Source organism: Electrophorus electricus, chromosome 4 (assembly GCF_013358815.1).
Source record: "Electrophorus electricus isolate fEleEle1 chromosome 4, fEleEle1.pri, whole genome shotgun sequence".
NCBI classification, from domain to species: domain Eukaryota; kingdom Metazoa; phylum Chordata; class Actinopteri; order Gymnotiformes; family Gymnotidae; genus Electrophorus; species Electrophorus electricus.
The window spans coordinates 9,120,239-9,185,432 of NC_049538.1; the positions used below are offsets into that span (position 1 = coordinate 9,120,239).

The 65,194-nt window shown below is 39.3% G+C and overlaps 5 protein-coding genes across 7 annotated transcripts in view; 4 read left to right on the forward strand and 1 right to left on the reverse strand.

Annotated features, from left to right (window-relative positions):
* tmem222b (transmembrane protein 222b) overlaps nt 1–2,219 on the reverse strand; it is a 10,733-nt gene extending 8,514 nt beyond the window's left edge. Inside the window, exons 1-2 of the mRNA XM_027020721.2 lie at nt 2,026–2,219; nt 190–274 (exon numbers count right to left, since the gene is read on the reverse strand). Coding sequence (XP_026876522.2) covers nt 190–274; nt 2,026–2,150 — 210 coding nt within the window. The 5' untranslated portion in view covers nt 2,151–2,219. The remainder of the gene's footprint in view (nt 1–189; nt 275–2,025) is intronic.
* An 8,580-nt stretch (nt 2,220–10,799) lies between these two features.
* Nucleotides 10,800–14,157, forward strand: paqr7a (progestin and adipoQ receptor family member VII, a). Of its 2 annotated transcripts, none has more exons than XM_027020698.2 (2): nt 10,800–11,412; nt 12,005–14,157. In XM_027020698.2, the coding sequence occupies exon 2, from the start codon at nt 12,016–12,018 to the stop codon at nt 13,081–13,083; it is 1,068 nt and encodes a 355-aa protein (XP_026876499.2). In that variant the 5' UTR covers nt 10,800–11,412; nt 12,005–12,015; the 3' UTR covers nt 13,084–14,157. The 2 variants fall into 2 exon arrangements, with proteins under 2 accessions (XP_026876499.2, XP_026876498.2); XM_027020697.2 differs by having other exon boundaries at nt 11,323–11,412; nt 11,981–14,157.
* Nucleotides 14,158–26,834: 12,677 nt separating this feature from the next.
* On the forward strand, nt 26,835–30,103 carry sh3bgrl3 (SH3 domain binding glutamate-rich protein like 3). The gene is made up of 3 exons (XM_027020726.2): nt 26,835–26,949; nt 28,314–28,481; nt 29,319–30,103. The coding sequence occupies exons 1-3, from the start codon at nt 26,905–26,907 to the stop codon at nt 29,382–29,384; spliced, it is 279 nt and encodes a 92-aa protein (XP_026876527.1). The 5' UTR covers nt 26,835–26,904; the 3' UTR covers nt 29,385–30,103.
* Nucleotides 30,104–34,202: 4,099 nt separating this feature from the next.
* Nucleotides 34,203–37,183, forward strand: trnau1apa (tRNA selenocysteine 1 associated protein 1a). Its single transcript, XM_027020723.2, has 9 exons — nt 34,203–34,226; nt 34,355–34,452; nt 34,850–34,949; nt 35,025–35,080; nt 35,286–35,417; nt 35,704–35,823; nt 36,108–36,264; nt 36,461–36,494; nt 36,813–37,183. Exons 1-9 carry the CDS (start codon nt 34,203–34,205, stop codon nt 36,995–36,997), a joined length of 906 nt encoding a protein of 301 aa, XP_026876524.2. The 3' UTR covers nt 36,998–37,183.
* A 5,519-nt stretch (nt 37,184–42,702) lies between these two features.
* On the forward strand, nt 42,703–50,037 carry stx12 (syntaxin 12). Of its 2 annotated transcripts, none has more exons than XM_035525622.1 (10): nt 42,703–42,792; nt 43,897–44,081; nt 45,257–45,326; nt 45,505–45,604; nt 46,690–46,827; nt 47,178–47,221; nt 47,325–47,430; nt 48,274–48,346; nt 48,869–48,964; nt 49,077–50,037. In XM_035525622.1, exons 2-10 carry the CDS (start codon nt 43,985–43,987, stop codon nt 49,088–49,090), a joined length of 738 nt encoding a protein of 245 aa, XP_035381515.1. In that variant the 5' UTR covers nt 42,703–42,792; nt 43,897–43,984; the 3' UTR covers nt 49,091–50,037. The 2 variants fall into 2 exon arrangements, with proteins under 2 accessions (XP_035381515.1, XP_026876520.1); XM_027020719.2 differs by having other exon boundaries at nt 48,869–48,951.
* Nucleotides 50,038–65,194: the final 15,157 nt, after the last annotated feature.

Sequence of the window (65,194 nt, forward strand, 5' to 3'; positions counted from 1 at the left end):
ATTGTTTTCAATGGTTGTCCCATATTTTCAATACAACACATTTTTTTCATAGCCTTTTTTACTCAACCTCACCAAGGATGCTAAGTATTTTGAAGGCAATTGGGGTTCTGCATTGAACAAATTATTAGCATTGTATTCAAAACAGCTCACATGTCTTTAGTAATTCATATATTTGTTTGAATAACTCACCGAAACGAAGTATGGCCCAGCAAAGTCTCGGATCACACCTGTAGAGGTGCAGATCCCCATATGTCCAATGAATGGAAACAGCCATCTGAAACATCCAAAATTTCCATGAATATGTTTTTTAGTACTGTGGAAAACCTTTTCCTCTTGTAAAGTCATTGGCCTCAGTAGCTCCTTCATGGTGTGCCACATATTTGGGCAAACTAACCAACCTATCTACTGTATGGTGTACTTCTTGAAGGCAGGAACATCTGAGTGTAATTATAATTGTTTTATTCTACGTCCTTGCGATTCCCCAAGAGAGAAAATAAGAATGAACCATTACCCACAAAATGCAATCTCTCATAAAATAAGATGTGCAAGCTCATAATTCGTTCATAATTAATATCATTATGGAGATCATTACAGAGAGAGTCAATGCAGGATTTTCATCTTTCAATCTTTTCAATCTCATAAAACTGGCAAGCTTCCAGTTTTCACTGCTGATTTAGATTCTGGTTACTGTGCATTTAGAAACCAAGCCAGGAAAACAATCCCTTTCGGTACAGTACGACACAGTCATGCCCTTGACTTATTAAGCCCTACCAGAATGTATAACAAACAATCAAAGTCATATTCCACTAGCAAGAAAAAAATCTGTTAGACACCACTGCTGTTTTGTTAATGCTCTAAATAATGCGGTTCAGCTAAACTTTTTCAGTTTTGAAATGAGGTGGGGCAGAGCCAGAACAGGCATCCTAGATACTGCCCCATACATATTAATCTACATATTAAGGTTTGCTGGACAGTAATGCTGACCTATATAAGGAAGTGGGGGACAAACTGGAATGAAGCAGGGTATTAATAGAGAGCTACAGAAGAAAGCATTTCTGTGATTCCTTGTTTGAGAATACAACAGTACATTGGTATGATGTAGGATTTTCATTAGTTTTCATTTCACAAGTTTGTTTTTTTTATCTTAATGTAGTGATGAACCAAGCAATATGCTTTCTGGATTCCTGTCAAGTTTAGGAACCTTCAACTGCCAATCTCTAAGACAGACAAACATGCATCACTAATTTAGCTGAGGACTTTGCTCGTGTTAACAATGAGTGGTCACGTCTTGATTAACTTAATATCCAAGTTTAAGACAGAATATATTAAAATTAAAGTTTACTTCTTCTAGCTGGTTAACGTCATACCAGTAAGAAAAACCTAACACAATAACTTCCGGACACCAATACTGATTGATTGGTTACTTAATCAATACAAAGGAAAAGAAAACTAAAGAGATTGTGTCAACACAAAAGAAGCTAGATTCACGGCACTTCAGGCTATAACACGACTAAAGATCTTCTAGATCTGTACGCCACTGTAACTGCACAAAATGATCATTCAGTCTAAACACTCGCGTGGTTTAAGAAGATAGCTAACCCAGCTAGCTACTTATTCTGCGACAACGAAGCCCATGTTTGTTAGTTATGTGTTCAGTTGGCTAAGAAGGGAGCATGTCTCATTTGTGTATTACAAACTGGTAGTATCATCTCTGTCTGTCTTTTACCAAAATGTTGAATATTCTGATGCTTGATCGGGAGCTGTAATTTCCAGCTTTCCACTTTGTACCTTAGTGGGATATGTATTACACAAGGAGTTACAGAAAGCTAGTTTTAAAATATATATATATAAAGGTATAGATATGCATAAACGAAGTGGCTATCTATCTATCTATGCTAGCTAGGTTAGCTAGTTAGCTAGCTATCATTTTCAAGTGTCACGAACTAATCCAACACGAAGAAAGGGTTAGCCGGACTTATCCTGAAAAATGAAGACAAACGAATGCTGTATACTGGGGTAACTCACGATAACACGGGGATGGGCGTCCACACAATGCAGTATGGATATCGACTTGTGTTTGGGTCTATCTTCTCGTACGCTAAGTGATAATTCTTCATATTGTCTATTTCGACAACATCCGCCATCACCATCTATGAAAAATGAACTTCATTCGTTCCGCTTCCTGGCAGCTGCTCGAGCTATCAAGAGCAACCTCGCGCTTCCGGGTCCATGCAAGGTTATTTAAGCGTGCACGCTGTTCGATTCTTTAACGCTATTGCGGCAGGTCATATCGGAAAGTAAAATTAAAATGTTCTTTAGTAAAATGTAAAGTACTCACGAAATTTACATGTATGAAAAGTTGCAGTGATGTAATAACGTGATGCGCATAAAGTTTGTTACTTGCAATGAGGCAGTTACAGTTGTTTAAGAGAAGGAGATTAAAGACTGGCATCAATGATGAAATGAGCTAAACTATATTTTATAAAATAAATAATAAATTAGATCATGCCAAATTATAAAATTTGTATTGCGGAGGTTGTGTTTGTTACTAACGTATTTATTTAGATGTTATTGTTGTAGTTGTGGCTATAATGTTTAATGTAGAGAGAGATTAGATTGTATAGTGTGAGTGTTGATATTAAAACACTATGTCAACCACTCTCGGAATACGAAGGCATTGCATTGCAAAGCTGCTAGCACATTAATGAGCAGGAACCCAGTCTGAAAAGTACCAGTGCAGCAGTGCAAGGCAAATGTAAATAAACATAAATAAACAGCAGCTGTGCATCCTGTTCAACTGCTCCATTATAAAATATTAATTGATATAGCATATCTAGCTGAATATTTAATAGATGTACATATCTATGTCAACAATATTAAATTTGTAATATGAAATAAAATGTTGATGCCTACTGCTTATAACAAGTGAGACAAAACACTTTACCTGTACAAGGATGCTCCAGGGGTTAAGTATTTAGTTGTGGGAATGTGATGAAAATATAACTAGCATTTATTGGCTTATGCTTTGATTTTAAATATCCTAAAGACAAAGGGATATCTTTTTGAAAAGTAAATAAGAAAAAAAAACCCTGACACCTGGCAACAATCAACAGTAAGGTATGCATTTGAAACAGAAATGTGAAATGAAATGTGTGTAATTATCTTAGGTGTTTAAGTTTAGTACAGTATGTTTTAAAAAGAGACACAAGGGGAAGACATGTCTATGTGTGAGAATGTTGAACAGCTGTATTTCTGTTCTATTGTGTGGAAGAAAGTATGGTGTATGCCATCATAACTTAGACTGCATGTCTAAAACACATTTACTTCAACCTAGCTCAGCATCATATTCCTTTTTAATCTCATTACAAGAAATGGTCATTAGTGCAATTTGAAAGGAAATAAAATTCAGCTAGTGTTGTAATCCATTTAGTCTTGGATTTTAGAATAACACAGAAAGACAGATGAACCATTTTGAATGTAACACCAACAATCAGTGAAATAAAGAACCACATGTAAGTTGTTTTTGCATATTTATAAACAATATAACCAATGCCTCGCCGTGTTTCACTCAGAATGTGGTAGATTAACGTTATTTGTTGAATGTGCTATTTAAAAAGGTGTCGTATTTAGGAATCAAGTGATATCTATATTCATTTCATAGACATAATTTAAACTCAACAGAAGACTGTAATTATAAAGAGTTCTGTATGTGTTCTGTGATATTGACACATCTAATGTCAGAACCAATAAATAGTTTAAAAACAACCTTTTTTCTGCATCAAAAAACAGTGTGATACAGTTTTAAGATTATCATTAGTGAGTAATGGAGAGACATATCTCTTTTCAGCTGCACATAATTAGTTTCTTATAAACAAATCCAAAACATTAAGATTAAATAAGCTAAATCTTCTCTGCAATTTCAAAGTTTCCATACTCCTGACTTACATTTTAGAACAAAACTTTTTTCTTCAGTGATGTAGAGTGTGCTCTTTCAGGTCTTGCTTTGTGAATATACATCTGTGGCCATTGTGAAGGAGGAGAGAAGAGGAAAGAGGAGAGGGAAGCCCAAGGGAATATTTCAGGGCCACATGTCCTCCATGCTGGCCCCCATTAGGCCTGGCAGGTGATGTATGATGCAAACCACAAAAACAAACTACTCAGCAAAAGTAGGCAGACTTTGATAAATGAAGGTGAGGTGACACAGATACCATGAGCTCATCATAGCTGAGCTTTGGGAATTCTCCAGTAAAATGCTGCTTCAATATCTGGCCACAGCTTCCAGCCCAATTAGGCCAGAGAAGGTAAAGTCTAACAGCCAGAACTCTGTTTGCAGTAAGTCTAAAATATCAGACAATCATCTGCTGTATTTTGGCTCCTCTGAACTTTTTAATGAACTTGTTGATAGTACTATTATAGAAAGTATTGTTTGAAATCTTAAAATATCCTAAATTATCTTAAGAGAACCGTATAAAACAAGGGAGGTAAATGTAAAGTATTGCACTGAAAGTTTCAGGTACCTGATTCAAATATTACAAATGTGGTCACAATCAATACATGCCATCAATATAGAATGTATTACATTCTTTGTGTGTGACAGTACAATACTAAATAGAATCTATGATCACTCTACTAGCACAGGTGAGGTCTGGATTGTTTTCGTTTGTCTCAGTGGTAATAGATTTTCTGTCTGCCAAAGTGGATCGCTGGAATATTACCCTTTAAAAGAAGAGAGCAAGGCAATAAAGCTGCACAATGTGTGGCAGTTAGAAGTTGTACCTCTGAACCATTCTTCTAGGCAGCCTGCAGATGAACCTCTCAAAGGGAGAGTCCATACATCTCTAAGGCTTAAAATATCAAAGCTCAAAACAGAGCATCCTGTGGCACTTTCTATGGCACTACATAAACCAAAGGTTAAAAAGTTTTCTCCATGTTTACAGTGGAACATGGAACATTGCCATTAGAAGTGTCATACTGATGATGAGTTGCAATGTGCTTGTGAGTGTGCCTGAGAAGAAAGACCTTTCATAATGAGATTCTCTTGGGGAGACTGGATGTTAGCACTGAGATACGAATGAGTGAAAATTCCTTGAGAGATGGTAAAAGCACCCCTTCCCCTATAGATGGACGACATAGAAGATGGACAATATTAACACCTGCGATAAGTAATTAAGCTAAAGGGCCTGTTCTACAGCAACAAATAAAATCATAGCTAAATGACATGACAGAAATTCACCACTGATATTAAATTTCAATCTATGACTAATCAGTTGTATATCAATCTATTTTTATGAATATGTGGTAAAAAAAAAAAGACATTACATGCATATTTAGTACTTAGTACAGTACATACATATTTAGTACATGCAGTTTTCGTACTGTCCTGTTATTGCAAGGGAAAGGGGAATTTTTGACAACCATTGTTTTCTGTCAAATAGAGCCAAAGACATCATAATGCAGTTTTCATTTTTGTGAGTTGATAAGTAATAATGTAGATACTTTTTTTCTCTTTGAAACACTTGTGCACCTGGAATCTTCTGTGTGTACACACACACACACACACACACACACACACACACAAAGAAGAATTCAGGTGCACAAGTCTTTCAAAGAGAAAAAATATCTACAGTCTTGGAACTTTAGAAGGAATGAATGTTATGATTTAAACATCTACTTTTTCAAATATGGATTGGTTCCTCCACCTACACGTTCAGAAGTACTTTGCTTGGTTAGCACAGCTGGTGAAGAACCTCTGTCTGAAATGTCCTTCTGTTTCTCTGTTTGGATACTTGGTGTACTTCAATTTTGAATACCTATACATTTCTTACTACACAACACTCACCTGGAATCTTTGGATTTGTGTGTGTGTGGAGAAGGGGGCCAGGGGGGTAAATGAATTGTAATTCCTCAGGGGGCTGGGGATCATTAAACAGCTTAAGTGCTTCTTGAAGAGGTAGGTCTTTAGTCTATGACTGAAGACAGCAAGGGACTCTGTTGTACAGACATGCAGTGAGAGTTCATTCTACCATCTGGGTGCTAGTACAGAGAAGAGTCTTCCCAGTCTCTCTCAGGGTGGTATATCAAGATGTGCTGTAGAGGCACAGGTGCTAGTTACAGTGCAGAGTGAGGCAAGTGCTTTCAGTTCATAGGAAGCAGGCCCAATTTAGGAGCCTGAGCAAAAAAGTTTTAAATCTGATGTGGGCAACTACAGGAAGCCATCTGGGGGAACCACAGCAGTGCAGTGATATTTGTGTGTACTTGGGAAGATTGAATGCGAATCATGCAGCTGTATTCTGGAGCAGCTGCAAGGGTCCAGTGGTGAGTACAAGGGGGTTTGCCAAAAGTGAGTTGCAGTGGTGCAGTCTTGAGCATCTGAGGGGCTTTGTCAGCAAAGAAGTGGCTGAATGCTCCTGATGTTATAAGAAAAATCTGCATGTTCAGGTCTTGTTAGTAATGACAGTAAACAGGAAAACACATAGATTTCTTGCATTTTCAGACTGTAATAAATTATAGTGGAAACAACAAGTCTTATTTTCATTGTAGATTCATAAAAAAGGGAGCTACCCTGTGTAAGAATTTTGTACAAAAATCTCAGTAATAATATATAGGAAACATGGTAAAACATGACATTTACATATATTAATAACATTTGCATTTCACCCTTGTGTGGTGTTTGGGTCTGTGGGGTCTGTTTTCAATGTTTACCAAAAGAAAAATGTTAGGCTTGATTATTTCAACCTCAGATTTTATGGCTTTGGGTCAGTTCCTGTGAAGAACATATATCATAACACATTTTTAATGACTTCACACTGTACACCCGCCCTAGACATTTATATTACACAGGTGTTTTTCGGGTCCACTGGAACCACAGGTAATAAAAGTGACCTCCTACATGGCCTACTGTTAGTGTCTGTGTTTCTGTTTGTGTTTGTGATATATGTGTGTGTGTGTGTGTGTGTGTGTGTGTGTGTGTGTGTGTGTGTTTGCATATGTGTTCACGCACAAGGGCCTACTATTCACAGACAAGATTGCAACAATGTTATATTTCAAGCTGTCTGCTCCTACATCCGGCGCATTGTACCCTCTATCTTGTGGGAATCATTCATTATTTTCTCACACTCCTTAAAATTGGGGGCAGAGTACAACCAATAAATATCTGCGTGTGAAGCTATGCATAGCAGTTGATCAAGATGGCAAAAAGGTTCTCTGCTCAGAAGGTCTTAGAAATTATTTTTGAAGAGAGAGAACATTGGGAAAATAATGAAGAGGAAGAATTCTCTGAATTTGAAGATAACATTTCTGTCAATTCAGTCTGACAGTGAGTCTGAAGAGGATGAAACTGAACTTGAACCACCATCAAAACAAAAAAGTCAACAACCAGCCTCAGGAACCCCTCACCAGTCAGCCACAGGACCAGCCCACCAGGCAGGACCAGTCACAGGACCAGTCGATCAAGCAGGACCAGCCCATCAGCAGTGAGGACATAAGGAGCTAGCATGTGGAGAAATATGGATGTCAAAAATGGTGAAATTGAATGGTCTCCTTAGCCAAAGAAAGAGCCACCCCGCAGGTCTGACAATGTGATATAGATGCAACCAGGGCCAACACGGATGGTAGTTACTCACATCCAGGACACAGAGTCTTCTTTTGAACTTTTCATGCTGGATAACATCCAGAAAATTATTCTGAATTGCACCAATTTAGCGGGAAGGAGTGTTTTTCAAGAGCGTTGGAAGGACATGGACCAAACCCATTTACGTGCATACCTTGGGCTTCTTATCCTTGCTGGAGTTTTCTGATCTAAAGGGGAAACCACAGAATCCCTGTGGGATACAGAAACTGGCAGAGACCTGTTCCATGCCACAATGTCTCTAGAAAACTTTCAAATAATTTCCAGGATTATCCGCTTTGATATCTGAGATGACAGACCAGCTTGGACGCAGATAGACAAGCTAGCTGCCATCAGAACAGTTTGGGACAAGTGGGTGCACTGCCTCCCCCTTGTTTTACAACCCTGGCCCTAATGTCACTGTTGATGAGCAGCTGGTGCCATTTAGGGGCTGCTGCCCCTTCGGGCAATACCAACTAAACCTGCAAAATACAGACTTAAGATCTGGGCTGCCTGTGATGCTGTGTCATCATATGCATGGAACAATACACATGCATCAAGTGCAGGAAATACATATCCAACACACACAGAGAAAAACTCTGTCCCACATGTGTTTTATAGGATGGCATGAATAGAGCATGTGTTCAATGGGGCTGATGTTTTTTATACTGACACAAATGTGTTCAATTTCTTAACAGTGTCTCATTTAGACTAGGTCTAAATAAACATATTTTTCCACCCATATGCTGATATTGAATTTTCCTTTTTACTTTTTTTTTTTTTTTTTTTTTTTACATTTTATCACAAACAGATTGCACTATCATTATAAATATGATTTAAAAGGGGTAAATGGTAAATATTAATCATATATCCTGTCTTTATTGCTAGTATTTGTCATAAGAAACCATCTGGTATTTTTATTACATAAATTGTTATGGCTGTATTGATTTAGAAACCCAATAATGTGGTGGATCCACCAGGCCCGCAAACATTGGCTGAGTAACAAAAATATGAACACCACACAGTACCACACACAAACTATAGTTTACAGTAGGCTTTATACCGCTCCCTCAAAACCAAAAAGACCAAAGAGCATATGGTGGACTACAAAAAGCTGCACATATTCTCCTGTCTACATCAAGAGGGCTGAAACAGGGCAGGTCACCAGCTTCAGGTTCTTGAGCATCCATATCTGTAAGGATCACCATCAAGAACATACTGGCCAATTGTATGACTGTATACTGCAGAACCACAGATCCACTGTGGCTGACAGGAAGACCCTGCAAAGAGTGGTGATGAAGACCATTTAGTGCATCACTGGCATACAGCTCCCTGTTATTGGAGAACTTCACCACCCGTGTTGTGTGAGCAGAGCACATCAGCTATTCCTCCCACTGCAGACACATGCAAACCTCCTGCCAGATAGAGAAAGGAGATACAGGAGCATCCATGCCAGAACCAGTGAGCTCAGGTTCAGCTTCTTTCCAACATCTCTCACTCCACTGAACTCCACACTACCCTGCACATCATACCTCTCATGTTTAGTGTGTGTTTATATGTATATCATATTCATCATATACACATTCTTGCTACCACTTGCTACATGCAATGCTACCATTTGCACATCTGGTAGACGCTAACTGTATTTTGTTGCCTGTACTTGTACTGAGCAATGAAAGTTTGACCTATCCCTCTACTGCAGAGACATTCATCTGTGGAGGAAGAGAGTCCTCTAGTGGATCAGTATTGAACTGTATTCAGAGGTAAAGCTTGAGGCCTAGTTCATAGAGGAAAAAGGCAGATCTAAGAACAGGTTTTGCTTCATACTTACTTCTATGATCATAATTGTACATGTACTGCAACCTTGTCCCAGTTCAATACAAATTCCAGGCAAAAGGATTCCTAATCAGCACATGTAAAAATGTATAAAAAATGTATACAAAAGTATAATGTGCTATATTCCTAAAGAATCCTCCTATAGAAGACTATATTCACTTACAGGTTACAGCTGATCAGTGAAAAACACTGTGTACCTCAAGTGACTGATGTGATAGGCTCCAGATCTTGCTGAAAACCCTTGTTGGTGAAATATGCAAGCATCCATAAAAACTGGCAATTTATTTTAGCTGTACATGATAAACATCACTTGCCTCTACTGGCCTTTCTGTGCATGCAGAGATGGTGTCCTTGCCCCTTTGGCATCCACCTATGAAAATAACTTTACATTAATATGAAGCTTGTTCAATATATGGTGGTTACAACTATACACACTTCTGCTTGAGATGCTCCACCTATTGGAGCGTGCTGGTCCCTAAATCATTGCATACTGTACAAAGTCTACATGACAATAACTAATCATATAGATATGTTCCAAGATATAAACTCATATGCATTCAGCAAAAGGGGACCAATCTCTCTTGCGCTCAGCAATACAGTTCACAATCGTCCTGCTACAGTGTGTTTATAAAGCCACCTCCTCGGCTGCACTTGACTTTATTAAGTCGTGATAACATAAATGAAAGAACATAAATCATTGTGATATATACAGTTCCACGTACCACTTTGTACAGTGTTCTTATATTTCACTTTAAACTGCCAAGACCGCTTTGGGTCATTTGGACTGCACCTGTAAATGATTAGTAGGCTTAAATTTACACAACAGTTGTGCTCCTTTGTGCAGAATAATAAATGACTTTTCTCCGTTCAGCCGACTGAACGCACCTGTTTCTGTACCAGTCCACTAACTGGATTACAAAAACCTGACTTGATTTAGTTTCGCGGATTCCGCTGAAATCCCCCCTCCTGATACCAGTTAAGACTGACTGGCTTTCTTAAGTTGTTTTTCTTGAGCAAATATTTAATATTTTAAACCTGCTTCATAGTATCTGATATGTTACTATATACTGCGATACTATATACTGATATATATATATATATATATATATATATATATATATATATATATATATATATATATATACAGCTAAATACAAACAATTACTATGTACACTATAAAACCAGCAAAAGTATCAAAAGGGGCAAAACAAAATTTGAATCCGAATAACAAGCAAAAAACAGATGAGTGCACATGAACTGTAGGCCTTTTTTTAAAATTGTACCAGGAAGATTACACAATCTCATGGTAGCACACCCTGCCTAGCTCACGGATCGGACTTAGTGAGGAGAAGACAAAACGCGGACAGGAACGAATACGGGATGGGAGCTGCAGAATCTAGAAAAACTAGAGAAACTAACAAGCACAGGCAAGAAAAACACAACAGCCAGAACGCATACAGCGGACGCGACTCTAATCAAGAAAGCATATCACCAAAAACTGAGGCCAAGCATTGCTTTGATCAGGGTGGGCGTTGCATTCTGTGGGCTGACTTATTTTGATAATTCAGTTGCTACTCGTCTTGCATCTATCAAGGAAGTTAGACTACAACCTGTAACTCAGCAGTAAATCCAGGACACCCCCCCGGATTACAAGGTACGATTTGGAGATTATAAAGAATATGTGTTAAATTTCAATCTTTGTCTCCAATGGGCTCCTGCCATTCTTCTTTTTTTTGCGGTTAATTGCAGTCAAAGTCTGCTGGCGTTACGGAGTTAACGTACGTAACGCAGTCTGGTATGTTTAAATGTTCCACCATACAAATTGGTTATTGGGCTACAATAAGTAATGGGTTATTGGAAAACCTGACCTTAGTAGAAGGTGCCACGAGGAAAGATCACAGTTCACAGCGGGAAAACAGACGGAAGGATATCTTCTGTGCAACGTAGGCTACTGATTTGAAGCATACCAGGTATGGTTCGAACTTTCTTTTTAATGTGAATAAATGAATTAGAAACTGTTGCTGTCTTTTCGTCAGTATGTTTGTTGGCCTACATACTGAATGTTTTGCAGGTTGCTGAAATAACTAAATCTTATGCCATCTTGTCACGGTACGGCCCCTCTCCCCAAATGTCTCCCTGTGTGTATTCATCTGTGACTACGCCCTCCCTGTGTTTCAGACCTGCTCCTTATTGCGTGTGTGTGTGTGTGTGTGTGTGTGTGTGTATATATAAGTCCTGTGTCGATGTTTGCACAAGATTAGTTCGCTAACCACGTGGTCGTCTTTGTGTCAAATAAAACGTTTGTTGTGTTAGACACGGCTCGTCCCCGCATTCGCCTCCACTCGTCACACATTTACACTTTTATATAGCATAATTAAGGCTTTGCACAGCATATTATCAAGGTTAAGGTTCTCTCAAGTGTTTATGTTCACCCCGAGATCAATAAGATCTGTTCTGAAATGTAAATTTTGAAAAGGAGGTTGCACATCTTAATCCTATATTTCTTATATTCTTCAAATGGCTGCTGTTCTTTGAAAGACACATCTTCATACCTCACCACAGCAACCACTGTTATGGAGACGATTGGCCGTATTTTTATTAACCTGCAACCGGTGAGGAAGGTGCCCCAGCTGCTGAGAGAGGCTGTGCCTTCCATGCCGGCTACACTCTGTGATACAGAAGTGCCTCAATTCTTCCGTGAGCCATACATCAACGCTGGCTACCGACCCCTACACCAAAGCTGGTGTTACTACTTCCTCTCGCTATTCCAGCGTCACAACGAGACCATCAATGTATGGACACACCTGTTTGGGACATTAGTGGCCCTCACAAGAATGGTTCAACTGGCAGAGATGGTAGATTTCCTTAATGATCCCCATACTTGGCCATTGCTTATTCTCCTCTTATCATCAATTACCTACATGACACTGAGTGCCATTGCTCACCTGTTGTCAGCTAAATCTGAACTACACAATTATGCTTTTTTCTTTTTGGACTATATAGGAGTGGCACAGTATCAGTATGGAAGTGCTGTGGTGCATTTCTATTATTCCATTGAGGAGAGCTGGTACATGCGAGTGAGGGGAATCTTCATGCCTGTTGCTAGCTTCCTCTGCTGCCTTTCATGTTTAGGCTGCTGTTATGGAAAGTACCAGAACTATAGCCTGCCTCCTTGGGTTCGTAAAGTAGGTCAAGTGGTGCCTTCATCAGTGGCCTATGCTTGGGACACAAGCCCAGTTTTCCATAGAATCTGCCTCTGGTTTCTATCCTGGGAAGGAGATGATTCCGGAAATGGCCGAGCTCTGGCCTCCCATTGTGGCCAAGTGTTTTTTTTCCTCTCCAGCGCCTTCTTCTTCACTCACCCTCTACCTGAGTGTTTGTTCCCTGGTCACTGTGACTTCCTGGGCCAGGGTCACCAGGTCTTCCATGTGCTCTTAATGGTGTGCACTTTCTTCCAGATCCATGCCTCTTACTTGGACTACATCAACCGAAGAGAAATCTATGCCAAGCTCCATGGTGACAGTGACACCTTGTTATTTGTGGTATTGTATGTGATAACGACAGTCATCTGTGCCCAAATAGCTGCTTGCATGATTAAAAAAGTAAGTCGATTACTGGAATGCAAGGAAAAGACCAAATAGAAAATAATGGGTATTATGAAAATAGTTTATGCATAAAGGGCCTGCATATATGTTTTTCCCTCAATGTGTACTTGACTGCTGAAATCTGTTGCTCAGTTTAATTTGTTTTCATCCTTAATTCAGTCCTCACATCGCCAAAATTCAGACATTTTCTTTATCCAGTTTGCAATGCACCTGATCTAGAACTGTGTAGCCTCTGATCTAAGCAAAATATGTTGGGAGACAAAAAGGAGATTGACTGAGGGTCCCCAGTGACTGGATCTGAACAGCTCTAATTCACATTGTGTTTTCTCACTGTCAGGCTAGTTAATACATTTATTTTTAGTTTTTTTTGTTGTTTGTTTGTTTGTTTGTTTTTTATTCAAACAATGGCATCTCAACAAACTTTCAAGCAAGGTACATTTAACACATTGTCTTTTAGTTGACCATGGATGTGCATCTAGTAATGTATTGGCAAATACTGACTGAGTTTTCATTTATTTAACATATTAAAATATGTTTAAAACATCTTTGTCAGAATGGAGACAAATTCCATAAGAAGAATTTGATTTTCTATTGTAAGTGCCCTTATGGATTTGTGTTCCACAGGATAAAAATGCTTGAAATGGCTGGAATGGATAACAGTGTTATTACTTCGGGAATTAACAGTGCTCATTAGTTGGGGAATAATTATTGACTAAAATTTGGAATCAGTATTTATTGCTTACATCATCAGTAAGTGCATCGTTGCTTGTGTGTGCCTCATATAGTTAAAAAATATTACTTCTTAGTGTTTAAAAAGTTAAACACATTGCATAATAGCAGGGTGTTATCTTTTGTTTTCAGACTGATCAATGCTGTGTATGCTTGTCACATGCAGTAAACCAGCCTGTAATTTCTCATTAGCATTTGCATTGTATGTACACTATGAACATTCTTGTTTCATGCATCAGAGTGATGAATCTTTGGAGTGATTGTATAAATTCTTAGTCTCAGGCAAACCATGTACTTCTGTGTACCTAGTTAACATAACCATGATGACCCATTGGTTTAACATGAACTCTAGTAGGTTTGAATAAAGGTGTTCTCACAGAAGACTTTTCTCACACTTTCTCACACTGTGTTAGAATTCTCTGCAATGTGACTCCCTTTTCTCTCTCTCTCTCTCTCTCTCTCTCTCTCTCTCTCTCTCTCTCTCTCTCTCTCATGTCATGCTGTCCTATGCTGTGTACTTTTAGATAGGTGCAAGATTATGTAAAATGTTCTGGAGTTACTGTCTCATTCTACGGCCAGGGCGATCCAAATTGAGATTATAATTATATGAATACATAGAGCAAGATGAAAGTTGAATGGGACAAATATGTTAAAGACAAGAAAGAAAGTTAAGAAAAATATGTCTGTCAGATCCATCCATTTGGCTCCCCAACCGGCACATAATTGTTAGATGTAAAGAATACAGAGTCACAACAAGTAAAACTGGTTACACTTAACAATGATTAGGCAGGTCGTGTGATTTCTGATGATTCACAAAGTATGAGTATTGATCTCAACAATGACAGGAGATATCAAGAGCGTAATGTGGCTGCAGACTTTACTGCTACAAGAAGCACAAGGATCAAGTGGGTTTGTTAAACTGTGAACCATATCAGGCTCAATGATCAACACAGCAGCCAGTGTGCTGCAAGCAATATCCACTATCTAGTGATTATAGTCTATAATACATTTGTTAATCTGGTACATAAAGCAGGTGGTCAGGGCTGGAGGTTTACACAGGACCTTAGAAAGGTAAATGAAGTAGTTGTTCCACAAGCTCCTCTTGTGCTGGATGTTTCAGCTATTGTTAATAAAATTCCTGCTACTTACAGCCATTTTACTATTGCCAACTTATGCTCAGCATCTTTCTGCATCCTTGTGCAAAAGAAAACACAACCTATTTGTGCTTTTACTTTTAAAGGAAAAAAATACATGCTTGCCACAAAGGGTATGTAGCTGCACCTGCTGTCTTTGCGGCTGCCGTACATGAATCCCTGTCCACACTAATGTTACTTGAGGGTTGTATGCTGCTACAGTATGCAGATGGCATAACCCTGACTGTGTAAGGCAAGCAGATGTGCCGAGAGGGCTCTACAAGACTGCTGAAACACCTGGCTGATGAAGGTTTTAAAGCTGCACTTGATAAACTGCAAAATTACTAAAACCAGTGTCTCATATCTCGGTTTTACTTTGTCTCATGGAAGTTGCAAACTCTCCCAAGACTGCACATAGGCTGTCAAGTCATTCAAACCACAAAGAAGGGCATGATATACACATGAACATTTGGGGACTGCTAGTGGTGTGCTTGCTCAGTGACATGGAGGCTATCTGTGGGCCATAGCATGCCTGTCCAAAACCTTAGATGTGGTGCGCATGGCTTACCTGTCTGTTTACGAGCTGTAGCAGCAGTAGCTCTTATGGGCACGGATGCAGAAACGATTGTTTTATCACAACCTGTAACTATATATACTTCACACCAGGTGATTCTCAATATATTATCAACACAACACATGATGGCACAAAGGCACAGTGGCTATAAAAATATTTTGACATGTACCAGCAATAACTATTAAAGTCTCATCACCTCAGTCCCCAGCATATTGAGTTCTTAGTTGACAAAGTGTTCGTTGATGGTTCCTGTTCTAAACTGAGTGATGGTGTTCTTCTTAGCGGTTACGTTGTTTGTCATCTTCCCAACATTATTATAGAAGCCCACTCCTGTATAGATCAGCACAAGGGGCTGAACTTGTTGCCTTAATTAGGGCATGCTCCTGATTCAAAGATTAGCCAGTAACAATCTATACTGACAATTACTACACATTTGGTGTGGCACATGAATTCGGCTGCATATGGTCAAGGAGAGGCTTTCGTGCAGCTGATGGTAAGACTGTTTCCCATTCTGCATTTATGTAGCCAACGCTGTGGCCAAAGAGGGGACAACTTGACCCTACATTGGCCCATCTGATTGTACTTATAGTGTTCTTTCACATACTTTAGTTAATGACCCTAGCTCGAATGATGTTGCCCATATCTTTTTTAACCTTTCTTATGCGTCATTTTCACGTTGTTTCACATGTCGCACAAAGGGGGTGATTGATAATATTAATAGCAGATATTGTATTGTAGAAGTTGCAAAAACTAGTTAATTTAGTTAACTAGTTAATAAAATTAACTAGATAATAACTAGTTAATAAAAAGTTAATTTTAAAGACGTTTAATTTGTGCTCAAAAACTGTTGTATGAATGTTGGCTAAAGAAGTGACACAACTACTCAGATTGACAAATTAACAAGTATATAAGATCATCTTGCCACATCTCTTCTTCCCACAGGTCAAGCAACTCCTTCTTACAAACTTGGAGACAAGGCACTAATCAAACGTTTGTTCCCTAGGAAACTGGGAGAGACATTATGTTAAGGGGGCCCCTGATTAGACTAGGTTGAGGAAATGTGTGTATGTTCTTTCTTGTTCCCTTTTCTCAGCATCTCTCACTCTTTCCCTTATACACTGTGTGCACAAATTTTAAGGCAAGAGAGTATTTTGACCATATCATCATTTTTATGCATATTTTCCAACTCCAAACTGTATAAACTTGAATGCTTATTGGATTTGAGCATATCAGGTGATGTGTATTTGTCTAATTACGGAGGGTGTGGCCTAAAGAGATCAACACCCTATATCAAGGTATGCATAATTATTAGGCAGCTTCTTTTCCTCAGGCAAAATGGACCAAAAAAGATATTTAACTGGCTCTGAAAAGTCAAAAATTGTTAAAAGTCTTTCAGATGGATGCAGCACTCTTAAAATTGCTAAGATATTGGGGCATGATCACAGAACCAGCATACGTTTTGTTGCAAATAGTTAACAGGGTCGCAAGAAATGTGTTGAGAAAAAAAATATGCAAATTAACTACCAAAGATTTGAGCAGAATCAAACATGAAGTGACCAGGAACCTATTATCCTCCAGTGCGCTCATATTACAGAACTGCAACCTACCTAGAGTGCCCAGAAGTACAAGGTGTTCAGTACTTAGAGACATGACCAAGGTAAGGAAGGCTGAAACCTGACCACCACTGAACAAGATACATAAGGTGAAACGTCAAGACTGGGCCAAGAAATATCTGAAGACAGATTTTTCAAAGGTTTTATGGACTGATGAGACGAGAGTGACTCTTGATGGATGTAATGGATGGGATGTATGGCACAGAGCTCCACTTCGGTTGTGATGGAGGCAGCACAAAGGAAGTGAGGCCAGGGTAGCAAGGAAGTGTTCTTTATTATCTATAGGACAATAACTATTGGAAGCAGTGACAAAACAAAAAAAAACAAAATAATATTTCTTCACGAAGATAGCGTGATGTATCTAGACTCTCAGGTCTGTAGTCCACTAATGTGCAGAGCTGTCTTCTGGGACCTGTGGGTTTAAATAAGTGAAGCTGAAAATAGGGAACAGGCGATGACAATTAATAAGCAGGTGATTGGAAGCAGTGCGGGTAAGTGGTGTGATCCCTAACAGGAGTGGGCATGTCCCTCCTGCTGAATGGCTGGCCAGATGTAACAGAACCCCCCCACCCCCCCCGAAGTCTGCGCCAACCTCCTGGAGCGTGGTCGGCCCAGCCGACATGGAGTAGCTTTCAGTGGATGCTCCCTGTGAAAGGAGGATGTGAAGTCAGGGTCCAATACTTGAGAGGCCAGTATCCAGCACAGTTTCTCCGGGCCGTACCCCTCCCAGTCCACTAGATACTGTAGTTGTGTACCTCTCCGCCTGGAATTGAGCAAGGCACGTACCTTGTATGCTGGTCCCCCTCAATTTCCAGGGGTGGAGACAGAGTACCCAAGGGGTTACCTTCCTCCGCAAGGGGGCCCTCCACCACTGGTTTTAGGGCTGACACGTGGAAGGCCCGAGATGCCCTGCTGCTTCCAGGCAAACCTATCTTGTAAGTAACGTCGTTAATCTGTCTGGTTACAGTGTACGGGCCTTCAAATTTGGCCATTAGCTTCCCCATGGAGCCTGCACGGCTGTCCTTCGTTGAACCCATACCTTTTGTCCCAGTTCATAATGAGGGGTCTCCCCACATTTCTTATCTGCCTTTTTCTTGTAGTTCACAATTGCCTTCCTTAGTCTTTGATCTCCCAGACCTGCTCACTGCGGCGACACCACGTCTCCACTGCCGGCTGGTCAGACGTAGGTGCATTCCAGGGATAGAGTGGTGGCTGATACCCTAGAACACATTCAAAAGGTGTTACTCCGGTCCCTGCATTGCGCAGTGAGTTCTGGGCATACTCTGCCCAGGGGAGGTATGCGCTCTAGGTCTCGGGGTGCTGTTGGCTATATAAACATAAAAAGTTGCCCAGTTCTTCATTCACCCTTTCAACCTGTCTGTTATCCTGGGGGTGGTATCCAGTTGTCAGGCTGACCATGATGTTCAGCTTCCTGAGCAATTCTTTCCAGAGCCTAGACGTGAACTGAGGACCCCTGTCAGAGACAATGTCTTCTGGCAAACCAAATAGCCAAAATGCATGGCAGAAGAGTTGGTCAGCTGTCTCCAAGGCAGTGGGTAAACCTTTTAGCACTATAAACCATACCATTTAAGAGAATCTATTATCACCAGTATTAGTGTTCTCCTCAGAGACAGATAGATCCGTAACAAAATCAATAGCTATATGAGACCAGGGACGCAGAGGAGTGGGTAGGGGAAGCAGCTTACCTGCAGATGGGGTGAGTGGGATTTTGCTATGTTGCAACAATACAGTGCCTACTCCCACGTCTGACGCATCCGCTGTTACCACAAAAGGCCTCTCAGGATCCAGTTGCTGCAAAAACAGAGCGGTAGAGAAGGCAGTCTTTAACTCCTCAAAGGATTTTTCCGCCTCTGGGTACCATTTTACCCTCTTGGCCTGTCCTCGAAGTGGGTCCATAAGGGTCCTGGCCAGAGTGCTGAATGATCTAATAAACCTATGATAGAAATTAGCAAACCCCAGGAAATGTTGTAGTTCCCTGCATGTCTGCAGTCTTGGCCATCCCATTACTGGTCCACTTTGCATGGTTGCATGCGCACACTACCCTCGCGAATGATGTAACCTAAAAAGCTCACCTCTCTGTGGTGGACAGCCCTAACGTCATACACATGTTAGTTCCAGGAGAAGGAAAAGATCAAGATATCATTGATATAAGTGATGACAGATCTAAACAGAAACTCCCGTAGGACCTCATTTATGTATGCTTGGAATATCGAGGGAGCCAATAAACCGTACGGCAGGACTAAATATTCATAATGCCCAGAGGATATACTGAAGGTCGTTTTCCACCCATCGCCTTCACTAATCCTTATTAGATTATATGCACTGCACAGGTCAAACTTGTTAAACAAAACCTGGCTCCCTTTAACTGTTCAAGCGTAGCTTGGACTAAGGGTAGAAGGTAAAGATATTGTACTGTAACACAGGGTCTCAGTCCTCCATCCTTTTTCTTCACAAAAACACACTTGCAGAGGCTGGAGGGACAAATGTAACCCTGCTGCAAAGTCTCCTTGACGTATTGCCCCATTGTCTGCTCCTCCTCCTGTGAGAGAGGATAGATCCTACACCTGGGAGGAACAGCACCCTCCTTAAGAGTGAGGGGGAAGCTGTGTGGCCCTCGTGGGACTAAATGCCTGCGCCAGGTCCTTATACTTCAGGGGAACAGTAAGGGTTTGTTTTTTTTGTTTGTTTTTTTTTCAGCTTCGGGGCTCTTTATTGTAGTTCACTGGAGAGGCACATTTTCCTTTGCAGGAGGCTGCCTACTTGAGGATACAATTCTTGGTCCCTGTTTTACATGCAGCAAAGCTTGTCTGCAGTGTCGTCCCTAACGTGGATGGTAAAATATCGCTTTCATTTTTTGTTTGAAAGCATGATAATCACTCATCAGTGGAGAAGAGTTAGTAACTAGAGTAGTTCCCCAGGTACGAGCTTTCCCAGTAACTCTGGAGATCACAAAGGAAACCTTGTCGTTATCAGGCAGACTTCTGAATGGCATGTAATACCTGTAGGGCCTGATTGTCATGGTAGGCCAGTCCCCTACCAGGAGGGACATGCCCACTCCAGATAGGCACCATACCACTTACCTGCCCTGCTCTCAGTCACCTGTCTTTAATGGGAGGTACCTGCTCCCCATCCTTTGTCTCCCTATATATACTCCTACAGGTTCTGAGGGAAAACACTATGCATTAGCAGATGAGACCATGTGTGCCCTTTGGTGCAATGTGATAGGAGAGTGATCATGACTTCTTTTTGTGTTTGTTTGTCCTGAGAATAAAGAGCATATCAGCTCGACATCACCTCTTGTCTCCTCTGTGCCGCCTATGTCACAGAATGCTCAGCTACCAGGATGCGAAGCGAGCAGCCCTGACTGAGCTCACCTGCTGGCTATTCAGATGGCGGCGCTGGATTACTCCAGTTTCTTTCGGGAACTGCAAGCGGTGTTCAGGGGAGGTTCTGCAGGCAAGTGCTGTTGCGCTTGAGTCAAGGACTCAGATCTGCTGCTGACTATGACATGGAGTTCTGGACCCTGGCTGCAGGAACATGTTGGAACAAACCCGCACACATGGACACGTTCCTGGGTGGCTTAAGGGCAGAGCTGCAGGTAGAGCTATCCTGCAAACAGGAGGCTACCACTTTGAATGAGGTAGTGCACATAGCCATAACCTATGACCGTCTCCTGCAGGAGCGATGCCATTATCTCCACCGGGATTCGCCACAACAGGAAGGAACCATAACAGCCAGGCAGACCAATGTCTCAGAGGAGCCCATGCAGCTGGATGCAGTAGGGGTACAGCCCAGGGTGGGAGAACAAAAGAGAGGCAGCAATCCGGTGAGTTGCTCCCTGACCCACTCCATGTTCAAATTACCAGTCGAAGTGTCATACAAGAGGTCGTTTGCTTTCTGCCTCTGCTCTAGTTGACTCGGGGGCTGCAGGGAATGTTATGGACTGGAATTTTGCAAAGAGGCTGGGGATAAAAGCCATCGCTCTCCCCTCCTTGCTAAGCATTCAGATCCTGGATGGGGGCTTGGTAGGCCCTGGCTACATCACCCATGTCACTCCTTGTGTCCGCCTCATCACTGAAGGGGCACACATGGAACGCATTGCCTTTTTTCTCTTTCCCTCCCGCTCACCCTCTCACACTAGGTCTGCTGTGTCTGCGTGCTCACAGTCCGCAAGTGCTGTGGACCAAATATCGCATTCTGCAGTGGGCACCCTCATGCAGCCGAAGGTGCTTCCCTACCAAGGATGTGCCGCTCAAGGCGACCTCGATAGAGCCCCAGAGCAGAAAAGCAGGTCCCCATTCCCCAGGGGTACAAGGACTTGGTGCAGGTTTTCAGTCCCACAAAGGCCACTCCCATTGGGACTCGGACTGCGCCAGTACCCTCAAGGAGGGGGCTGTACCCCCCAGGTGTAGAATCTATTCCCTCTCACAAGACGAAGAGTGGGCGATGGATCAATACATCACAGAGGCACTGGAACAAGGGTACATCCCCCCCCTCTACCTTTCCGGCGTCGGCCAGGGTCTTTTTGTGAAGAAGGATGGGGGCCTGAGACCATGCGTGGACTACCGAGGGCCCAACAAGCTACTGATTCAGTACCCATATCCCTTCCCAGCGCTTGAACAGCTGAGGGGAGCCAGGTAGTTCACCAAGCTGGACCTGCATAGCACCTACAATCTAATCCGGGTTAGAGAGGGGGATGAGTGGAAGACAGCCTTCAGCACATCCACAAGCCATTACAAGTATCTGGTCTTACCGTACAGTCTGGCCACAGCTCTGTCCATATTCCAGGCTTACATTAACAAGGTTCTAAGGGAGTTCTTGGGAAGATCCATTGTTACTTATATCAACGACATCCTGATCTATTCCTCCTCCTGGAACCGACATGTGTGCGACGTGTGGGCAGTGCAGTGGACCTTAGTTCAGAACCACCTATACTGCAAGGCAGAGAAGTGAGTTCCACCATAAGGAGGTTGACTTCCTGGGTTACATCATCCAGGAGGGAAGTGTATGCATGCAACCACGCAAGGTGGAGGCAGTAACGGCTTGGCTGAGACCGCTCACATGTAAGGCATTAGTGTTTCCTAGGTTTAGTGAACTTCTATCATAGGTTCATCAAATCCTTTAGTTCACTAGCGAAGCCTCTCACGGATCAACTCCAAGGACTGAATAGGTAGATCAGATGGACCACTGAAGTGGAGAGATCCTTTGAGGAGCTCAAGACATCGGGGTTCACTCATTATATGGTTGCATACATCGGTGGGAACGGGACACCTTGGCGCTACTCGCACAGAACAGCTGATGGGAGCGCACTATTGGTGGCCTGCGATGAACAAGGATGTGGTAAGGTATGTGGCTTCTTGCGCTGACTGCGCCTGCAGCAAAACACCATGCATTCCATCCACAGGTAAGCTACTGCCCCTGCCTACTGCTCTCCGACCATGGTCTCACCTACCCGTGGACTTTGTTACTGACTTACCTGTCTCAGAGGGCAACACCGTTATCCTGATCATAGTCGACAGGTTCTCCGAGATGGTCTGATTTATCTCTTTGGCGGCCCTGCCCACCGTGCTGGAGACAGCTGACCTACTCTTCTGCCAGGTCTTCTGGCAGTTTGGTTTACCTGAAGACATCGTTTCGGACTGAGGCCCTCAGTTCACGTCTTGGGTGTGGAAGGAACTGCTGGGTAAGCTCAACATCATGCTCAGTCTAACGTCTGGCTGCCACGCTCAGGCCAACTTACAAGTGGAAAGGGTCAACCAGGAACTGTGCAAGTTCCTCCGGCTATACACCCCGAGACGTGGAGCACGTACCTCCCATGGGCGGAGTACACGCAGAATTCTCTGCACCACACCGGAACTAGTCTTACTCCTTTTGAGTGTGTCCTAGGGTACCAACTGCCACTCTACCCCTGGAACACCCCTGCTTCAGACCAGCCGGTTGTGGAGAAATGGTGTAAAGACAGCGAAAGGACCTGGGAGGAGATGCATCAGGGACCGCGTAAGCCGATCGTGGTTTACAAGAGGAAAGCGGATCAGAGACGTGGGGAGACCCAACAATACACACTTTGGCAGAAGGTGTGGGATTCAACCAGGGATGGCCATCATGGACAAGATTAATGAGGTGACCTACAGGATTGGCCTAATGGGGAGCAGTAGGGCATCCCGGGCCTTTCACGTGTTGGCACCAAAGCCCGTTGGGGGGGGGTGTTCTGTCACAGTAGACACACCCACTCCAGATAGGCACCATACCACTTACCTGCCCCGCTCTCATTCTTTGTCTCCCTATATATACTCCTACGGTTTTGAGGGAAAACGCTGTGCATTAGCAGACAAGACAAGTCCCCATGGGTGCAACGTGACTCAAATTCAGGAGATTGATCGTGACTTTGTGTTTGTTTGATTGTCATGGAGAATAAAGAGCATATCAACTCGACATGGCCTCTCGCTTCCTATGTCACACTGATGAGGTTGAGGAAGGTAATGGAAATTCTGGAGCTTGCAGAATACCCAGACTAGTAGTGTGTTTAGTCAATATAACAGGATATTGTAAGGGTTGGCACCATGCTGAGGCCCCCTCTGGCTACTAGGGGGAGGCCTCGAGTCAGGCACACTACCAATCAGGCTTGATGCCCAACAGATGGGCTAGGTCTACATAAGTCCAGCGACCCAGCCACTCAGTGCTGGGTCTTTACTAATGTTTTGAGCCACACTCCTAGCTGGTAACTCTGGGTATTGATGTCTGTGAGCCCTTGTGCTATATCTCTCTTCTGCTCTGTGAGGGTGTCTGTGTTTTTACACATCCCCTCCCTTCTCCAGTTTTCCCTCCAGTCTGTCTCTCTCCCAAGGCTCCCCTTGGCCACTAAAGTTCCTCCCTGTCTTCTGGTTTTGTTTGGGAAGTTTTAGAGTTTGGTTTTCCCCAGTGCATCGGGGCTACCATTCTTCCTTTGGCATCCTTTGTTTTCCCTTTTTCCGCGCTCAGCATGGTGGTTAGTTTTTCCTCCCATTTTGTCGTCCTCCACTCCTTTGAAGTTTGATATACGCGCAGGTCGTTTTATGGCTGCCGCAGTCTAGTGGGAGCCTGTTTGCCTCGCAACAAAGCGGCTGGGGTTGAACTCCCTACTGTTGTTTTTTTTTTTTACTTTGCTTGTTTTACCTGTTCTAAGATCTAACTGTTTTGCACACGGGCCCACCATCATTAAAGCATGGTAGCTCACCCAGCAGAGTGTGTGTGTCATCACCTGTCTGTCCTGGGTTTGCGCACCATTAGATTCATATTTCCCTTATGTCACATCCACAGTCCTACTGTACTGATAATGTTTCTTATACTAATTGTGACCCCAAACCAAAAATATATTGTTCTGCAGGCTATACTCATATTGTCCATACCCCGAGTATTGTGTGTACCATTTAGGCCTGAAACTGGGATTTTCAGAGTGCTCTCATTATATAGATGTTAATCATGGTCTTTCTATAAGTCGAAACAGTGCTTTTATGTTGTTCATAGGGAGAGTCTAAACATTTCCCCTGCCCTTTTACTGGTCTTCCCATTACTGATTCTATGGTATTGGTTTGTGGAAATCCTGCTTATAGAGGAATAAGTCACTTTCAATGGACTGTTGCAAACATACGTTAAGCGCTGCAGACGCATGTAAAAAAAAAAAGAAAGAAAAAAAACCCTGTTCCCCAAAGGTTTGATGGTTATACTTTAAGAGTTCCAGGGTCGGCTATAGGCTGGTCCTTGTTTTTGGGAAGAGGCACAATTGTTGCTTTGAATAAGATCAACGGTCTCACTTGGCAGGTTTTGAAATTGGCTAATGATACGTCGCATACTTTAAGCTTAGTTAACACCGAGTTGGCTGCCTTGTGCACAGTAATACAGAATTGTTTGGCTCTTGACCTCCTGCTGGCAAAAGTGGGAGGAGTGTGTAAGGTTTTCAATGCTTCAGGTTTTTAGTCCTGATTATTCCCATAATGTTACTGATATTATTAATGATATGAAACAGGCGGTTGTGACTCCAACTAAAACTGAAGATTCATGGTTCATTTGGAAACCATGTTGGCTTCATTGCATTCTGATAGTGGTTTTGCCCATTGCGGTTGTTTTTATTGTTATTGTTTGCTGCATCCCCATAGTGATAAAATGTATCCGAGAACTAATTTCAAGTACTGTGACCGAAATGTTCCCAAATAACCAGTCATTTGCCTGCTTCCCATATAAGAGCAAGCAAAAATGTAAAGAATGGGTTCTTTATTTTAATTATTTTTGTTACATATAAGCAATGTTGTGTCTGATCATATCAGTTACTGACGTTTGGGAAATAAATACATTTGATTCCACCTGGTGAATTAACCCTGCTACACAAAACTGGGTGGATTGGGGTTTTTCCTTTCTAATTGGCATGCAAGAGAGATTTTTCACTCAGCCTGGGTGGAGAGATTTCGTATTGTACGTTATTCTGAAGGAATAAAAGAGGGGAATTGCTAGTTATTCTGCAATACGACGCTGTTTTCTGTAAATAGTTCTCCCTTCCTCTCTCTCATGTCATGCTGTCCTATGTTGTGTACTCTTAGATAGGAGCAAGGTTATGTCAAACGATCTGTAGTTACTGTCTCATTCTAGACACTACATAACATGTCTGATCATATTGCATCTGCTATGTCATTTACATATTTCTGCTTACTCCTCTGCTTTACTTAGCTATCTATATATTCTCATGTATCTCTGAAGTTTGTGTGCTTCTCAGCGTCTCCGACTCTCGGTCTGAGAAGCGTATCATATCAGTGTAGCCTACGTTGGATAAAGGCTATGAAAGCATTACTCAACATAAACACCGCATACATCGGATTGAGAGATTTTGGCAAAATAAATTGGGCATTTACTGGATTTTGGAACGACAAACTTTGCACGTTGTATGACTAGAAGAACAAGAATTACATAATTAGACAGAAAACCCGGATTTGGGCGTCCTGGGGATTTAATCGTGGATTTTAGGACATAGAGGCACGGATGGACTAGTCATATATAGAGGAGAAAGATAATGATGTTTAAGTAAAGCGCTACTCTCTTGTGCCCTCTTGTGGTTAATCATAATAGTATGTTCTGTCTAAGGTAAATGTTGATAGATTAATTTTGTCCGGTTATTTATTCATATTGAGTCCCGTTTACGGTCAGCTCGGTGTCTGTAATGGGGATTTATTTCAACAATGTGTTAATATCATAATGTGCTTTTGGACTGAAACCACACTAGCTTACAGAAAGACACTGTCGCATTAAATGCCTAAATTTAATTATGTCAAGGGTAAAGGCTTGTGGGTCTTTTTCTACCTTGAAATAGTAAACACTGAAACCAGCAGTATTACTTCAGAAACTAAAGTGGAGATGACGAGGCAGATGCGATTATCTCAGAAACTGCTTGTCTGTGGGGAATTTATTGTAGTAGAATTGATCAACAAAGGCACAGACAAAATAGCTTTCTTTGTAGACCAATTCCTTGAATGATAACTCTTTCCCAACCACTTAACACAAGAGAAAGTGAAAAACAATTCAATTATTTAAACATGTAACAAGAACAGGCTTGCGTTATTCATGATTGTTAAGTTTATTCACTTAAAGTGGAACCTCTTTTTAGACCTACTGCAAGGTTTATTTTCTGCTCTTTGAAATCATGGTCCTGTCTCTTTAAATCGCCCAACGACTAGTGGGTTTGTGATGGCGAGAAAGAGGAAATTGTACGGCGAGAGAACCGGGTACTGAACGCTTTGTAATATAGAACGGGATCAACTGGACAATGGGCATCAAACTATATTATACCACGGTTACTGCTTCAAGGGAGGTAAGAATGAACCCAATTCAATTAACTAATATGGGGGTATTTAATTATTTACAGGAATCCTTCGACTATATAATTAAACACTTGAAACTGAGAGAGATTGGAGACACACCCAACGCTCTGCCACTAGTGCAGTTTTTTTGAAGCAAGGAGGCGTATTTTGTGTTTTCCCTCAGAGTACGTTTATGCTGTCTTAACAGTTCATCACTTACTACCATAACAGTTTTAAAGAAGCAGGAATAGGCTGAGACGTACCGATGAAGTTCTAACTCATCGATATTATGAACGGAAGAGATGATGGCCTGGGCATCTCTTTAAATTTCTCCTTTCGCAACAGCTTGACGATAAAATGAGTTTATTGGTACTATTTATTTGATCAAATATGCTTCAAGTCATGAGGCATGGCATTTTAAATATTTTGGTTTGATATTTGCAAGACCAGTAATATAGCTAGATGTCTCTAAAACCATGCATCTGTCAAAAATGCTTACAGCCTCGGCATGTTTGTCTTCTACCTTACCGTATTAACATGGTAAATGATTAATGTCAAATGCAGTATTAGCTGTGCATGTACCAGTATTGTACAAATTTAGAAAAATGAAGCCAGTCATTTATAAGTCTGTATCCTACGTAACGGTCATAAGTTTCGCTACTTCTTCACCAAGAAAATACGGAACAGGTTGGTGAGTCATGTGCTTCACGGAAAGCTATTAAGTCCTTGTTATTTTGACCGGAAAGTTTGAATAGATTGCTGAAAATTATTAGAATTATTATGCGAAATCATTAGTTTATAGATTAAACATTTTATTTGAAATGTGTCTGGTTAACAGATGGTTTGTTGTATCTAGTTAATCATTGCGGACTAATTCTATGTGCATGGTTCTTGTATGTGTCCTTCAACTTCCTCGTTTCAAAATTAATAATCAACTAGATCGAGAACACTGGCCGTCTGTTTGAGGTGGCCCACTAACATTATGTAATTCTAGGTTATAATGAATTAATCGTAAATCACTAAATCTTAAAAAAAAAATGCTTGGCCGTGTTGGAGAGAATTTTTTTCAGACACTGTTCAAACTGTAATCACCTCGATATGTCTGACCATATAACAGCCCTGTGATGTAGAGCAGCACTATACCTCTTTATTAATAATTAGCATTCTCGGTGAAACATCAGTGAGTAAAATGTTCTCTTGAAGAAGGGAAAAAATTAACAGGCTAGCATTAGATGTCTCCTCTTTTCATGACTGTGAAATATAGACTATAACATTGCTGTATTCCAAATAAATTTTTTAAACATGTTTCAAAGTACACCCTTTGTGGATTACACATTTCCATCAAAACAATGACACACATTTGACTCTTTTCCAGGTGAAGTCACAGCAGGCTGAGGTGATGCGTATCCTGGAGAGCAAGAACATTCATTTTGAACTGATTGACATTTCAGTGGGTGGAGCACTTCGAGATGAGATGAGGACCAAATCGGGTAACCCCACAGCAGTACCACCTCAGATATTTAATGAAGATCAGTACTGTGGGGTAAGGACAAGTTTTTAGTGTTAAGCCATTTAGTTAAGAAATGTATTTAGGAGGATAGTCAAATTTGAGTAGACAAGAATTTGTTTGTATATATGTGTGTGTGTGTGTGTACGTGTGTGTGTGTGTACGTGTGTACGTGTGTGTGTGTGTGTGTGTGTGTGTGTGTGAGAGAGAGAGAAATTTATTCAAAATTGTAGTGAAGTACATAAGGTTTCCAGAGAAACAGGACAGAAAAGAAGTCTGTCATCTGTGCAAATTACTTACTGAAATTTTTACTATCTCTACATCTTTTGCTACATTACATTGCAATTACTCAACTTCACAATGTGTGAATACTTTTGTTAGTGTAAATGCAGTGGTTACCAGACATCCTCTTGGAGATTTACCTGCCTGCAGAGTTCAACTTGTATCTTAGCATAACACACCTCCATATACACATTATTTGAGGTAAATATAAGATTAAAACTGCTTAGTTGGCAATAGCTGTTATGTGCCATGAACAATATATTGTTTTATTGTAATGCTTAAGCAGAAGAAAACAGCTCATCCCACAAATGAAAATAAGTCTAGATTCAAATTTATTTGTATAGAACTTTTTATTTTATAAGACTTAAATTGCTAACAAACATTTGTCAAGTATTTGGAAAAACTACATATGTTAAATGAGAACCAAATCAGAATCTGTGCTATAAACACCGCCTAACAGGAAAGATAATCGCAGTGATGATGGGCTATTGAGTAAATTTACTAACTTTAAATCCTACAGACCCTTTTTTCCTCTTCAGTTTTTTGCTTCGGTGCATATAAATGTTTAATGCTGTGTTTCTGTTCTTTCAGAACTATGAGATGTTTTCAGAAGCAGTAGAGGCAGACACAGTGGAGCAGTTCCTAAAAATGGTGTAAATCCACACCTGGTAGCATCTAATGCCTTTGAAGGAATGTCTGTCCTCTCTACTTTCTGCTGGTGGTGCTGACCTTTCTTTGTCTCAATGCCATGTTAACATGCCAAAAACATATTACCCCTTCTGCAACCCCATGACTTGAAAGCACAAAACCTCTGCTGTATAACTTACCCACTGTATTGTATTTACATCTATGTGGTTCCTGTTGTTTTAATATACCTTGGGCATTATTGGTTTTTCTTGTTTCCACATGAAAATGTCACCAATTCCTATTCTCATTGGAATCAATGTAATTCCTGGCGATGTGGTTACTTAGGAAACTTATCTTGGCCACAAACAACTAATGTCTTAAACTTATGCTATTTCATTCCTTTTCCAAGGGGAGAAAAGACCAGATATTGTATAAACACATCGTCTTATTTTTTTTCTTCTGGCTGTAAGATTTGTTTGTTTTACCTTGACATATCAAACAGAATTGATTATTGGTGAGCGTGCTGTGATGGATTGTATGCCAGTGTCCTAAACACACAAGCTCATTTTGCAAGCCAGATATATATGGTTTTAAAAAATCACCAACTAACCAAAAAAACATACAATCAATGGTGATTGTATACAATGCTCTGTGTATATGGAGAGAGAAGCACTAACATTCCCAAGGTTAGCTGAGAGGAAATCATTCTGTTGTTATATGATGCCAATAAATTTTTCATGAAAATGTTATCCACCTAAGTATAGACATTTCTCTTCTCATACAAGATCTAAACTGTGGTTGGGATTGTATTAAAAAAATGCTCACAAATGGCCAATAATTCTCTAAATTATAAACTGAATGGCAGTATTTAGTGCTGAGAATGGGTTCTGCTAGGTAACTCTGCTGTTGGAAATATTCTTACCCCTCTAAGTGGTTCAGTAAACCCTTGTGTTCCTGTTATACCATTTACAGTAGGTTTTCATCTCACTAGATTCTGATAATGCACTGAATATTTGCATGTCTATTATCAATATCATTATTTTTCTTTGAGCTATGGATTACTTCACTCCCTTTATTAGGATTGCAGGATGTAACATCTTCAATGAAACTCTGTGTTGCACAGTTGAATGTACCACATGTAATTCTAGGAAGTGTCTTGTTATCCAGAGCATTTGTTTTTGTAATCATATGACCTGATTCACTAAATCTTTGAGGCAAATGTCCCCTGCAAATAATAGATTTAATGTATTTGTTTGGTAAGCTACGTTGTCAGTTTAGAAAACCCCTGTCTGGTTTTGAAGTACGGTTCCCAGATCCTGATCAATCCCATATCCTGACTAAAGCAGTGGTTCACAGTTCCAGCCCTGGGGATTTCATTTGAAGAATATTTTTATATTTATATGTCCTGGCACACCCAGTTCAACCGAGGTGTGGCAGGTGTAATGAAAAATGCTACGTGTGCAGTAAATGGGATGCCTAGGTCAGGGACTGAGACTGACTTAACTAATAGTTTTACTATTAATAAACATCTATGCATACTTTGTAAACCGGCTGTGAAATAGATTTCAGTATCACTGTATTTGCCATTGTCGATATCAGAGAGTAATTGAAGTATAAAGAAGTGGGACCAGTATTAAGGACGTGGACCTGTTCATTAAATAACAGTAAATTGTTTGTTGTGGTTCTATTTGGTGAAGATTTCTTGTGATCTCTGTGCTTTGTTGCTTGGCTTTGGACCAGTGCCCCCTTTTTGCTAAAAAAGTAAAAATTGTCTTTCCAAAAAGATGGTGAGGTGGTGAAATATGGCACAAATAAAAGTAAAGAAAAAAATTCAGACTTGATGAATGTGTGCAACAGCAATTTGCCAATTAGGTTATATATGAATAAGAAATTATCAAGGTTATAGTATTAATCTATTGAATGTTGATCAATATATCAATATATCTTGATGCAACACTAATATAATACAGACTAAATTCAAGTTAGGTTTGAATCCAGTTTTAGACAGATTAAATTCAAGTTAGGTTTGAATCCAGTTTTAGGCAGATTCTGAGACTTAAGATGAATCTTATTTGTGTTTCATTTATTCCAGCTATGGAGCAAAGGCTCTACCCAGGCCCACGGAGTCATCAGTATCCGTATAAAATGTATCAGCTCTCTGTGTCTTATTTCACCATATTAAACTTTGGCCTTTTTAATTAACACATCCTCAGGCACTCTCCCAACATTTTTGACCGTGGCCCTGGTGAGGGAGGAGTATAGCTATGAATCACAAATGACCTCTAAATGTATCATATTTGTGGCAGGGGCCTTGGGGACAGGGTTACTTGTGAAATATGATGAAATTATAACTGAGGATGCAGGCTTTACTAATAAAACTGCAGTTTCCATCACCCCAGGTGCAAATTGTTTAATATTACTTGTACTTCTGTTGCCCTAAACACCACAATTATTAAATGTTCCTATCTATAAACAAACTCCTAGAGGCTGTCCTGTTAACTAGAAAATGTTGAAGTGCTCTTAATGACCACAAAACAGAATTCAATTCAAGATATTCAATGTAAGCAAACACTCAAGAAAGAAAAGTAGACCGTTCCATCTGTAAATCAACTTACCGTGAAAAAGGAAGCTGGAACTGTAGCTTCACCCCCTCCTTCATATGTCATACTTGTAATTAGCATAGATTCACCACAATGCTACATGCTTGTTTTTCTTTTTAATTCTAATTACAATTCCAATTATTTTAGGCAAAAATGCAAGTGATGCACTTGAATGTAGCATCTTGAACTTGTAATGATGTTCATTTGCATTTTTATTTTAATGTATATACAGTGTTTTACAAGCAAATAAAAATTATTGCCCAGATAAATAGCTTATAATTGCTTGGGCGCCTAAAACCTTTGGACAATACTACATGAAATAGCCTTTTCTTTTTTCGCTGTGCTTGTAAGAGTTCCAAAACTCAACAAAAAATACGCCATTTTCTTCTGCTTATCTATTACTTATTACTTATTATACTTACTTATTAGTAAGTAATAGAAATTTCAGATGAACAGTTTAAATTGATTTAAATTTCAGATGAACAGTTTAAATTGATCAGAAATGACAAGAGGGGAGATTTTAAAAAAAAGTGGAATACCAAGAACTGAACAGAAAGTAGGCTGTATTTTTGACTGTAAAACGCAGGCTGGTGGACGGAGCCCACGTGTCGGACAGTTTTTCGTGTCGCTCCCCACAAGGTGGCAGCTTTCGTGGGATTCATACAAATATATAACATTTATTTAAAGAATATAAAATTAAACTTCGCATGTGAGCATAATATCCACACGCACTAAATATTCTAACAGCCTACGTGAAATATTAATTACAGTTTCTGGGTACATGTTTATATGATAACGGATATTCTAGCCAATGCGGATTAAACTCTGTCGTCATCAAGGCGTTTCTAGGCTAGCGCAGCGCGTGGACAGCAACTGCAAAGCTCTCGCTCTCACGAGATTATAAATTATTAATACTAAATACTGGTCATGAGCAGGTTACTCTCTACTACAAAAAGGATGAACCTGTAACCTAAGAACAAAGTAGTAATATTTAGGCCTACATCGTTCTTTTAAGCCTTTTCTTACAATGGGTTGGAGGAAAAAAGCTAAATATTAAATATTTACTAGTAAATATGAATACTACTTTATTCTTAGATTATATATATATATATATATATATATATATATATATATATATATATATATATATATATATATATATATATATATATATATATATAATCTAAGAATAATGTAGTATTCATATTTACTAGCTTTTTTCCTCCCCATTCCAACTATGAGAGAAGTTTGATGTTTCTACGTCATAGTTTTAGTACATTAAACCATAGTTTTAGTACATTAAGCTTTTTCTTAGTTAAACGTTTTAGAATGTCCCCCCGAGGGGTAAATATCCTACTCCCTTTAAAAAGGATTTAACAGGTATAGCCGTCGATTGTATTGAAAACCTCCTGCCATGAAAGCTATATTATTGGTTTATTGTTGATACTATTTAAACATCACATTTATGAACGTCATTTCAATCCCCGTTTCAATGTTATCATCACAGCCTTTCTTAATTATATTGATTGTATAAAATTTGTCATTAATAAGAACGCTAAAAGGCTATGTAGGTATGGATATAATTATATCTATGTAATACTCTCTGTTAATGAATGAATGAGTGAATTAATTAATTAATATAAAATAAAATAAAATAAATCCGCCAAATGTTCCAGCACGGGTCATGCAATGACATATGAAAAATATTTACCCAATGGGCGGAACCTTCATAAGGTCACGTGATCTCGTAATATGGATTGTGTTTGTTGTATACCGGATACTATACTGCATACTGCTACAGGGACCAGTATCCAGTGTCCAGTAAATGCTCCGTGTAGCATGCAGTATGCAGTATGTAGTAGGCTATTTCGAACAATCCCGTGTTCTTTTATTTACGGGTTACAAACGCAAATTTTCAAAAAATGAAAATTGCAAATAAAAAATACAAAATTACAGAGCAATTATTTGGTTCGGCAAATATTTTTTTGTAAATTTATTTGCATTCCGTTTTTGTTTCAGAATAAAAAATTGTAATTTGAGAATTCTGAGACGTGAGAGACGTGGTTAATTATTCATGTGACGTAATCTATACTAATAAGGAATCAGCAGGAAGTCATTGAATCATCAGGAAATAGTAAGTAACAGAGGATAAGAATGCAAGTAGGCCTATTTAAATAATTATAAAGTAATTAAACATTTAGGAGTTCGTTAATGGCCAGAAATGTTTCAGAACGCATACAAATGCAAAATGAGCACTCTTTGGATGGGAAATGTAAGTTTTTCGAAAGAGTAGGTTTATTCTTCAGTGATACTGAAGAGAGGCCTAATGTTAATGTTGCAACAAAGCTGTTTTTTTAATCTAGAGCTTCAAAAATGGTTACGTTAATATTGATTTGCTAGCTGGAATCTTACATGGATGAAGATTTCATCGTCCATGCGTTTGCAACAATGAGAGAAGCAGTAAAGAAAGTGAGGTTAATTCGCAATAAAAAAACTGGGTAAGAAAGTTTTCTTGAAGCTTTTATTAAACACTTCCAGAGATCACAGCGTAGGTGAGCATGTAGATGACAGTACATGGTGTAGTAGCTGTGTTACATAAACACACTTAGACTATTCTAAGTCTTAGAAGATCTTCAGAAGGGCCTAATGGGTGATCAGACATCTATGGGCATATATTATGATAATGGTGATGTCATTACATTATTTATATAATGAATATACACACATACACACATACACACACACACACACACACATTCATATATTTTATATATATATATATATATATATATATATATATATATATATATATATATATATATATATATATATGAATGTGTGTGTGAGAGAGAGAGAGAGAGAGAGAGAAAATTAAGTTTAACTTCTTTCTTTAAGGGATCCTGCTGGCTACTGTTTTGTGGATTTTGCTGATGAAGCCACAGCTGAAAGATGCCTCCGCAAAGTGAACGGAAAGCCGATACCTGGCGCTATGCCGGTAAAAAATAAAAGACTTCAAATGTACTTCAGTACTCAACATGTATCTGTTGTCTGAATACCTTTGTTGTTATAGCCCAAAAGATTCAAACTGAGTCGGGCCACAGGAATCGGGGCACAGAAGGACAACAGGTGAGAGATGCCTTTGTATCTTAACATCTGTGTAAATAAAATGTGATGATTACATTCATGTAATGCAGTGGGTGGCTGGTGATATGCCAAGGCTACGTGTGCATGGTACTCTTTAGATGTGTGTTATAGTCAAGGGTTGTGATTCTAAACAGCTCTCAGAACACCTTTCACGTTCAACTGTTTCACCTCTTTTTTTTTTTTGTAGTCCCTCCTTCTCTCTCTTTGTATCAGATCTTACACCAGATGTAGATGATGGCATGCTGTATGAGTTTTTTTGCAACCACTTCCCTTCATGCTATGGTGGGAAAATAGTCCTGGACAGTGAAGGCTACTCAAAGTGAGTCCAAAGGCTAAAACAATTGCTAGCCTCCTAATTCCAGCCATTTAGTCCTGAAATATGACAGAGGCAGATTTGGCGGGACTGTTGGAATTAGGAGCTATTTAAATCACCTCATCTTAAAACTCTGCCTTCCATTATGCCCCAACCGTAAGCCATTTTTGTACTTGCTAAGTTTACATATTGGTAAAGTGGGTTTTGGTCTTATATTTAAAGTGAAGTAGTAAACCTGATGCACAAATGGTACAATTTGTGACCACATTCTTAGATATCTCATTTTCTTTAGATGCTGTGGTTTTGTGAGCTTTACCAGCCAGAGAGACCAGAAGAGGGCCTTGGCTGAGTTTCAGGGTGCTGTTGGATTAGGAAAGAGGGCATTGCGTCTCAGTTTAGCCTGCAATAAATTGTGAGTGTTTCAGTCTTGTCTGATGGTACTATTGTTATAGCAGTGTTTATATTTTCATTGCACATAATTTCATAACCTTTGAGACTTTTCTTATAGTCTTCACTTAGCTGTCATCTTAAGCTGCCTTCGTTACACATATTTGCACAGTACACAATAATAGGTGTCACAGACAGACACTACTGTGGTAGATTGTGTTTGATGGGATATTATGCAATTACTGCAAACTAACGTTTGTTCATTATACTAGTGAGATGTCATCTGCCTAATCCTCTGTGTTTTACTAGGAATAAGAAACAGGACACAGAGAGCCAATCTTCAAATTTTTATGCAGAGAGCTACAACACCTGTGATCAGCATTTATATTTTTGCCAGGTTTTTGATACCATGAGTGCCATGAACTATGACTACTACTACACAAACTACTCTCAGGACGTGATACAGGTACTCAGTTTGGAACATTGACAACAATAATTTCTTCAGAGTCCAGATCATTTTTTTAACTTGAATGAATTTGCTCATAAACTGAAAACTAGCTATACTACTTTTGCTACTCATATATTTATGTGTAAATAGTTTGGTCCTGAATTGAAATTTGTTCTTGCGAGCCTGATTTAACTAACTGCTAATCATAAAACAGAGTTATCAGGAGATTGAAGATGACAGTCTGGAGTGTAAGTTCTTCTTATTTTATTACCACACACTTATGAATGACAAAATCCACACTTTTCATGAAGTATTATATGTGTCTAGATATTTAGACATTAAGCCATCTTTTTAAATGAGCATACCTGACACTTTTCTGCTGGTTGGTATGGAGACATCAGTTTTCCTGGTTAACTAAGCTCATGAATGCCTAATAGACCTAGCAATGATTGAATATTCAGACTTTGATACTGTTTTTTCACAAGTAGCTTTTCAGCAATGAAAAAGCACTGAAATGGCTTGTCATGTATTACCATAGCACTTACCACAATCATTTACTCTTTCAGACCCAAATCCTGAGTTGGATGTTATGGAGACCAATAGAAGGTTTATGGAAAAGAGTGAAGAACTGTACGATGCTTTGATTAACTGCTCCTGCCAGCCTCCAGAGTCATGGGATGGAGTCACCTGTAGCATAGAGTGCTGCCTTCCAGAGCCAATTTTTGAATGGGGAAAAATAAGTTTGCAATGAACCACTGAACACTTGTCTTTTGTTTTATCTTTGAATGGGATACTTTGTTTCAATCACCACTTATGCATTTTAAAAATATTACCGCACCTTCAAGTGTTCTCAAATTTTGTATTATATTCTTATAATGGAATTTATGTTAACACTTTATGCACATTTGCACAGTTTTCTTTGTTTTTGTCTTTTGGTAATGGGATGATAAATTGGATGTCTAATAATATATCCTCAATAAATATATATGTAACCTATACAGTTATTTGCTGAGTTCTACAGCCTTATGTGCAAATGTTCTACAACACCTTTCGTTTCCGCCATGCAAACAGGACACCACAACCCTCATGGCAGACTTGACACACTCGGACTGATTTTGGCCACTTTGGTAAGTTTCTACTGGCTAGAAGAGCAACATGAGTCACGTGGTTCTTAAATAAGGACTCGTTTTTCTAGTCGTGGCCATTTTTCAGAGCCTACTTCATATGAGTCTCATCATTTTTAGTTTTCGTTGTCACTACAGGCATGTCACAAGTTTACTTTATATGTTGACGTATAAAAACGTGAGCAAAACAAGATACTAAAAAAACGGAGGAGAGAGAGAGAGTCTGGTAACACGATAAATGTAGTAATTTTCTATAAATGTAGTATTTTTAAGTGGTCAGGGGCACTTCTGTAGTGAGCGACCTCGACTGTGGGCTTTGAAACGTTTTTCGCTGTCTGTCTTCTCGCTTAATGCATTGATTTGTATTCAAAAATGCAATTTTGCTTCTACTGTCCGGGCCTTCATATACGGGTCATCACATAAGACTACATATATACAGCATGGGTCGTCCGCGTTATTTGAAACTTTATTTTATGATAGAAATTTAAGTTAAAATATTACATTGTGCTTTTAAATTTTTAAATGAAAAATAAAATTGAAAAAAACGTCCACTCCCATGGGCCATTTGAAGTTAGTATGTGATCGAAGTAGCGCAGTAGAGTAGCTTTAGCGACCGTTAACAGATTGCTATCAGGTTAGGCTACTGAATAAAGATGGAAACACACAACTGTTTCGTTGAGGCCCGATTAATTTTTACGTTACCTCGTATCATTCAGCGTTCAAAAAATGAACCAGATTGAGGCAGATTTAATCATTTATAAATAAAAATGAGACGACGCGGAAGGTAGTTACATATTCGCACCTTCCAATTCGTTTGGTTACTTATTCTTAGCTTCTAATTCGGCGGCTGAAGTTGGTTCCTTATTCATAAAAGGAGTGTTCACGGAGATGAACTAACTGATGATCATAAATCTGTTGAGAACTGATTTTGTTTCTCATCCTGGTATTGTAAGTGCAAAATTAGATTAAAATATAATTACAATATTTATTTTTAAAATATTATTTCAATTTATTCCAAATTTAGAATGTCATTTCAATATTCAAACTGTTTAGGCTGTATTTCTACTGTAAGGAAAACCTATTTTTTAGTCTGGATCTTGGTAATTTAATATGTTAAAACTAACTGAAAACATGACACACTCAGTGATATTCATAGGTATATTTTAATCTACCATGGTGCCAGTTTTGAGACATGAAATGATCTTGGGTCAGATTGTCCCTGGTTTTAAGGTCGCCAAGAAAAGCTCCAGATCGGAGCCAAACCGGCTCTCCATCGTTGTGTGAATTGTTCAGTGACACGATCCGAAAGGCTCGCTAATCTCTCGTAAAGTCCCGAAAAATATCTAGCATGCTGAATATAGCCACGGACACGCTACACGACGTTCAAAGTCGTCAGAGCGCTGCACTGTTTACACTACACAACACGATATCTCGTAGTCGTTCTGGTTTGCACACTACGATTTATTGGTGACAGGCGATACCATATTATAAGATGTTTCACAATCCAGCGAGTCTGTCTGGCATCCAAACTATGTTTTGTCACAACGAGTCCCACAGGATCTTAGCACGGTCATTTTCCACCACGTTTTAAGTGTGTATCCCACTTAGACCTTGGAACTTCCAGCCTGTACTTCACATAGGTGTTTCTGTATACCATGCCAGCCAGTTGGTTTTGGCATTCCATGTATGCTCTGCCTGCTAGCATCTTGCATCCTGCTGTTATGTGCTGGTTTGTCTCAGGGGTGTCTTATATAGCCTGCATCTGGGGTCATGCCTGGTGTGGTAGATCCAAGCCTCTACTGATTTCATATTCAGAGTTTGTTCCTGTGCTGCCATGATTAGTGCCTCTGTGCTGTCCATCCTTTTTTAGCCATTGGTAGGGTTTCTCCATATCAGCCACTTCAGCTGCTGGTGGTACATACCATGCATGGGTTTATCCTCCCATTATGGTCCCTGCTCCTCTTCATTTCCATCCTCCTTGGGTTTCTGCTGTCTGCAATACTCACTAATCACCTGGGCCATCATCCTGGTGTACTCCTGGATCTTGGTTGTTTCATCCTGGATAGTGGCGCTGACTAGTCCTCGGCCCCATATTTCCACTTAGTATATAGTCTGAGAGGACTTGATTTTGGATGAAACCTGTGCATTGTGAGAAGTTTCCTTGTCTTGATGTCAGTTGTTCTATACTCCTCCTTAGGCAACCCATGGCAGAGCATAGGTTTTGATAGCTCAGATAGTTTCACCCATTCAGCTGACTTCTCAGGACTTGCCTCACTATTTGTAGGTATTTGGCTGTTACTGCTTTCCTTTTGGCTTCTTCATGATTCCCATTTGCCTGTAGGATTCCAAGGTACTTGAAGCTGGCCTCAACATCTGTTATATTACCTTTGGTAGTGTGAGCCCCTCTGTTAGAGCTACCTACCCTCTCCATGTAAGCACTGATCACACTTATTCAGGCTGAATGACATTCCGATGTCGTCTGTCCTTTTGAGATAGATTAGTGAGTCAATGTCTCATACAGTTCTGGCATACAACTTGATATATTCCATGTACAGGATATGGCTGATGGCTGCTTCATTCCGTAGACGGTATCCATAGCCACTCTTGGTGATGATCTTGCTGAGGGGATTTAGGCCAATGCAGAACAGCAATGGGGACAGGGCATCCAATTGATAAATCCTGCACTTGACGGTGACTTGTACTCTTGGCCTGAATTTGGCCTATAGGGTAATCTTCCACAGCCCAACTTAGCTCTTGATTAAAGCTCTTAGAGTCCTGTTGATGTTATAAGGCCTCAAGCATTCCAGGATCCATGTGTGGGGCATTGAAACATGGGCTTATATGTAATCTATCCAGGTGGTGCACAGGTTGATCTGTCTTGTCTTACAGTCTCGAATGACTTTTTTCTCTACCAGTAGCTGGTGCTTGGCTCCTCTGGTGTTCTTGCCAATGCTTTTCTGGGCCCCGCTCATGTATTGAGTCATGTGCCTACTCAGCTACAGAGATGCCTGAGAGGAGCTTCCATGTTGTGCAGAGGCAAGTTATCGGCCAGCAGTTGGATGTAACTGCCCCTTTCTGCTAGTCCTTCAGGATCAGGACTGTCTGGCCTTCAATTAATCATTCAGGGTAGATTCCATCCATTAGCAGCTGGTTCATTTATGCTGCCAGGTGCTCAAGAAAAAGCAGTCAGCTTCTTCAGCCATTAGCTGTGCACTTTGTCAAAGGCCTGGAGCTGTCCAGTTATTCAAACTTGAGACCCTTTCTTGGATGTCTTCTAGTGTGATGGGTACTGGACCGTGTTCACACAGGTTGCTGTGGTCAGCTCTCAGGTTCTCTAACCACTGGGCATTGTTGTTGTGTGATGCCTCCTTCTCTCATATGCCTTTCTAGTATTGGTCAAGCTCCAGCTTTGGTGGGTCTCTTCTTATGCTATTACCCTGCCACTGCCTCATTTAAAAAAAATGTTTGTTTACTTATTTATTTTTCTTGCCTACCTCCAAAACCGGTGATCGGTGCCTGGTTTACATGTGTGGAGATTCCAGGAAAAGAACTGGAATAGTAGGTGGTAGAGATTGAAGGGAAGTGTCAGGGGTTGAGGGGAGGTGGCAGAGTTTTAGAGGAGGTGGCAGGTGTGTAAACTGAATAATACTGGGCCAAATGGACTAATGGAAAAGCTGTTATGTTTTCAATTCCAAAATCATAATTTGACTGTTGCTAAATTTCCTTTAAAAGCAAAATACTTGGTTAAAGAAAGCTGTAGCCTTTATTATATTCTTTCTAAATCCCTATCATACATGTTTAGCATATCCATACATTGAGCCTGTACAATTATTGTGTTATTTACATTTTGAGTGCGGTTCAAGTAGAGAATGATTAACATCCAGTGAACTGAGTATTTACAGAGATAATGACAGCTGAGTAATCCCACCAGTCCTTTTTATGTTTGGGTATTCTTGTAAGAGTTTCTATTTTCTGATAACATAGGATATTTAATTTGTGGCTAACAGATGTAGCTGGGACTGCCAAAAAAATCACTTTTGTGTTTACTAATTAGTAACAATATATACTGGTCAATAATTAAATCAATAAGAATTTCATTATTGCTCTCCTAACTACTGAGATTGAATTGATCATTTCCTAGTGTGTTCTCTCTCAGGACTCTATCATATAGAAAATGTATTTCAAAAGAGTTACTGCATAATTTGAACATAAATGGAAAATTTCAACCATTTCATTATTTTGTACATTAACACTAAATTAGATGCTGACTAATTATTTCACAAATCTCATTGACATATGTTTTAGTATCACTATAAGATGTCCAAAAAATCATTGTGAAGTTTAAAACTTTTTGCAAATGTATGCTCTTTTAATGTCAGTAGTACAATATTTAGCATATATTTATTCTTTTTGAACAGAGATGATGAAACAATGTGTTTTTCTATAATAATAGGATGATTGTCACAACAAATAACAAAGTTTATGGGAGATGAAGATATTGGAATTTTGGAAATTTTACAACTGCTGCAGAAAAAGGGACACATTAGTAAGAGCCATTATTTTTTTACATTTCATTGCCTTGTGAGACATCAGTAAACTACAAGTGAAATCTGAAATGTCACCTCATGAAAGCTGTAGTGTTTTAAAACTTGGATAAACTGACTAAATAGTCTGGACTATGACAGTATTATAAATAAAATAAAATTCACAAAACTATTTCTGAGCCATACAAGATTAATTTAGGCCATACACCCAAAATTACTTATCACCTAGTACTTGATGGGCTCTCAGTTGTCCAAATACCTAGATTTTACTTCCAAATTGCATTTTTCTTAATGATTCATGTGTGCTGACTATGACACTTTTTGACACATTGAACCCTGTTGGCTATGATGGTGTCAGTGTGTCAGCCTGTTTTAAATCAATCAATCAGGCCATTTTTATTTTTATTTTTTAATTTTCCTTTTTAAAAAAAAAAAAAAATGTAGATAATAACATTTCACTGCCATACCTCATGTCCCAAAACACTAGTTTGAGTAAAGGCTCTATATTGTCAAAATCCATACTTTTTATATGTGTTTTATTCATGTTATATATAGTCACCTTTTAATTTCTGCCTATTTAACTAGCTAGTCGGTACGGGTAAAATAGCACAATAAGATACATTGTCTTGCTTAAAATTCACAGCGTCGCTTAATTCGATTTATTTTCCTTCCTTTCTTCCTATTTTTGTAGAATCATTCAGAAGTTTCCCGTGTTTTATTTTTGATAGAAAGGTCTTTACAGGAACGGTTTCTCATTTAATGAAGCCGTGGCTCTGGCCTATTACAAACGTTAATACCATGACGTAGCCTAGGGGTAGCGCTCTGACGGGGAAAGAAAACAGCCTGAACGGATGTCTTCAAGGAGGGCCTAGTAAGAAGTAAGATTATTTCAGAGAAGTAGCTATTATTATTCACAACGTGGCATGTGTTTATAGTGTCTGGTTCGTATGCAGGTTTGCATTGACTTTGCCAGAGATTATTAGCCAGCTAAATGACAAACTACGCTAGTCGGCTTTGCCAACCCTGTTAAGCTTGTTTAGCTAGTTTGGTTAGCTACTTGGCTAGCATTAGCTAGCTAACTAGAAAATGATCGATTACTTTGGGTAGACAAATTAATACGTATCTGAGTAAACACTGGAATTGACTTCGTGATCTTAATCTTACTCAGTTGTAGTTCGCAGTAGTTGGCCAGCTATAGTGGTGTAGTTCATAGCGATCTGGCCAGCCAGCTAGCTAGCTAGCTAGCTGTTCGCAGCTATTTTGGGAATGACACCAAGGGTGTAACGATTCGTAACCTGAAGAGCTCCGTTATTCGTCATCACTGTTGCTCGGCTTAGATGTCCAAAGTTCGATAAGATAACATTACCTTTGCTTAGGCTAATGAAAATAGCTGACAAGCTAGCTAGCTTGATGTGTAAGAAATTTGTAATTTGACTTAGGAGACTGCTAACTAGCTAGCGTGTAATCATAGCTAACTGGCTATCACAGGACACTGGGAGTTCACTTTATCTAAATTAGCTAGCGAACTAATTGCCGTTTATGGTTATGATCTCAATCAACGAAAAATCTGGTTTTGCATAAACCCGATCAGTTAATGGAGCTATAATGAACTTATAAAATCTGAGTAGTATTTGTATATCCTAAATGGGTAAGGTCGTATGACGAATGACAAGCATTTCTCATTTTGGTTTTCATAACCTAGAAAATCAAATTTAATTAATTATTAATATGCAGACAAATATACGAGTGAAAGTTTGTTAATCGTTCTTGCACCATATATTCTTGCTTCAGGATCTTTTTTCCGTGTTTGCTGTAAAGTGACGTTCTTCATAATTTAGCACCTATATACAAATAGTGCCCATTATATAGTTAGAAATGTTAGATTTATTGACTAATACTAGGTTATGAAAGGAATGTCCAGGAAATCAGCCTTGCTACTCAGCTTTTTTCAGGAGTGGTTTACAGTGAATTTGTCTTTTCAGCATTTGCAGACACCAGCACACTAACTGCTCCAGCCCTTCCTAAGTACTTCTCTCAGGACTGAAAAAGCCTGTCAGTCAAAAACCGGCCATGTCATACGGGAATACAGAATACCGCACTCCACCGCGGGACTTCAGCAGTCTCATACAGACATGTAGCTCCAACATTCAGAAGATCACGCAGAACAGTGAGTTTTTGAAGTATATTTAGTGTCCACATTCACTGTGGGCTTCCTATATTGATGTGATGGTAATACTTAAAAAAGACAATTTGCAAATAGAATTAGCATAAAACACCCATTATGACCCGTTCTTCCTTGTTTAATTAGTCACAAAATGATTTGTACTGTTTTTTGATATGCATCTGAAGTGTTGGGCTACCCAGTAATTGAACAAAATAGTATTAATGTTTATTACTTTTTGCACATTTTGTAATCTTCATGAATTAAAGTCTTTATCTTGGATACCAAGGATTCTGGGGGTGGAGGGAAGGGCAGAAATACTACAGAGTCCGTTGTATCACTATGAACCAGTACATAGGGAAGTTACTGAGCTCCTGCTTAATAGCCCTACAATGCATAAATAAAGATGAAAATGTCATCAATATACCCATTATGCACTCCTGAGCAAAAGATGGGCCAAACCCCAAATTGCATAATATTAAGCCTTTAATGGTCACAACAGCAAATCATAGGAAAATTGTCAATTTGAATTTGATATTAAAACATTTACATTTTTTTCATGATTTTATTTGTGTAAAAGAATAATATTTAAATGAATTTCCCAGTTTCCAGATTTTCCCCCCAACAGTTCACTGCAGCAATGAGCAGTGACGAGCAAATGGTGGCACAGGTATCAGGAGTGCATTTTTTTGGTTGCTAAATTTCTAAACAATAATTTGTTGTTAGGATCATTAAATTTAATTTTGGGTTTGGACTTTTTTTGCCCAGGAGTGTATAATATATACTAATAAACTGTTTAAACAATTAATATTTATTTAAACAGTTAATAAATTGATTAAAAAATACTTCCTTGTTTTACTTCTGGCATACAGATCTGTAGCAAATACCATGGAAGTGTCGTTTGTTATTCTTGTCACAGCAACAAAAATCTGTTTCTTGTTATGAACAGAATGCAGCTGTTGCTTTGAGGTAAAATTTAGGGGCCCAGCTAAGATGTTTTCTCAAAACTACGCATTTGTTTATATAGAAATACTTTTGGTTTCTTGCAATTATTTCTATGATGCCTTAGTGTGCTTTTAGGAGATTCAGCTCTTGGGTTCAACACTTCACACTCCACCAGATGTTAGAGTACATTTTTTCGTCATTTAGAACCCAGTTTTAATTTTGTCTGTCTGTTCTAGCGGCACAGATCAAAAGCATGGTGAACCAACTGGGCACGAGACAGGACACCAGTGAACTACAGGATAAACTGTAAAAATGAACCTTTCCCTAATTTCAGTCTCTTTTACATTCTTACTCCTCTCCTCTTTCCTTAGCTTTTCCAAAATATACCTTTTGTGTGGATAATTATTCATGTTTTCAATGTTCAGTTTCACTCAGATTCATGATTTGTCATTTCTGTTGTTCTAAACATGTTCTGTTTTCTTAGTCAGCAGATGCAACACTACACAAATCAATTGGCCAAGGAAACAAACAAACACCTGAAGGACCTGGGCAGTCTCCCTCAGCCTATTTCCCCCTCTGAACAGGTGTGTTTGTTTGAATTGTCTTTTTTGTTCAGATTTAGTACATATAATTGTGTCTCTTTGTTATGGTGGCATATTATATAAGGATTATATAATTATATCTATGTGGATGAACACTGATATGTAAAAGGTAAAGAAATATAGAGTAGAGGTGTGAAAAATGGATGTGACCCACACAGCTAGCTTGTGACATTCGCCCTGTTTTCCCCAGGACTCTTCCACAAACAAGGTCAGGGGGTGTGGCTAACACTCTAGCACTATTTTGTGAATACTTTCTCAAAAATACACAAACAAAACTGTATGAAATTGAATAATACCCATCACCATATGTATGCCACAACAATCCCTACAAGTAGTATCATTATATAAATACACCTAACAGAATATGAGTTCACACAACACCACCACTATGTCAGTGGTAAAAGCATTCATAATATGGGAGTAGTGAGCAAGGTAAACCATGGAGGAGACTTGGCGGTCTCTTTTTTTCTAATTCAAAGCTCAACCCAGAGGTCCTCTTTGGTCGATAGGTGTTGGTGTTCGTAAATCCCTCAGCAAACTCCGTTAATAGTCATTAATACCCCGGGGTAAGGAAAAAATATCATACACCTCCAGGTATGTTTCCACTGAGCGAAAGTGGAGCGAGAAGATGCGAATGGTTTCCCAAGTGAAATCCCTCGACCTGCTAGTTCCGTGTGTCCTGAAAAAAGTTTTGGTTTTTTTTGTTTTTTCTTCCTGGTTCCTGGGATCCCCTATTTCACAGTCAATGCATTCACAATTGTCCTCTTCATTGGGTGATCAGGCCCAGCTACAGTCATCTGCTCATAAAGGGGACGAGCCCTGAACACCTGTAATATGCCTTCTCCTTACGGTGTATGTGCTCAACAAAAATTGTTGATATTGTAAATATTATTTTGTGTGATTGTTACAAGCTTTATGTAAATCGACTGGACCCACACAGCTAGCTTTATGTAAATTGACCTGCTCCACACAGCTAGCTTTATGTAAATGGACCTGCTCCACACAGCTTACCTTATGAAAATGAACTTGATCCACACAGCTTACCTTATTTCAATTCTCCTTCACAGAGACAGCAGAAGATCCAGAAGGACCGTCTGATGAACGATTTCTCTGCGGCTCTCAACAACTTCCAGGCAGTGCAGCGTCGTGCAGCAGAAAAGGAGAAGGAGTCTGTGGCCAGAGCGAGAGCAGGCTCCCGTCTCTCAGTAAGCCGTCTTACTGAGCGCCTCCTCTCTGTGGGATACATGCTGAGTAGTGCTTACAGTGATCTGAAACATATTGTGATCGCAACAAGAAATTGCTTATAACATTGCTTTAGTTGACTACTCAGAAATGTGTCCTTATCTAGCGCAAAGAGGTTGGAGTTCAAAAATACATTTAAACAGGGATGATGCGTGGGGATAATTAAGAGATGCAATAAACTGTCTTGTATTTTATAGCATTTTATTTTGAGTGCTGTTACTAGAAAACAGTTCCAGTGCAAATATATATTTCTACCAGATAAGGTTATGTTACAGCTTCAGTACAGCGTTTCTTCCCGTTTGCTTAAATGCAGGCTGAAGATGGAGGTCGTGATGAACAGCTTGTTTCGTTTGATAAGTATATAAAAGCATATTTTTGCATAACAAGGACTTAGCTATGAATTTTCCTATGAACCCATAGTTAAACAGAGATTACAAGGTATAACTGTGTTTGTCTGCAGTAATGATGACCTCCGTCAGGTAGTACAGCAGACAGAAGAGGCAGAGATAACTGAAGAGGATCTGGAGCTCATTAAGGAGAGAGAGACCAACATCCGTCAGCTGGAGGTCAAGCTCCTGCACTCTGCACCCATCTTTTCCCAGCAGCACTTGGGAATATGCACGCACCCACACCCAAAGCAAAATATGGGACTAGTTATCTCAGGCTCTTTGATCTTGTTCTTGGCACAGTTGTGCTTTAGAATGAAAGTTATAGTGCTTTACAGGTTCTGTAATTTGCCTGTATTATGTCATGAAAATAGTTTCCCAAAAATGTGTTCGCTGTCATGACCTGGCCATGTCACAACTGGGATATAAGGAAATATCTCAATTCTCTGATCAAATGACATAGCCGTGAATGAGAGAGTGATGGATAAAAAAAAACCCCAAAAACCCACATTTTAAATTTTTGTAAATTTGCTGCCCACGTTACTACATTTGTGTGTAGGTGCTCAGTTAGTGACTGCAGCGAGTCTGTTGCTATGCATTGACATGAAGGCATTGACCACTAGAGGACAGATCACCCTCAACTCTTGAGTTATACCAACAAGTATAAACACTTTAGCAGCTTTGCGGTATCTGATACACTCATGCTAACACAACACCTATTATTATGTTACTGTCTTTCTCACTGCTGTGTTGACAATGGTCCACCAATCAAAGTAAAACTGAGCAGCAGTTGTTCTTTGGTCAGAAATAAAACCAATGATGAACAGGCTAGAAGGAGGCCAGAAACTGGACTTCAGTTTGTAACTGTAAAACTATTAAATGGACCTTAAAGATAGGAGTGTATGTCAGTGCCAGGTAGGTGTTTTTAAATAAAGTGGGTGGTGAATTGATGTGTATTGTATTTGAATGTTTTTTTTTTTTCCTTATTCTTTCTCGACTTTCTTCACTTTGTTTTCATTGTAGTCTGACATAATGGATGTAAATCAGATCTTTAAAGACCTTGCAGTGATGATCCATGACCAAGGGGAGATGATTGGTGAGTTCAGCCAGTCACCGGGCCAGCAATATTATTATGGAATGCAATTTAAGTTTCTTGGGAAATGCATGCATTTATTTAGTCATTTTTTAAATCTGGACTATAACCTGGATTCTCACACTTATTTGCTTTGTCACTGAAAGGAATTTTCTGTAGAATAAGCTCCCCAAGTAGAGCAGGTAGGGCAAGGTATTAGAAATACTAATTTATCATATTAATATGTAGAGTAAATTGCTCTGCTAAATGCTGTAAATGTAACTGTCTTCATTTACCCTAAGATGTAGTTAATAATTCAACTAATATTCATGTTACTCATTACATATGTATATGGAGGCACATGTGTAACAGAAAGGAATCCTTTTGTCTGATGATGGTTACCCATTATGTTAGCATTAAAACTAATGTGGGAAACATGTATAGGTAAGCAGTATTGCAAGCTAGTGCTCTGATGTTATATATGTATAGTTACATAAGACAGCCAAGTTATCTTTTAAAATCCTTTCTATATGGCTGTTATTACAGATAGCATTGAAGCCAATGTGGAGAGTGCAGAAGTGCATGTGGAGCGGGGCGCTGAGCAGCTTCAGAGAGCAGCCTATTACCAGGTAAGGGCCAGAGGTATGTGTAAGATGAACTGTAGCAGTACTCTCTTGTCATCGGCGTTAAACAACGGGACAGGACGTGCTGGATATGAGCCACATCTCATGTTTTGTTAAATGTACCTCCTCAGCAAAAGTCCCGTAAGAAGATGTGTGTCCTGGTTATGGTGTTCTCTGCAGTGATCATTATTCTCAGCCTCATCATCTGGGCTTCCACCAAATGAAGAAACCTTTCTGTCCTCTTTTCCCCTCTCTCTGCTCTGCATTTAATTTATTTGTTTCCTCTAAAACCGGAACTGATGCACTTGCTAGGCAGGCATTTTGAGAAGCTGTGCATGCACAGGTGCACTATAGAAGAACACTCGCAATGTATTTTGTGTTCTTTCTGTACATGTTCTCGACATTCCCATATGAACTCCCATATGATGTAAACTGTCTTTATGTATGGAAGTCTGTATGTATGGAATACTGTCTATGTATCATCTGTCTGTATGTATGAAAGAAAACCATGTTGGAGAGTGAAGGGATATGATTTCAGACATAGTAAAACAACGAATTATTCTAGTATTTTTCATTTCATTTCAAAACTTAACAGCTATGTAACCCCCCCCCCCCCAATGGTTCATAGAATAAAGTCTGTTGTCCTGAAATGGGCTGAAAATCATGCAGTTGTATCCAGTTGAGTGCCACACTCCAAAAAGATAGACATTCAGATATTTAGATGAAACAGTAAACATACATTTTTATTTATTTATTTTTTCCTCACTCTCATTTCTGGGTGCCTAGAGTCATCAATGTACAGCAATAGTGCTGGTAGCAATGTCTGATGCATGGTTTCATAGTTCTGTTCAGACAAAGTACCTGCATTAGATTTATTTGCTGTTTATCTTGTAAATGGTGGTATCTTGTCACTGATAGCATCAATGATGGATCTGTGTATTGCCAAGTTAAAATTCTGCACGATAAGTGAAAAAACGTATAAAAAATGCGCTCTCACTTTCAAAAGGAGTTATTGTCTACTTGTTTTTATTTAAATATTGATTTGTATTACTTCTGTTAGAATACATAAGTAAAGAAAGATGTCTTAAACAATTCTGCTTTTCTGGTTTTTAACATACTCCAGTCTCTAATTCAGATTGTATCAGGTAGATGTAAACACCAATTGTTTTAATTGTGTAGAGCATGACTATTTCTAATAGAAGTGACTTGAAAATCACTTCGGTTGACAAGTGGCCTGCAAAAGTTCAGTCGACACAGGATTTTAACTACATTGTCCTCTAATGCAATGACCTACAAAGCTTTAGGATATGCTGAAAACTAATATGAGCCCTGTACTATATACATTTCCACAAATCCTTCAAATCGCACTTCTGGCTAGCAAAGTTGAGTGACCGATGAGCAGTCACTCATTCGGTTGTTTTTATATAGATGCAGGTGCCAGAGTCAAGTGGCACCTGCAAATACGTGCCATTTTCTGATGGCATAGCGGCCACGTCCTGCTGCCACATGCAAGACAGACTGACCCCTTGCTGTGGGATCACAGTGTTTGCATGTAATGCTTAACTAGCTAGCTGTAAATTATTAGCTCTGAGTTTAGCAGAATGCTGTGTTCCAGTGGCAGCAGCCCCTGAAAGTCATCCGCATCTGATATGTTCAAATGATGTCCCAAAGGATAGGGCCATGATGTCGATATGTGGGGCTTGCCAGATATCACATATGTGTTAATTAGTTTGAACACATGCTGGATCAACTGTTATTCAGACCAGAAGTGGTGACATTTACATAACATGTCTGACAGGTTCACCAGCTCTAGTTTGTGGTAAACAGTCTGTTTATATTATCGAATCATCAGAACCTAAAGCACTTTTTCTGTACTTTTGAGTTTCAATAATAATGAATGACTTTTTTAACAATAGTAACTACTTAATTTAGCTAGCACACGTTGCCGTTTGCTCATATCACTTTAATTGCTGGGACACTGAATTTAAGTGTGCAAGTCTACTTCAGTGCAGGAAGATGTCTCACAGGGTTTTTGGAATCCAGCAATTGGACTTATTTCTCTGCCACTGCATTACATTTACTGCCTTTGAAGATTCCCTTGTGAAACTTTTTTTTTTTTTTTTTTTTTTTGAGACTTTTAAATTGGATTCCACAGTGTGTGCTATTTTGGGTCATCTGTTATTCAAAGACATTCTTTTAAACATTAACAACGAAATTCAGGGGCACTACAAATAAAATATACTTCTTGGAATGTCATTCACCACTAAACCCATGTTTACAAAATAAAGAAATTGCATAATTCATCACAAGGAGTTTTCATAATAATCAAATAAAATGTTCTGGTGGCCTGTTAAGTATTCAAATTATTATACAAAAGGTAATAAATGAAACCAACACAAACTACTTTAATTGTGGATTTAATAATTATGCCAATGGTTTCAATTAAATGAACATACACCGATAACACATCCTTTTAATTCATTCTTCCACTGTAGTAATGTCCCACAACAAAGCCTATAATCTAAATTGGAGCTGTTGTTACTATCACATAATTAAAGGAGAGCTAACTAGAATTGTTCACCCAGCAGAGCACCCACTTAACCTAACAAATGTTATAACCTGTTTCCACAAATCCTTAAAATCGTCACTTTTAGGTCTTGACAATGGTGTAGCTATGGCTAAAACAGCCGAGTGGCCGTAGTTTAAAAAGTGTCTTGAGTGAAAGGCTGGTGCCACTCAGCTAACATTCCCCTGTTAGTGGCACTTACCTTAGGAGAATAGGAAAGCTGGTGCCAATCGTGGTGATTAGACATGAGGGGCAGTTGAACAACCTGTTGCTTAATTGTGTGGTACCACTCCAGAGAGGTAGCTGCCAATGGCTGGTAAAATCACTTTCAATTCCGCATAGCTATAATGGTAGTTATCAGATCTTTCACCTAGTTCTAATGTATTTTAACTACTAATGGTTACAGACTAAGCAATTATGAATAGCTAATAAATGAAAACACCACAAGCCTACTTTTGTCGTATAGACTTAATTTCACTGATTGTGTCGATAACATGAACATACACCGATAACATCCTCTTTAATATTTTTTTTAAACTTAGTGTTCTCATCAACTGTCTGCCCTAGCCTACTATAATCTAAACTCAAGATACTATTACTGTTACCGTGACATAGCATCCTGGGAAAGTCAGAGCTAGCTAACTGTCGGTTGAATCGTCCACAAAACATTTATTAACTGTAATTGTCAGTCCAGAGTACCTGCCACGCTTAGCACCACAATCAATTACCACTTGCCAATACGCGCCATTTCCAGATGACGTTGAGCCGCTTTCTGCCAAACAGAGACTGAACTCCCTCTCTGATCCCAAAGCCCAAATCTTATTGCTAACAGTAGGTGGCAGTGTAAAATGTTTATTAAAGTCAATAGCTGAACATCTTTTCAGCTGAGGACATATCATCAACCTTACTCTTCTTTCCTGGACTTAAGACAGACAGAAACAAAAGATGTCTTCACATTTTCACTTTTGATGCCCACAAACATAATGCATCCAAATCTTAGAAAGTATTGGGATGGGTCAGCATACTTACATGCACAGACAATGTGTAATGGGAGATTTCAGTTTTTGACATTTACAATTTAAAACAGATGTAAAAATCCTAAATAACTCAGTGACATTTAAGATTCAGGCTCAGCCAGAGATGCAGGCTTCAGAACAAAGAGTGCGTGTTTAGTAAGTGTATTGCTCACCCATTAAGCATATTCTGTGGCAGAGCTATGCCGATCAATCACCAGAAGTGGCCTTCTTTGCAACTAAATGACTGACACTTGTGAGAACGCCCTTATCCTTGTTACGCAAATGCAAACAGTATATGTTATTCTGTTTTCAGTTAGGTGTCAGTGAATAATGATGCTTCTCAAAATGCCTTCACTTCAGCAGAGTGCTGGGACGCAGGAGCCCAATCCATCCAGTTTATGTTGGATGGACATAGTTAAACAGTTACAGGCTCTGTCAAATATTTTACTTCTTCAGAATTCTTGTTCCTGTGTGAAAGAAATAATTTAGTTAGATAAATTAAAGCTTTAAATTAAAAATGATAGTCCCAGTAGCCTGGTAATTCAGCCATTGAGTTTTAAAATATTTGAACTGAATCTGTGAATTAAGTATGAAAACTATAGTGGCAAGAAATACTGTAAACAAAAACAATACAAATGTTTAATTTATGAAGGCGACTATGACAGTGGGTAAAAATGCTGGCCCAGAGACCTTTCCAATGCTTTTAAATGCACCTTGGGCTCTTTTAATACTCCATATAGCTGGGCAGGATCCTCAAATAAGAATGTTAATTGTCTAGGAACTGTTAACTTACTGATGTCTGCTTCACCAGGCCCCACTCTTCCAGCTGAGCTGACACTGCGGACCTCGTTTGCTTTATCTCATTATCACTGAAAGTATCAGACTCAACTCTTTTCTAAGATCAAGGACTCATGAGCACATGTACTGCATACAGATATCAAAATATCAGACAATCTGGTCGTGGGACTCCTTTTCGCCTCAGGCCACTTCAGACCTACCCACAGGTGAAGTGTTCCTCCTCACACTACTCATGTAATGTGGTAGGTTGGGTGGTGTGAGCAGTGTCTCATCCCCAAAGTTGAAATGAATCCTATGCCACTGGACCTACCTAACTTTTCCCCATTCGTTATTGCCCTCTAACCCCACACTACCTGGACATGTAACGATTGCAGCCAGAGACACATTTCTTCCACCCAAAGTAACATGAAACTCTAAATGCTTCTAATGCGGTTTTCAGATTTGTAGTGAGGATTTTCTCTCCTATTTGTAAATAAGTGGTGGATAAAATAAAAAAAAAATTAGACCTGACCTTTATTACTGTTGTCTCTGTCTTTATAGTTATTAAAATCAGAGCACCCATTTTGCTATTAAATATGATGGAGGCAGTGCTGTGCGTGATTCTCTGAGAATGGAAAATGTATGTACAGTATGCCCATCTAACACCAAGCACAAGGCCAAAGCCGCACTCACCCACCACAGATATTCATATTATTGCTATACCAAAGATTCAAGTTATGCAACAGTGCTACATCTCTGTTGCCATGTCAGCCATGCTTCTGTTCCAAGTACAATTTTTGTGCTTTTGTCCTATTAAATGCAAAAGTCATTTAATATCACCAGTGATCATTTTTGAGGTTTTGCCAGTAGCATAATTAATTTCTGCTTCCTGGCCCACTGTTAAAATTGTTATTTGCTAGTTACTCATTTTTAGACTTCATTCAATGTGTAGGATCAAGTCTTTCCTCAGTTGTGGTGTGAGCAACAAGCCTGCTGTCTTTTGGTGGCCACAAGCTTGCACAGTCTTGGATTCTCTCTAATTATGGGAGAGATCACATTTCGTCAGTCTCAGAAGGTGTGTAATGTCCCTAGGGGAGTGAGTATGTGTATGTGTGTAAGGTCCCTAGGGGAATGGGTATGGGTGTTACCACGGAGACCTGCAGCCCTACAGCATTATCTCACATCCTGGTCGAAGTGCTAAAGACCTTTAAAGGTGCTGAGTGATGTTTACACATCCCCTTTGTAAAAATACACAGTACACATTTGACATACACATTTGGCCTGGCAAGTTGAATAAAAAGCTTTAACAAGTTTTATTCAATTTTCCAAATGACATTTATTTCATGTAAAATCGTGTGGCTTCGAAAATTACATGAATCCTATTAGATGATCCTTGCTTGCCTAATAGAACTTGCACACCTGCAGTATAAAAGGCATTACAACCAAAATCGCTGTGCTTGTGTTCTGCCATCATGTTTTAACTTTGTATATTTTTTATCATCTGTAATCTAGCGACCAGAACTCTCCAGAATCACAATGTATTACAGTGTATGTGGACCAATGTTTGTGAACCATGTGCTAATACCTTAGTTGACAAATAAATCAATAGGTTAATCACTAGGTTTATTTTAGGTGCAGGTTTAGGAGTCATAGCATTTCTGATGACTTGATTTGCATGACCCCCAAATTTATAATTAATATTTATTTAATTGGTTTTAGTTGACTTAAATTGCATATTTGTTGGTAATGCTTTGCACAATGCCTGCCCACAAGTAACACTTGTGGGACCATATATCTTTATCTTTATCAGCCTTCATCCATGAATCCATGAATTCACTTTTCACTGATCATAAGAAAGTTACTGACAAACAAGTCCCATTTGGCACCCTAAAATAACTTTAGCATTTGGGATTGTTGTTTCACAGTAAACGTTCCAGCAGTTGGCAGTTATTTGGGATACTGTGTATGTGAAATTGGTGGCTTTTGTGCAACATTCTAGTTACCTTAGTATTTCCCTGAGAAGCCATTTCATGGGAGAATCCAAGCTAAGAATGAAAATGCTCAGTTCAAGGGGAACTTCATATTGTGCAGGCAGTAGTGTTTTATCACTAAAACACTGTGCAGGACACTGACATGAAATTTTACTCATTAATGTATGTCTGCTCAAGATCTGGGAGTTGATACTGCCAGCTGGCTGTTTATGAGAGAGCAACAAATAAACAGGAATATGTCAGACTTCACAAATGATTATGAAAGTGTGTGAGTGATGATAATATTTAATACATTTTTGCTGAAAAACACATTACATTATACATTTTGCTAAATGTAGAAGTAATCTGTATAGAAGACTTATCAAATCAACTGGAAATTGAATTTAGCATTTTAACTTTGACATAGTTAGCTAATGTTAGTTATCCTGAGGTAAATAACGACCACAGCGAGCTATTTAACTAACATCCATCATATATTTGTTTTACATGCAAAATATAGGGTCAGTGTTACATAGACACAGCCATATACAGAGGAGCCATATTAAAAAATGAAGGAACTGCTTAGGTGTACTGTAGAATGGAATGCAGTGGTGCACTACCAAATGGCTTCAGTGCAGATTTGCAATGTATGTGGCCTGACTTCAGTGTACATTGGAACACGTTTGCTCTCGTAGAGAGTCTTCTGGTTTTAAATTCAGTGTATCATGAGTACAGATATGAATAAACTGAGGAAATCTGAGAATGCATGAATTTTTGAAATCATGCAACTGTTAAAAAAGAAGCAAAAGTAAAGCTGAACACAGCCCTAGGGTTTTAATAGCACCCTTCCAAATAGAAATACCCACAGAACTCAGAGTTGAACTTTCACCTTTATAGTACACTATAAAAAACTAACCTGCCAAATTGAGGAGGTGGAAAGACTAATTTCACTGCTCAGACGAAATAAAAAATAAATAGTTCTCCTTGAATAGTGTTTACGTACTGATTGCTTGTGTAGTTTTTTCCATGTGGTTCAGCTGAGGATAATTGGAGGCACAATGACTTGCAGATGTCAGTCACACTTACTGCTAAAGTAGTGTAATAGCTGTTGGCCCCTTGGTGCCTTCTGTGGTACAGCAGCCGCAGCCCCACATCAAAAGGTTTAAGCAATGCCCTTGACCTTGTCACAGAGTGGAACAACGCAGCTGCAAATGAAGCTCTGCCATGTAAAATACAGCAGAATATAACACGTCGTAACCATTGCAACAATAACACAATAGCAAAACAGGCCCATATGCAGATTAAGGGTAGGGTGGAGTGCTCATATGACATATTACAGGTTGAAAAACAGTGCCCTGCCTTTTTGTATGTATGCGGAGGGTGAGGAGTACGTTACATAATTGTTGTTGTTTGCTTGTTTGTTGGTTTCTGTTTTGCTTTCCCAGGCTTTGCTGCCATGCAACAGTAGTATCTAGCAAGTAGCATCTAGCTGGTTATCATCTAATGTTAGCAATTGCTACATGACACAGTCAGAAAGCTCTGCCACTTGCCCTTTCAGAAAATTAACTGCTAGACCTGTTGCTAGGCAAGCAAAAAGAAATGACTTTATGTCTATGACACTTTCATCAGGAAATATCAGGATGAATATCGTATTCCTGTCTATGTGATGGGTTGCAAACAAGGATTTTATGTAACATGAGTTTATTTACGAAGACGTTTGCAAATTCCTGTTAATGAACTGAAAATTTTGGGGGGCGGGGGTAAGTTTAATCAACTGTATTTAAGCAGAGAGAGCATTAAGTTTTGAACCTCCTTTAACCTTTTCAATTTGTGTCTCCTGGTGTGCTCTGTAGAGAATGTTAACTACTCAGGGTACATAAAATGGCAAAGAGCAAAACCATCTCTCCTGTTTAAAGGGATTTAAAAAAGAGAACTGATCTGTAGAAGAGCACACCAGGATACCTGAACTGTGAACCTTACCTGTGCCTCGTGCCAGCCTTATAAACTGTTTGATATTAGCACTGACAGCGAAATTTACTACAAAGCTTTGCTTAATGTCTGTAAAACTCAAAAACATGCTTGACAGAACATACAGTAAAGTAAAATGTTCACTCTGAGGACACATGTGTACTTTTAATTGTATGGTATGAGTTTTAGTGTAGACCTTAATGTAATTCATCTCAATATGTAGACCTTTAGAGTTTCAGTATTGATCTGGTCTCTGGTCTGTCCTCGACTGCTGAAAGTGATCAAATGAAGGGGAACACTTAGCATCAAGTTCTAGCATCAGTGAATACGCCGAAGAAACAGCAAACGCTCCCAGCTCTCACTTCCCTCAGTATCTCCACTTTCTCTTCCTCTCACCCTCAGATACATTCTAGGGACATGATTTAGCACTGGGTGGTAAAAGTCTGAGGAAAATAACTGATACATTTATTCCTTCCCCAAAAGTGACTATCACATTATGTTTAGTGTCTAGTGTTAGGGCCACCCAGTGTTGTGCATTACAGTGATATGCTCTACCTCTCTGAGTGAGGAGGCAAGTCTCAGTGCTACATGTCACAGAAGCAAATAAATTATATTGTGTTAAAGCCTTTTCCCGAGCCAGAGACCTAATTTTGCCACAAGTTGGAAAGCACCCCTTAGTTATTGTACCATATTTACTTTAACTCCCTGATAAAAATAAATTATGGCAGACACAATGAGGCTGTAAGGCACATGCGTGTTGCTATCAGGATCCTATCAGGCTCCTCGCTGCTCTTGAGGGAAAGCCAATCAGGTTGGCCCAGCTCGTCAGTGTTTCCAGTGTCAAGTGAGAGGACAGATCAGCTGTACCCAACTTAAAGCGGTCCTGCCAGGGTGGCGCCCCAGTTGTTTTGGCGAGCTCTGACCGCACATGCCTGGCCTGAGACTATTCTTTCCTCCCACTGCCCCCATGCCTTCTCACACCAGTTTGGAAAAAATGTGCAACAATTTTGGGCAGGGGGAGAATATCAGGATTAACCCCATATCTTTGTTCTATTTTTGCCACTGTGTTTGTCTGTAATTGGTCTCACTGTGTGTCTGTCTCTCTGTCTTCCCTTTTCTGTTTGTTTCTATCAGTTTCTGTCTCTGTATTTCTCTCTCTCTCTGTCTCTCTCTCCATCTGCTTGCTTGGGTCAGTTGGCCTCTTTTCTACCTCCTTTTCTGTGTCAGATGAGCATAGATTCCACATAACATGACCCAGATGCCACGATTCCCCCAAGAGGAAAGGGATCATTGACCCACCATGGAATATTATCCCCTTCTCAGTAGCAAGGGTTGTTAGAGACCTTAAATTGGAAGAAGTTACTAACTGGCTCCCAACCGAAAATTTGCAGTGATTATGAATATTACTGATCATAAGTTTGTGACCACTTGCAGATTCATGTAATTGTGTACATTTGTGTCTGGTTTCATGGAGCACAAGAAGACATCTGAATCTGTTGTTGTGCCTCAAGGTTCACTCTCACAGCTCCTTGCACTCCTCTTGGAATGCATCACCTTGCATGAATCCATCTGGAACTAAAAAAAGAAATATCCACTGGAGATCTACAGGAGTCTGTATCCGACAGTCCTGCATCCCACAAAGTGTGCTGTTCCTCATTGTGTGCCCACATCGTGTTGAGCCTGCAATATTTATATATTTTTATAAATGGCCTGTTTGTGACATATGTACTAGATTATAATTGTAATTATTCAAAATGGTAATTAAGATTTTCAGACTTAATTGTGTCTATAATGTTATGTAAGCTCTTCGTTTATGAAGTACATGACAAATCCAGTTTTCATCAGTTACTAGCTATTTCTATTATTTTCTTGAAATTAATTTATTTCTTAAATCAAGGCAAATCTTACCAAATGTGGTATTGAAACATTAGATGTATGAACATAATATGTATAAAATGTAAATAAAACAATAAACAATAAAAACAAAACAAAAAAACAAAAAAACACAGTCTTGAAGAATAAACTGGAATAGAATGTCCTGAAAAATAAACTTAGTTATACATGGGTACTCATAATTTTATCTGACCACAGAATTGCTATGTATGTCATTATTCAATAACAGCAGAAATTACATTTTTGCAATAGTCTCAGTGCTTGGTCATTTGTACATTAGTAGTTCTGCAGCTACATGTGCACGTGCTTGACCTTCTGTCTTCTCAAGTGCAAATCCCAGGACCCTCTCTTTTTTCCAAAGTTCCCCCTAACCAGTGGGGTATGTCAGTTACTTCCCCTATGCATGTAGGAAACACAGCAAGGGGGCATATTCCCCTGCCAATAAAACCCTTAAAGAGGCCAGTGGCCAGCTGAAAGAAACTTATTGTTTACCCATAATATATGAAAAGGTCAGAGTATGCGACTGTGCTTTAAGCTGTAGCCAAGGAGCTGTCCGAAGTGGGAAAGTGAGTGGGAGCTCAGCAACAGCTGATCTTTTTTCTTCTGGATTTACCCAGCAGTTTACTAAGTAAATTACTAACATAATGTATTTAAATAGCAGATCCCTAACCTACTGTATTTACATAGCAGACCACTAACATACTGTATTTACATAGCAGATCACTAATTTACTGTATTACATAGTGGATCACTAATTTAATGTATTTACATAGTAGATCACTAACATACTGTATTTACATAGCAGATAACTAATTTACTGTATTTACATGTGTCCCTGGAAACTCAGTCTTCTAGTGCTCACTAAGTTTGTGCTTGTGTTTCTTATTGGCTATGTAACAGTCATGTTCCACCATAAAAATGAATGAATGACAAGGCAGTACAAAATTCTAAGATGACATTAAGTGTTTGTAAAGGATATTAGGTATTACATTTCTGAGATACAGCCTTGAACAGTAGAAGCTTGTGTTATATTTGAAAGCAAGCATACAGTGGAATAAACAATTGAACAGTGGATAATTTCTTTGTTGTGTTTGCTCTGTAGCACACTGGATTTTAAATAAAACAATGACTATGAAGTTAAAGTGCAAACTGCCAGATTTAATCTGTGTATATGTGTGCCAATAAACAATGACTGCCCTTTTGAAACATAATCCTTTTTTTCTGGTGGACCAAAAGCAATTAGCTGCTCATTTGTTTCTTAGCTCTTATGTTGCTGCTTCACTGGTTCATGTACAAAACAGCAATCACAAGGTTCTAAATGTGACATGTCCATCTGGAATCTAATAACTAGTTTTCTACTAACATGAAAACCACAGAAGCGTCAGTGCCAGTTTCAGATTTATGACCGCAAAGGATTTACAACTAAGGTTTAAACATGAAAATTGTATTTAGGAAAATGTTAATTTGTGAAGTTATTTTTTGGTCTCCTGAAAGGAGATAGCGGGTATTAATATGTATAAAATGGATGTGAGTCCTATATCATTCACTCAATGAAGATGTAAATACCATGGAATCAAAACTATTCCAAAATTCACATCATGAGTTCAATTAATATCTAATGTGCATTAATTCAGACAAAAACACTGTTTAATTATTTTTAAAATGATTTATCTCTGAATTGAGTAAAATCAGTAACAAATGTACCTTGATCTAGTATAAATCAGCTAATAAACATTTATTGACTCATATTCTTCTGCCAATATTTAACAAACAAACTCTCTTGAGACCCCTTTGATGATTACCTCCTTTGGTTTCACAGATTTCATGACATTTCAGCACCATGCAGCTTTGATTTTGTTTAAGTTTCTTTTCAGTTTCCACCCTTGTCTCCTGTTTTGGATATCCCCACCCGCCATTGTTTGCACCTTTGTCTTGTTTCCCGTAATTTGGTTGTGCATTTATACTCACATTTTCTCCTGTATTGTCTTGTTGGTCACCGTTCTTTTTACCCTCCATGTTAATGATTATGATTTGCCCCAAATAAAAATCACTCATCTTAATATATGCGTCCTGCCTCAACTCACTCCCCGTTACACCGGCTGAGCTAGGATTCACTTCAAAGCATTGCGGTGGCCTGCCATTTCCCACCATTAGTTGATGGAGAGATTGGGGAGAGCATGGCAAGGACACCCATGATTCCATGTGCCTTACTGTAGCCTGTAATTTAGTTAAATGAAATGTTAATGTTGTTGTATTGGTTGACTTGTGTATACATGTCTATTTTCTTTGGTTGTGTCCCTTTTAGTTAAATAGCAGATTAATAGTGTTCCACCATCTCCATGTTGTGTTCAGACATTTAACTTAGTGAAACTTAGTATAGATTTCACCATTACTGAAAGTTATTTTGAAGGACCTTAAATCGAAATGCCCGCGTACATGCATACATTACTTTATCATTGATAAAAGTAATTTTTTCACATACATGCATACAAGATCCTGATATATTATGTTTGATATATTATGATATACTATATTATGATATATATTTTTTAGCTGAATTAGCTGTTAAAGAAATTTAATCAACCCTGTGGATCAATAGCACAAATCTTCACTTCCACTGCCAATTTGATTCTGCATCTTCAAAATGTCATCTTTATTTTCTAACTTTGAAAGTGTATATAAAGGTTAATAAATTGTTTTGCATTAAAGATGGCATTTTCTGGCTCTTCCTCGATGCAGATTCTGCAGTATTGGAGAAGATTAATGTAAAACATTACAGTAGAAAACTTTTAGACAGCACCGTGAATATCCCCAGCAGGCTCAAAGCCCACTGACTCATTCTAATCAGTAAACATTTTGATAATTGCAAAACTCATCATGGGTGCATTTACCAACATGATTCTTTGATCACTACAAATGTTGCTTATAACAGCTTATAATAGCCTAATAGGAGAGATGTGAGATATGCTTCCAAGTTTGCATGCATAATTTACTTAGTTAAAGATCAGATAAGTAGAAGAAGACAATATCTTGGGCCCAGAAAAAAAGTCAGAAATTAAAGTAGGAAGTAGGAACTCTATGTATAGATTACTTTGTGTGTAGGCCTTATTTGTGATCAGACATCGAACTCACCAGCCACTTTATTATATACACCTATCCAACTGCTCATTAATGCAAATTTGCAATCAGCCAACTACATGGCAGCATTTAAGCATGGTCAAGATGACCTGCTGAAGTTCAAACTGAGCATAAGACTGGGAAAGAAAGGTGATTTAAGTGATATTAAATGTGGCATAGTTGTTGGTGTTAGACAGGTTTGTCTGAGTATTTCAGAAACTCTTGATTTTACTGTGTGGTTACGCACACAACCATATCTAGGGTTTATGGAGAATGGTCCAAAAAATAGAAAATATACAGTGAGTGGCAGTTCTCTGGGTGAAAATGCCTTGTTGATGTCAGAGGTTAGAGGAGAATGGCTAGATTTGTTTAAGCTGTTAGAAAGGCAACAGTATAAAAAAGCCCCACTCGTTACAACCGAGGTATGCAGAAGAGCATCACTGAATGCACAGCACATCAAACATTGAAGCAGAGGGACCACACTGCCTGCCACTCCAGTCAGCTAAGAACAGGCAACTGAGGCTACAAAAAATGCATGGATCCATCATGCCTTGTATCAACTGTATAGGCTGCTGGTGGAGGTGTAATGGTGTGGGGAATATCTTCTGGGCACATGGAGTGGCTCAGTGGTTAAGGTACTTGACTTAAAATTGGAAGGTTGCTAGTTTAAGCCCAAGCTCTGCCAAGTTGCCACTGTTGGACCTCTGAGCAAGGCCCTTAACTCTCAATTGCTCAAGTTGTACTCACTCATAAGTCGCTTTGGATAAAAGTGTCATCTAAATGCTGTAAATAATGTGTTTTGCCCCTTAATACCAATTGAGCATTGTTTAAATGCCACAGCCTACCTGAGTGTTGTTGCTGACCATGTCCATCCCTTTATAACCACAGTGTGCCCATCTTTTGATGGTTATTTCCAGCAGGATAATGCACTGAAATAATCTCAAACGGTTTTTGAACAGGACAATGAGTTTACTCAAATGGCCTCAACAGTCACCAGATCTCAATCAAAGAGAGCACCTTTGGGATGTAGTAGAGTGGGAGAATTGCATTGTGGGTGTGCATGAATGTTTCCAGCACCTTATTGAATCTATGCCACAAAGAATTAAGGCAGTTCTGAAGGCAAAAGGGAATCCAACCTGGTACTAGCAAGGTGTACCATTAGAGTTTCATATCAGGCCCAGCCCACTCACTTCATTGATAATAAGCTTCTAAGAAATCACTACCTCGCAAGCTCTTCACAGGAGTCAAAAGGTAGGCATCTCCCTTAATCTGTGTTTTGTTGAATTAAGCCCACAACACCTCCAGAATGCTTAACAGACCTATTCACTTTTAGCCCAACCACTTACAAAACCTCTTTAAAATGCAAACCCACATCAGCCTCCCTACCATGTATTGGGAATACACATCTATTCAGAACAGTAAAAGCCATCTAATAGTAACCTTTTTAGCATTTATATACACATTTTCTAGTTTACTGCTGCCATTTGGACTATGCTGAGAAAAAGATATCCATAAGGCAACATATTTTGACCAAAATATTAAGAGGATCAATGATAATAAAAGTTCTATGTGCAGTTTGATTCAGTGATCTGAATAAAGAAAGATAAAGTGACTGTTGTAGGGAAAAGCAGGCCTGTTACAGGTAGTTGCTATGACAGTACTCTCAGTTAAACTGTTGAATCTATTGTACTTGTATAGTTTAACACAGTATTCAGATCATAGTACATGAATAGACCATGATCGTCATTGTTAATTGTGGTAAAAATCCACATTAGATCATTTTCAGTCACTGACCTGTAGTTTCATAAAGACTACACTGAGGGATCTGTGGTGGCAGTTTATTTCGATTTATGGTTTGTGGCACAGATATCCACCTCTTCACCCCCTACTTGTGATCCCCCAGAGCTGCTAGGCAGCTCTTACCTTTCAGGCACATCACAGGGGATCTGCATGGGCTTGGGGTCTTGGACAACCTCTTTAAAAATATTTGCTGTTCAACAAACCTATTCCTTAGACAAGTGAGCTGTTCTGGCCTCATGTTGATTGTGTCAACTCCTCTGGTGGCCTCTCCCAGAAATGACCACAGTCCTGTTGGAAAGCTTGGAAAGAGCTAGACCACTAACAAAATAAAACGAGTCCATTAATCTTAGACAGGGAGAAGCGAAGGAAGGGAGAAGGACTGGGGTTGGGGGGAATGTTCCTGAAATGCATAAAATGTTCTTGATCTTATCTGGCAGGCAGAGTGATTGATCATGGGCCAGCTGGCCTGGGTATGTGAAATCCAGCTCCTGGCTGCTGGTGGAGACGTCCAGAGAGATGCTTCCCGTAATGGAGGGAGGGAAAAGAATTCCCTCATCTAAGTATAATCAAAAATCACTCACTAACCACTTCCCTAATGCATCTGAGTAGACTTGAAATAAAGGTTTAAAATGCCAAGGAGGAATGTCTGCAGCTGTTTCTGGCAGTTTTTGGTCTTTGAACAGCTTTATATGACTGCCACTTAAAATGTGCACCTTTACTGTGCTCTGTAGCATAAGCTAGTCCTGTGTACTGTGTTACTGTATTATAGCACATACACAATGCAGTCCATGAAACTGCCTTAGAATTCAGTCATAGCCTGACTGATGCTGCTTTGACCATAGTTAAGGATATGGATAGAGGAAATTGGTCTGAACTTCTCACTGATGGACAGCTTATGTACAGAAGACTTTAGAATATTTTTCTGGTTTTTAAGGAATTAAATGAAGTGACTAAAGGAAAGAGCTAGGATATGGTTATGGACTAGATCCAAGACAGAGGGGAGTGGGATAGGGAAAAGGGCAACTTTAGGAAAAGATTCAAATTAATGGAAAATATTAAGACTGAAATAGTTTTTTGGAGAGGTGTGTCAATAAAGAGTTACAAGATCTAGCATGATGTCTTGAAAAAGATGAACGGTTTTT

What these genes read in the sequence shown, in the direction of transcription:
- stx12 (XM_027020719.2), top strand. Translation starts at nt 43,985, where the DNA reads ATGTCATACGGGAATACAGAATACCGCACTCCACCGCGGGACTTCAGC. An exon ending in TCAGAAGATCACGCAGAACA is followed by an intron (nt 44,082 to 45,256) that starts GTGAGTTTTTGA and finishes TGTCTGTTCTAG; the next exon opens with CGGCACAGATCAAAAGCATG. An exon ending in CCAACATCCGTCAGCTGGAG is followed by an intron (nt 47,431 to 48,273) that starts GTCAAGCTCCTG and finishes TTTTCATTGTAG; the next exon opens with TCTGACATAATGGATGTAAA.
- paqr7a (XM_027020698.2), top strand. Translation starts at nt 12,016, where the DNA reads ATGGAGACGATTGGCCGTATTTTTATTAACCTGCAACCGGTGAGGAAG.
- sh3bgrl3 (XM_027020726.2), top strand. Translation starts at nt 26,905, where the DNA reads ATGGGCATCAAACTATATTATACCACGGTTACTGCTTCAAGGGAG. An exon ending in CGGTTACTGCTTCAAGGGAG is followed by an intron (nt 26,950 to 28,313) that starts GTAAGAATGAAC and finishes ACTCTTTTCCAG; the next exon opens with GTGAAGTCACAGCAGGCTGA. An exon ending in ATGAAGATCAGTACTGTGGG is followed by an intron (nt 28,482 to 29,318) that starts GTAAGGACAAGT and finishes CTGTTCTTTCAG; the next exon opens with AACTATGAGATGTTTTCAGA.
- trnau1apa (XM_027020723.2), top strand. Translation starts at nt 34,203, where the DNA reads ATGAGCACTCTTTGGATGGGAAAT. An exon ending in GCACTCTTTGGATGGGAAAT is followed by an intron (nt 34,227 to 34,354) that starts GTAAGTTTTTCG and finishes TTGATTTGCTAG; the next exon opens with CTGGAATCTTACATGGATGA. An exon ending in ACTCTCAGGACGTGATACAG is followed by an intron (nt 36,265 to 36,460) that starts GTACTCAGTTTG and finishes ATCATAAAACAG; the next exon opens with AGTTATCAGGAGATTGAAGA.